The 69366-nt window shown below is 37.6% G+C and overlaps 7 protein-coding genes and 1 long non-coding RNA gene across 10 annotated transcripts; 2 read left to right on the plus strand and 6 right to left on the minus strand.

Annotated features, from left to right (window-relative positions):
* Positions 1-3973: 3973 nt before the first annotated feature.
* On the plus strand, positions 3974-8370 carry LOC140013427 (B3 domain-containing transcription factor ABI3-like). Its single transcript, XM_072062706.1, has 6 exons — positions 3974-6824; positions 6982-7074; positions 7210-7310; positions 7436-7482; positions 7594-7670; positions 7770-8370. Exons 1-6 carry the CDS (start codon positions 4776-4778, stop codon positions 7914-7916), a joined length of 2514 nt encoding a protein of 837 aa, XP_071918807.1. The 5' UTR covers positions 3974-4775; the 3' UTR covers positions 7917-8370.
* A 4830-nt stretch (positions 8371-13200) lies between these two features.
* On the minus strand, positions 13201-16894 carry LOC140013431 (26S proteasome regulatory subunit 4 homolog A). The gene is made up of 6 exons (XM_072062708.1): positions 16287-16894; positions 14851-15096; positions 14166-14335; positions 13876-14092; positions 13661-13801; positions 13201-13462 (listed from the first exon to the last, which is right to left on the minus strand). The coding sequence occupies exons 1-6, from the start codon at positions 16761-16763 to the stop codon at positions 13379-13381; spliced, it is 1335 nt and encodes a 444-aa protein (XP_071918809.1). The 5' UTR covers positions 16764-16894; the 3' UTR covers positions 13201-13378.
* Positions 16895-18383: 1489 nt separating this feature from the next.
* LOC140013439 (uncharacterized) lies at positions 18384-21087 on the plus strand. The gene is made up of 5 exons (XM_072062722.1): positions 18384-18691; positions 19443-19529; positions 20428-20516; positions 20645-20695; positions 20821-21087. Exons 1-5 carry the CDS (start codon positions 18550-18552, stop codon positions 20848-20850), a joined length of 399 nt encoding a protein of 132 aa, XP_071918823.1. The 5' UTR covers positions 18384-18549; the 3' UTR covers positions 20851-21087.
* Positions 21088-22405: 1318 nt separating this feature from the next.
* Positions 22406-28792, minus strand: LOC140004297 (transcription factor PIF1-like). 2 transcript variants are annotated; one of them, XM_072062716.1, is made up of 8 exons: positions 28011-28791; positions 26999-27848; positions 25539-25637; positions 25379-25444; positions 25205-25270; positions 23462-23860; positions 23110-23182; positions 22406-22844 (listed from the first exon to the last, which is right to left on the minus strand). In XM_072062716.1, exons 1-8 carry the CDS (start codon positions 28124-28126, stop codon positions 22840-22842), a joined length of 1674 nt encoding a protein of 557 aa, XP_071918817.1. In that variant the 5' UTR covers positions 28127-28791; the 3' UTR covers positions 22406-22839. The 2 variants fall into 2 exon arrangements, with proteins under 2 accessions (XP_071918817.1, XP_071918812.1); XM_072062711.1 differs by having other exon boundaries at positions 22746-23182; positions 28011-28792.
* Positions 28793-33099: 4307 nt separating this feature from the next.
* Positions 33100-34052, minus strand: LOC113696465 (uncharacterized). Its single transcript, XR_011825489.1, has 2 exons — positions 33515-34052; positions 33100-33432 (listed from the first exon to the last, which is right to left on the minus strand). It is a non-coding gene; the product is annotated as an uncharacterized lncRNA (long non-coding RNA).
* Positions 34053-37573: 3521 nt separating this feature from the next.
* LOC140013445 (chaperonin CPN60-2, mitochondrial-like) lies at positions 37574-42884 on the minus strand. The gene is made up of 18 exons (XM_072062728.1): positions 42715-42884; positions 42582-42606; positions 42321-42452; positions 41807-41966; positions 41539-41714; positions 41335-41430; positions 40607-40711; positions 40410-40496; positions 40242-40331; positions 40077-40157; positions 39877-39945; positions 39567-39644; positions 39368-39463; positions 39109-39208; positions 38930-39033; positions 38203-38308; positions 38027-38105; positions 37574-37934 (listed from the first exon to the last, which is right to left on the minus strand). The coding sequence occupies exons 1-18, from the start codon at positions 42750-42752 to the stop codon at positions 37838-37840; spliced, it is 1719 nt and encodes a 572-aa protein (XP_071918829.1). The 5' UTR covers positions 42753-42884; the 3' UTR covers positions 37574-37837.
* Positions 42885-46547: 3663 nt separating this feature from the next.
* Positions 46548-58161, minus strand: LOC113714206 (CLIP-associated protein). Of its 2 annotated transcripts, XM_027238000.2 has the most exons (21): positions 57546-58161; positions 56382-56537; positions 56189-56251; positions 55937-56005; positions 55597-55762; positions 55287-55448; positions 54306-54403; positions 53596-53670; positions 53450-53518; positions 53270-53355; positions 53068-53185; positions 52778-52876; positions 52288-52627; positions 50318-52113; positions 50078-50179; positions 49071-49175; positions 48852-48926; positions 48711-48779; positions 48543-48611; positions 47550-47651; positions 46548-46944 (listed from the first exon to the last, which is right to left on the minus strand). In XM_027238000.2, the coding sequence occupies exons 1-21, from the start codon at positions 57876-57878 to the stop codon at positions 46783-46785; spliced, it is 4314 nt and encodes a 1437-aa protein (XP_027093801.1). In that variant the 5' UTR covers positions 57879-58161; the 3' UTR covers positions 46548-46782. The 2 variants fall into 2 exon arrangements, with proteins under 2 accessions (XP_027093801.1, XP_071918835.1); XM_072062734.1 differs by lacking the exon at positions 48711-48779.
* Positions 58162-60368: 2207 nt separating this feature from the next.
* On the minus strand, positions 60369-62718 carry LOC113696141 (GDSL esterase/lipase At4g28780-like). Its single transcript, XM_072062738.1, has 5 exons — positions 62348-62718; positions 62109-62236; positions 61472-61714; positions 60923-61175; positions 60369-60748 (listed from the first exon to the last, which is right to left on the minus strand). The coding sequence occupies exons 1-5, from the start codon at positions 62595-62597 to the stop codon at positions 60516-60518; spliced, it is 1107 nt and encodes a 368-aa protein (XP_071918839.1). The 5' UTR covers positions 62598-62718; the 3' UTR covers positions 60369-60515.
* Positions 62719-69366: the final 6648 nt, after the last annotated feature.

The following is a 69366-nucleotide window of genomic DNA, read 5'->3' on the forward strand; positions in this document are numbered from 1 at the left end:
GGAAAAAGTTATTTTGCAAAATGTGAGAGACGTTTTGAACGATTTTCCCAAAAAGTAATATAGGATGATTGCTACTTGACTGCTGCCCCCTCAAAAAAAATTTTAAAAAAAAAAACTGAAAGAAGCCTGACCTTTTCCGTTCAATGACTTAAATTGTGGTGGAATTAGAATTTCAATCCTCACAAAAAGAAAGAATAGATATTAGTTCCAACCTTCGTATACTTATACTATATAAGAATACAATAATGAGTTGTGGTAAAAAAGGGTTTGAATTTCAATCACATGGGATAGGGTTTTTTGAAAATATGAAATGTTGTATAGTTTTTTTTTAAACCTTTTGGTACAATTGAGGAGCATCATATATTTAGATATATTTACTGAAATACCCTCATTTTGATACATTTAAATCTTTGATTTATGGAGTCATTTGGGTATTTCTGAAATATGGAATTATTTTGCAATCGTTTTTGCATCAAGTACAACTCATATAAGTTTTTGTGTTGGTATAATTATTGAAATGATGTTATAGACACATTTAATTGGAATGTGGCTTTTGTTGTGCAATTAACTCAAAGACATATTGACACGTTGTATAATTAACATGTTGCTATAAATAGCCATTGGAGGATATTTCTTTGTCTAAAACAATTTATGTCTGCTCTTGGCCGATTTTCAATTGAAATATGTAGAGACCTTTTGAGAATGGTAAAATTGTAAAAATATTGATAAAACAAAGTGTACAAGTGCGTGCTGCAATTAAAATGTATCATTATTAGTTTTGTCATATTTGATGATTATTTCTTTCCAAATTGTACTATTATTTGTTCAATAAAAAATTCTCTCTAACCATAGACACTAAACACCCTCGCGGTGTGCGGACACTCCCCCTAGTATTAATTAGAAAACAAACTCTTAACCTTTGAAACCACGTCAAGTTTTCGGACGGTTAAATTCTCCATGGGTTCTATTACTACGAAATATAGTAGCAGTACGGTATAATAATCAAGTAAAAATTTTCATAAAAGTTCATGTGTTCTCTGCCGATATAAAGGTTGTGTTAGTGGGTGATTTATAAGAAACTTTATACATGATTTACGGTTTCGAAGGCATGATTTGTTGAACCCACCCAAATATTTTCCTTACCAAAAAAAAAAATTTCAAGCAAATTTTTAAGAATATGGACTTTTGCCTCTATAAGACTTTTCCTAAAAGTTAAGATCAAATGTATTCCCAAGTTACGCCCAAATACAACACTGGATAAACCATCCGTCAAGCCTTGATAATGCCCTGGCAAGAATAAGTTATTTATGACCATGGATCTGCACCGAATCTTGAGAACTAATATGAGTTTGTACTATTTCAAAAGGCACTCTTCATACTTAATTACAACTGGTGGGAAAAGAACATCGTATTGGGTGTGCATATTAAAAAATATTTTTCTTTATAATATAAGAGTAGTAATAATCAGAAGTCCAATGAAAAGGAAAATAAAAGAAGATATTGAAAATTAAAATTATAGAAATCATTGAAATAGTAAAAAGTATTGGAAGTTAATAACCGCCAACAATTTGTCCGTGACGATTAAGTGTAAATTCTTATTACTTATATGAGGGTAAAATTGATATAATACAAATGAAAAAAAAAAAATCAACACCAAATGTCACACCTCATGCTTTTATATATAGAAAGACGAGGTATAGCGCTTAGCTCTTCTTTCGTAACATTAGTGGACTATTGCTAGGAAAAAAAAAATAGTGGACTAGAAAGTATACGAGTTAATGAGAATTAAGTTTGATAAATTAAATAGAATTCAATGTGTCGAGCCTTGTAATGTAGCCAAAATCGCAAATTATATTTTGGGTTGCCACTTGGCAAGATTATTGTGCAATAAGTACATAGGATGTATTCTTGATTGTTGGGTTAGGAATTCAAACTATTGTACGGCACAGTTAAATTCAAATTGTTTCCCAGGCTCTATTGGATTGTAAATTATTTGAAATATTTTTACTGTAGTACTTTTTGTGATGTGATGTATATGAGATAAAAAAGTAATTGAGAATATAAAAAGGCGTGTTGAAAATTGTAATCATGATGTAAGCAAATAAATTTTGTCAAATAATTCTCAATCCAAACAAACCCTCCGCTTCAGTAGTTTAGATGTTGTCATTGATCAACAATTTGTCTTAGATGATAAATTGGCCACCAAAAAGAGATTTAAAATCCCCTAAGGTCGAGAATCTGTACCTACAACTAAAAAATGGAGTTCAAACCTACCGCTAAAAAAGAAAAAATTCAAGAAAATGTTTACTAATACACCTCTCTAATTAATTTAAATGGGAAAAAAGAAAAAGTTTAGATGCTGTCACTGACCCAAAAAGAAAAATGAAAAATAAATAAAATTAGAGGCTAATACTAGATGACAAATAGACAGGCCGTGGGTACAAATCTTCCTCCCCTCTCTACTTATTAAATTTTTGAAAAAATAGTGACCCGCCTTTTCTTTTTCTATTTTTTTTCTTTTTTATTTTTTGGTCAATCGATTCGTGAGATTATACTTTTGCCATCAAAAGATGATGGGCGCTAAGGCCCTCGTGGCGCGGTTGCACGTGAACAGCAACCGCTTGTGAGAATACGGAGAGGGAAATGAAATGGAGACCCGGCCAAATTACAAACGGCTGGTCGCTGGGTGATCGAATAAGCAACGCCCAAAGTTGGTTTTTATTAGCCAATCAGCGTTCTCTGCATGCTTCAACTCCATCGTCACTTACGCCACCTTACGGTCTCCTGTCTGAATTTCATTGGTCCTTTTCTTCTTCTTCCTCTTCTTTTTTTGTCGCTTTTTGCTACGTATAAGTTCAGATCGATGCTGTTAAATGCATTACAGAGGGGCGCAGCAGATAACGACGAACAGGTTTTAATGGACACGAAACGGAAAGAGGACAGCGGGAATTTTTCTTTTTCTTTTTTTTTTGTTTTTGGTTAAAATGTGATAAGCAACAAAGTTTATTGGCTCAGAAAGGTAAGAAAGACGTCCGATTCTGATTAGAATAAAGGTGTTTTGTAGTATAGTGGCTCTTTTTTTTTCTTTTTTTCTTTTTTTTTGTTGGAGGTGCTGCTGCTGCTGGGCCGCTTGTTTGGACTGGTGTTACGTCAGAAATGAAGAGACACGTAGCTGGTAATGAAGAGGCGTCGCCGTTCAATCCACGAATGAGGACAACCCCCGCGACCGTGAACAAAGGAGCCAAGCCATCCTCCCTCCCATAGTGCTTGCTTCTATCATCTGTCCCCAGTCGGTCTAATATGGAGTATAATTTTTCCTGCTTTGTTCTTTTGTTTTTCGCAATAATTACCTCGGTCAGATTGGGTTGAGAGAGAATTGAGCTGCTTCTAATTCTATTGCTAATGAATGAAGGAAGCAATTACAAATGACTTATGAGGACAAATAAGTGCACATTTCAAAATTGGTTGAATGTTGTTAGTTAGTAAAAAGTAAAAAATGTGAAAGGAAGGAAGTGGTTTTTGAGGCGTTGGTTGGCAGTGGGCACCGCCAGAGACAGCCATTCAGGTGAGAGCGTATGGCTACTGGCGTAGAATCCGGGGATAAGCGGAGAAAGTAGCGGCACGAGGTTTTGTTTTAGTTGTTTCCCCTCTCTCTCACTCTCTCTCTCTCTATTCCAATTTCCTCTCTAAGTCCTCTCTCTCTCTCTCTCTCTCTCTCACACACACACACACTTGAGAGTAAAACGCTATAAAACGATTTGAACTTATCTGCTACCCAACAAAAGATATCGCCATAACCCCCAAAACAGAAATAGTAGTAGTAATAACAAAAGGAACTCGCCAGAACAGTCGTGGAGATGGCGGTTGGGTCTCAGAATCTGATGATTTTTCTTTTTTCTTTTTTCTTTTTCAAAATTTTCTTAGTTGGCGGTGGCGTTTATACTAAAACTTTTTGTATAGCGTGCTAAGTAATGTGTATATGTGTGTTAGGCAAGCCGGGTTCGAATTCTCTCTTTCTGTCTTCTTCATCGAATTACGGTGGCCGTCGACACTTTTTTATTTCTCTCTCTCTCACACACACACTAGTACTATACTAGCAGTGTGTACTAATCCTCCTGTAGATCATGTTAATCCTTCCTATTTGTAATATAAATAGTTCTCCAGTTGTTATTGTGTAGATTAATTAGATTACTGCTGTACTGTGCCAGATTCCATATAGATCGATGATGATGATGATTTAATAATGATGGCGATATTTGGAGTCGAGAAGAAGTGGTAGATGTAGATTTAGGTGTCTGTGTGATTATTGGCAATAGATTAATGAAGGCAAGTCGCTTTCTTTCGATATTTTATGCGTGAATACCAGTTATTGCCACTGCTCTGCTCTGTTCTCTTCTGTTGTTGTTTGTTGTAATTGTAGTTGAAATTGTAGAGAAACAACCCCAGATGCTTTATGTTGCATTTCCTCAATCCGCCCCCCCCCCCCAACTTGAAGGTTTTGATTTGATGGGGCAAATCCAAAACAGGCGGGCCCTTTTAACTCGCTAGCTTCCTTAATCAGTTACAAAAGCGAAATCACGCCCCCTCCCCCCCCCGACCCACGACCACTCTCTCCCCCATCCCCAGCCGTATATAAGAGTACCCCCCAGAAAAAGCCCCCGGTTCTCAGTCCCCCGGATTCTATTCCTCTCTTTGGAATTTCTCGACCACTTAATTTCTAGGCCCCCATCCCAACTCAAACCACCATCTACTTCCGAGTAGAAGCAGACTGCAGGATGAGCAAGAATGCTTCCGAAGCACTGCAAGCAGGGGACGACGGAGATGGATTAATGAAGGGCATGGATGTCATCATGGAAGAATCTGCCTTTCCTGCAACGGCATTTGATGATGATGATGATGATCATATGAAGCAAGATGAGCAAGTGATGAGTGTTAATGGTGGTTGCGGTGAGAGGGAGATCTGGTTTGGAAGAGATCATCGTGGTCATGATCAAGACAATAGTCTACTTGATGATGATGACGATGCTGATGTCAATAATGATCCTTGCTCCCTCTTCTACACTGACTTCCCTCCCATCCCCGACTTCCCATGCATGTCTTCCTCTTCATCATCTTCCTCCACTCCCCTCCCTGCCAGGGCCGTTGCTTCCACATCCTCCTCCTCTTCCTCCTCATCCTCCTCCGCGGCTACTTCTTGGGCAGTTTTCAAGTCAGAGCCGGACGATTCTTTCCACCGTAATTCAGAGGCAGAAATGCAGCGCTACCACCCCCTGGAGAGGCAGTGTGATGAGGTGGTGAATGCTGCTGCTGCGGCGGCGGCCTTGTCATCCACCGCCTCCATGGAGATTCTTCCACTACCTGATGACTACTGTAGCAACAGGGATATGAATTGCATGAATGCGATGGAGAATTTCGGGTACATGGATCTGCTGGATAACAGCGATATCTGGGACCCCTGCTCAATTTTTGAGAGCGAAAACGTTAACCCCCCACAACAAGATCATGATCACCAGTTTCAAGAACGGAAACCTGCATCGTCAGCATGCGCGACCCCCAACCACCAGGAAGACCAAATACAAGCTCCCTCTCAGCATCATCAGCCTGTGGAGGAAGACGGAAATGATAATGGAAATGATGGCGGGCTATACTTTCTGCAAGGAAACAGCGAGCTTGGTGTTATATTCCTGGAATGGCTCAAGCAAAACAAAGATCACATTTCGGCTGAAGATATGAGGAGTATCAAGCTCAGGCGCTCTACCATTGAGTGCGCCTCCAAACGTCTGGGCTGCACCAAAGAGGGCAAGAAGCAATTGTTGAAGCTCATTCTGGAGTGGGTGGAACAATACCAACTTCACAAAAGAAGAGCCACAGAAATGTGTTCAAGAGCTGCAGCTGACTTTGACCCAATCTCCTATCACTATCATGAACAGGCACCGGCTGCTGCAGCTGCTCACGAAACCATAAACCCTAACCCTAACCCTAGCCCCACTACTACTGATTTGATTAACTGCAAATCTGTTGTTCCCTGTAGTCATCAACATCCATCAACTGCTTGCCTTTCTTCCTCTCCATCACCTTGGGTTCCACCTGCACCTCCATGCGAGTCTTGTCCTAACTCCCTCGCGGCGCCATTCCCGCCCACCATGGGAGGATATGCGTGTGATCCTTATTCTAGTGCTGCAGCGGCAACTGTTGCTGTTGCTGTTCCCGTGTCGAACCAAACTATGAATAATGCAAATCTATATCTGGTTCCAGCAAAATATCATCAACCCACGGACTCTCCTCAATCGTGGAGTGGACCATATTCGATGCCGCAGGCTCAGTACAACCCGTTCCCGGATAATACTAAACTTCCCGTGTCCGGCTCCCAAGCTCAAGCTCTGTATGCAAATCCATATCCGTATCAGGTTTTTGATGGGAGCAGTGGCGAAAGATTGGTGAGATATGGTTCTTCAGCCACCAAGGAGGCCCGCAAGAAAAGGATGGCACGCCAACGACGGATTTCTCTGCACCAATATCGGCATCACCATAGTCATCATCATCATACTCACCAGAATCAGCCTCAGAGTCTAGTGAATGAACAACATGCAACGAGGATCCCTGCTGTTGGAGATGATTGCACCTCCAACTCTCCAGCTAATCCAGGGAATTGGATTTACTGGTCCCCTGCAGTTCCTCCGCCTGCTCCTGCTCCGACTATGCCGCCTTTGGTTTCACCTGATGAACCATCACATAGGCAAGCACCAACTCAACCTGTGGATCGGGCGTACCTGCAACCGCAGCAGAATCATCAGCGTCAGGTTCCATCATCTGATAGAAAGCAGGTGTATATATCATGTTTGGCCTCTTTTTTTTTTATATATATATATATTCACGCTCGTTGCTCTTTCAAGGTTGATCATGTGAGTTTCGGTGAATCTGTTGGTATAGCTTTCTGGATACTGTTGAATTGTAACGGTTGTTATTAATATTGTCATGTAGAGTTGGAAAACGGAGAAGAACTTGAAGTTTTTGCTGCAGAAAGTGTTGAAACAAAGCGATGTGGGTAATTTGGGAAGAATTGTGTTGCCCAAAGTACGTTCCTCAATTTATTTTGTAATTCATAGATTTGTATCCTGATCATTTATAAGATTGTATCTTACTGACATTGTAAATGTTGCCTACTTTGTAATTAATATCTTTCGTTGGATTTTCGATTTGATCCCTCAGAAAGAGGCAGAAACGCATCTTCCTGAACTTGAATCAAGGGATGGAATCCCCATAGCCCTGGAAGACATTGGCACTTCTAATGTCTGGAACATGCGGTATAGGTATGACAAGTTCATTTAACAATTTTAAGCTTCGTTACTTGAGTAGTACGTAAATAGTTTTTGAAAAAATAAACTGATTTGTGTTTCGCATGCCACTTCTATATATTAACGGCTTTAATTTCCAGATTTTGGCCAAATAACAAGAGCAGAATGTACCTTCTTGAAAACACCGGTAAGCAATCTATTTTTGTTGATCCCTACCATGAAAGTAGTCTCAAAACCAAAAAAATAAATAAATAAATAAAAAGTTTCTTTCTTTAAAGTGCGTTTTCTTCGCCTCTAGGGGACTTTGTGCGCGTAAATGGACTTCAAGAGGGCGACTTTATCGTCATATACACGGACACGAAATGTGGCAAATACGTAAGCAACTTGTTGGTTTCTTTTTAGACTGTAGCCCTCCCACTCATCTTAGCTGTTGCTCAAGTTTATTTAATTAAGATGACGCTGCTTGCTGTACAGCTGATAAGAGGAGTGAAAGTTCGGCAGCCAGGGTCAAAATCAGAGGCAAAGAAGCCGGCAAGGAGAAACCAGCGTAATGTGCCCCAAGCGGCCAATAACTTTGCACTTGCATCTTTCAAACAAACGGTGAAACGAACAACAAATTAGAGGAGGAACAGCAACCAGCAATATGAATGAAAGAAGAGATGTGGCATTTTCTTTTGACATATGGTTTTTGTGGTATTGCTACGGAATAAGTCTCAGCAAGGTCCAAAGGATATTTAACCATTTCGAGACCAAAATGGAAGACTCCAGTATATATATGCTTTAATTTGCTTCATCTCAGTATATGTTTCAATTTGCTTCGTCTAGCAATTTCCTAACCCGTTAAAATGTTAATCCCAGTTCATTTTTTTTTGGTTGGCCCGCAAAGGGTGCAAGAAAATTTGCTTCTCTTGGGTGTGTATCTTTGCTGGTTTAACTGGTTTCTTCGACCATGTAATTTCTTAAAGCTCTGTATGTTTACTAGTATAAACTAGAACCTAGTGACCTGTACTCAGTGACTTGTGTACTTTTGAACTCCATCATGTAAAGTAAAAACGTCTTGTGTTGTTGATCTGCATTCTGGAATTTTAAGATCTATTTTATATATGCACATAACTGCTCTGCTGTTATTAAATTTTGAATGTTTAGACTTCTGTGCTTCCTTTCAGGTTTTTGCATGAGGCATGGTTACAAACTTGTATGTGTTTGTGTGTGTACATATATATATATATATATATATCATGTGTGTATACTGTAGAAATTTTTTAAAAAAATTTTGAAGTGTATTTTTTTTGAATATTTTGAAATTTATAGTTTAAATATTTTGAAAAGTTTTTTGAGGTTACTGTAACTAAATCTTTTAAAAAACTTAAAACAGACAAACTTGACAAAAAAAACTTATCTTCCAAACAAGGCCATAGTTTGTAGCGTGCAAACGTCTTTTTGAAAAACTTGGATGTATGTAATTAGGCGTCAAAGCTGATAGTTATCAATTGGACGCTTGCATGTGATTTTCATTTCTCAGGGAAAAATCACTGTTCATCTTCATGTTGTGATTGATGTTGCAGTCTTTGAAGCCAATGGATCATAGGCAGCCACACCTACACCTAAGCCCAATACAAATTGCATCAATAACCCCTAACCCCCAAATACTTCTTGTAATTAAGATCAGATTACAAGTAAGTGTGTGTGGAATTAATCACGTGTTGAGTGCCAAAACAAAAATAAAAAGATTTAATCACGCGTAGAGATCTCATTGACCACAATCAGAATCTTTTACTTACACTCATGCATGTTTCATTTTTTTTTTTGAGTAAATTTTGTATACACTGTCAGTATATACACTAACACAGTTGGATGGATGACACATGATCAAATTTTGTGTATGCGTCATATATAACGGTGATAGTGTCTATAATGATGATAGTGTATAATGGTACCAGTGTGTATAAGATTCCTTTTTTTCATTTTTTAAAAATAAAAGGGAATCTTTTTACATGCGTAAAAGGACTTCATTAAATTTGAAATTGTGTAGTTTGGCCGGTTGATTAGTCTTCAAAAAGGAATTCTTAAAATTATTGATATTTCACCTGAATTTGATAGCAGAAGAGCCGAAGCAGGCAAGCCCATGACAATAGATGCTCCACTGAGGGAGTGAGTGGCTGGATTCCTAAAGTGGTCTGAAAACCATGGACAATATGTTTGAGCCCAATCGTGATGGCTGTCATTTATGGGGCTTGTGTGAGGATCCAGATTTAAGGAGACGTTACATGCCCGAGAGCAAACCATGACATGGCTCCGTGTGTAGATTGAAGCCCAGGTTTTAAACAATGGATTGCTTATTCTCTTTTCAAATAATTTTATCACTTGTGGCATCCAAAATATTTTTGACGAAAATGTTATTTGCACTCTATCGTTTATTATTTGCATTGTCATCATTTATTTTATTATATAATATAATAAATAAACATTGCTGTATGATTAAAATGATACTAAGAGTGTGATTAACAAAAATGAGAATGCAAGTACTGACATTTTACAGCATGTTATTTCCTCTCAGACCCACAGCTGGCAGGGGAAAGATGAGAATCAGTACGATGTTTTTACTTCGCCCCGAAATTAACATAACAATCTAGATAGAATTCTTATATGAAGTAACAACTGATGAAAATGGTCCAAGGATTATATGTACGGCCTGTTAACTGAAAAAATTTTCCCTCGTAGATAAGAGGGGTTTAATTCTGGTCATTTTTTCAAAGATGATGATATAATAGAGGTACTAAAGAAGCACAGTTCATAACATTTGAGCAGAAATCTCCTTGATCAGGGTTCAGTCTACGTGGTTGAAGATCAAGGGGACATCAAAAAAAGAAAAACAGAAAGGAAAAAACAGATCATATAAGATTCCTTCCCTTGGATGAAGTAATGAGGCTTGACGAGCCCCAACAAACCAACTGACACAGCATTTACTTTTCTTCGACGCCACAACCACAAATTGGTAGACAGTACTGAAATGAGTACTGGTATTACTTATGAATCCTGTGTTTTACTTACCAGTTTTAGTGACTAGTTACTACTAGCAAAGAAAAGCAGTGGAGAGACGGACAATTGGCTGCTGAAGCCTGGAGGAGGCCGATCAGAAAACAAATAATGATCTCCCATCTCAACCGTTTACCTTACCATTAAATTTCATTTCAGATTTCAGAAAAACGCGTTTTTATCTCTCTCCAGTCAAAACTTTAGCTTTTGGTTGGGTAATGGCCAATGAATAGTCCTTCGCATGGCCATGCAGCTCGATTATGATGTACCTGTTACAACATATTAATCTAGTTGCAGCTAACTTCTTCTGCTGATGCAAAGAGCAAATTGGTATGGCTAACAAATTCTTTACACGAGAAAGTGGAGACACTTAACCAAGTAGAAACATGTCTGAACCAAGTTGCTAACCATTTGCTGGCATATGCTGCGTAGCAACTAAAAATGCAGAGAAATATATGTACGTACGTTTGCATCAAGAGTTTTTTTTTTTTTGATAATGATGTCTTTATCAAGAAAGAAAAAGATGAGGAATATGTTGGCGAATGGCGCATGTACGTTTGCCCCCAAAAGGCCAGCGCAGATAGCTGAGCTAGCCACTGGCAATTCAATTGACCGCCATCTGGTGAGATATTGCTATCTCGTCAGTCCTGAAGATCTAAATGCTCATCAACTTCCCCCCTGCTGCGACTCAAAGGTCCGTTCCCTTGATAGGATTCTGCCCCTAAAAATACTATGTACGTACTACTTTTACAAATCATATGAACCAACCACCACCGCACCAATATATAGACTCCATGTGAAACTGGGGGAGACTGCATGCAATTGATGATCAGTGATCTGTGATGACCAGCCCCACTCGAACAGTCCCTTCTTTAATGCATTTACTCCCGCTTCATCTGCTTTTTCGGTTTTTCCCCAACGTACACTATTTTCAGTCTTTAAAAAGGCGGGGGATGCATTTCTCATCCATCATAGGTTGAGGTAGAAAAGAGGAGGGGAAAAAAAAAACTAAAGAAAAAATGGCAAGGTGGTTTGTGATGCTGTTTGTTCTTGCTCTTGTTGTGGCTCAGACAGGGGCTGCTAGAGATATTCCTAATGACAAGGGTGGTCTTGCTGATCAGAAGAACTTCTTCAACTACGGAGGAGTTGGTGGGTTCAACGGCATTGGCAGTAACGGGCTGCCTTTTGGAGGTGTCGGTGGTGGAGTAGGTGGTGGCGGTCTTGGTGGAACGGGAGGAGGTCTGGGCGGGATTATTGGGACAGGGGGGTTGGGTGGCTTGGGTGGCTTGGGTGGTAGTGGTGGAGGAGTTGTACCTGTGGGTGGTGTTGTTGGAGGTGTTATACCCGGTGGCGGGTCTGGTAATCTTCCCTCGCCCTGAGCCTGAGGCCACAGTTGGATGAGATCCTGCCTTGGCGCTTAGCTTCTTCTCAAGGTTGTTTAGTTTTCTTCCAGTCTGGTGTGATCATGGCCATGGCCATTATATTGTGCCACAGTTAGTTGTGTTGTGTTTGGAGCGCTGTTCGTTTGCTGGTTTTTAGTTTTTGCTCTTTTGTCAAAATTAGAGCTAAGTCTTTTAAATTATGATGATGTCGTTGGTGTGTTGTACTGTACTCCAGTGCTATTTAATTAAATAATTAATTACTTGTAATCAAATATTCCCATTTCTTCTGTTATGCTTGTGATTGTTTCACCCGGCGCCGGCGGGGGCCTGAGCTATTATTTATCGAGTACTAACCAGACATTTGGTCTCTAATCTGGGGTGGTTGCTGACATAAATAAAGTTCATGTAGAATATGACGATGGTGCACAAACCAAAGAAGTTTGGAGTACTTGTGCAACGCTCTGCAACCCATCACAATCTCCAAACCAAAAGATGGTTCCGCATGCACAATTGCGCATTAATTTCCCAAAGCCAACTCGAGTTAACATAACATGATGGTTGCATCCAATTTAACCGCTCTACTTCATTCCTAGTACTACAATTACTCTGGCAGTTATATACTGTGATTTTATTTGTTTCATGTTTTGATGCACATTTACATCATTTTGTCATGTGGTTAAATTTTGTTTTATTTTCATTTCTCAAAATTGTGAATTTTGTTTGTGTACACCAAATGTTATGAAAAATAAAGCTGTGTACACCGAAGCTGTTTCTAGCATAAGAAGCAGAACAACTCGGACATGATCACACCACAAACCGCAACCATGCCTGTCCTCTTTTCCTATATCAATGAAGTTTACTAGCTTCTTATTCTGGCTTTTGTGGTTTCATCATTCGGGGGGCTCATCACGGCAGCAGTTAGTTCCGCAGCTCTGTTCTTTGCCTTCATCTCCTACACGGCACTCATTTGTGCTTCCTCGGCTATATAGTTAGCACGAATGCCCTTCTTGGGATCTTTTGTTACTGATGCTCGCCGCGGGATATGATTACCAAAAGCTATTGCAATGGACTCCTTTTAACTTTTGTATTGGCTTTTGTTAATGATGATTGTTGTGGGATATGATTCCAATAGCTGTTCCAATCGACTCTTCAACTCTTGTACTGGCTTTACTTTAATCTATTGGCTCACAAGTAGATCTTATTTTTAAAAATTCAATAAGTCACACCATTTCATCAAGTGGTGTGACACAATTTGGATTACTAAGTCTTTAAAGACTGGGGTACCCAAGTTTTGGCCTAATCTACATATTCAATCTCTTTATTACCACATAACCCAAAAAACAAGGAAAGAATATTCCCCATTAATCAAGAATTTCCCTTAGGCGAAGAATAACACATCACAATTCCACCTAAAAGAGGCGCATGAAACCAGGGTCTAGAAATTATGCTTTCACTACTAAAAAACTGAATCATGCAAGTCAAATAGATAAGCTCAAAAAACCAATGATTCCTTATAAATTAAGAAGATTGTTCTAACAGATCTCTTTCCTTCCATATAGGAAGAGACAACATGAATTTAAGTAACAGAGCCGAAAGCCCCACACATAGACAAGCATGTAAAAGTTCATAACAGCCGTGAAAGCAGGTCGCAGAAACAAGTTATCATCACATGTAGAGTCCTTCAGGAACCCCCTCTTTCTTCTTGAACATAACCTTGTCTTTTGCCTTCTTGAAATCTGCATGCGTTACCTAAATACAGGAAAATTGATTGAGCATACACCATGTTCAGGGTAAAACAACATGAATATCCACTTTATAGGCCCAAATATCTATCTAACTCATCTACCAAATAGAATAAAGATCGACAAATAAGAAGTTATTTTACATACCAAGTATTTCTACAGTAGTAAAAATCACAAACTTAAACCAAGTATACTAGCGTCTCACCTTCATACGGCGCTCTCTCAAAGCAAGCAATCCAGCTTCAGTACAAATTGCCTTAATATCAGCACCAGAAAACTCATCTTTAGTCATAACAAATTCTTCTAAATTGACGTCATCAGCCAATGTCATCCTGGATGTGTGTATCTGCTTGCACACATTAAAAGTTAACATAGTCTTCATCACATCAATTGCATAGACACGTAATGTCATGCACATACCTGGAAAATCCGCCTCCTTGTCTTGATATCTGGAAGAGGGAATTCAATTTTTCGGTCTATTCTACCAGGGCGAAGAAGTGCAGGATCAAGACTCTCAATTTTGTTTGTTGCAAGAATCACTTTGACATCTCCTCGGGAATCAAAACCATCTAACTGGTTCAGCAGTTCCAACATGGTCCTCTGAATCTCACGTTCACCACCAGAGTGCGCATCATACCTATAAGGAGCACAGTTAGTCTTGATGCAAAATTTTCTCTCACTGCACACAAAAAAAGTGTTCAGAGGTGCACCTTTTTGTACCAACTGCATCAATTTCATCAATAAAGACGATAGATGGCGAGAGCTCATCAGCAACTCTGAAGAGTTCCCTCACCAATTTAGGGCCATCACCCAGGTACTTTTGAATCAGTTCACTTCCTACAACACGCAGAAAAGTTGCTGAAGTGGAGTTTGCTACTGCCTGAAGGAGCACCAAACAACAGGATTAGGAGGCCAACATTCCCAAGAAGGAGGCAATGCAAGATGACCCTATTGCTGGAAGGCATCAAGGACCAAGACAACCAGAACCACTCCATAAATGCCATAAAATCAAAATTAAGAAGCATGTTAAGCACAGAGAACAATACAACATTACACAGAACAACTCAAGCACCATATGCTCTGTAATTGTGCTAAAACGCCCATTCAGGCTTTATCCCAGTGTAATTGCTCCCTGATACTATTGATAAAATAAAATCAATCCAATGAATGCAATCGTCATCACACAGATATCATATTCAAAAGGTCCAAAATAACGATACACAATGCATTTCAGAAACAGCCGAGAGGACAAAACAATGTTTTGCCATCCCTATTGATAAAAGAATAAATTAAACAAGGCAGAGATTTTCACTGAACAATACAAGCATCAAAGTAAAAAAAAAAAATTAAAGGACAACTATTTTGCAATGATGGTAGGAATTAAGCAACACAAACCTTTGCAAGCAAGGTTTTGCCGGTGCCAGGCTCTCCATAGAGGATGACACCTTTAGGCGGTTTAATACCAATGTCTTCATATAACTCGGGGTGTGTCAGGGGAAGTTCAACAGCTTCCTTGATTTCCTGTATCTGAGCATCCAATCCACCAATATCGGCATAAGATTCCAACGGAGCCTTCTCAACCTTCATGACAGACACCATGGGGTCGACTTCATCTTGAAGAAGGCCAACTACAGAAAGAACCTGGAACCACATCTTCCCACTGTGAGAATCTTAAGGTATCCTCCAGGTAGTCAGTTCTTCTAATTATACAAGTAAAAGAGACGATACAACCATATAAAGCATAAAAAGCCCTTAAAGTTTTAATCTGATCTTCTACATTCACTAACACACCAAAGTGTTCTCTAATAATATTCAGATTTTCATGAAAACATAAGCTTTCTTTAAAAATTAGATGTTCGTTGAACCCAATATTTTAGACCAATTAATTTCCAACAGTATATCCCAAAAGTCAAAAGCATATGCATCCATGCCTGAACTCTATAAGAAACCATACCCTCACCACCTGCTATTAAGCACATCAAAACTTATTCATGGGTAAATAAGCTAGTATTTAATTAGCAGAAGCCCACATTGTGCTAATTCACCATGTATTACAGGACAGGCTAAAACCAACTTATACTCTGCAAATTTTTCCCACTAAGCGCAAGGAACAACAGGGAAAGGGGTAACACAACTGTCTTTAACTGCAAAAATAATTACTAGGAGTACACATTGAGAGGGCGTTCCTATCTATCTAGTTCAACCCCACAATAAACCTTGACTCTCCATGTCCACAAGGAAAATCCCTCGCTCTAATTGTCTGTTTGACCAATTCGATAGTTCAGAAGTTGGAAAATGAAAATCCTCCCCTTATGTAGCTATGATATATGCTACAACTATTCACTGTGGGAAAAAACAAAAAATTCTTGATTTACAAATTATCCTGAAATCACAAAGCAAAAGAGAACATGCAACACCACTACTAAATTGGCTTCTACCAAAAAAAAATGCTAGAACTTACCATTGAAATGCAAAAGGTAAGTAATGTCCGACATAACATTCTTCACAGGGACCCAACCAGTTCAGGACCCCGAGAATCTTACATCTATTTTTATCCATTCCAACCTAAAATCCCACGAAGCTTGAGCTCCCCAGTCACAATTTTTATATAATTAGTCCATATTCTAGCTCAAAGCTTCAGACATTTACCTAATTCAGAAGGGACCCAAAACCCTAGCCAATCCATCCAGGCACATTTACAGTGCCTGTAATAAAACCACAGATACCAGAGATGCAACCCTAATTTCCCCACCTCAACAAACCAAACCCTAATTACACGATTCAGAGAAATTAAATAAAAAAAGTACACTTAAAAGGAAGCAGAAATAGACCTTGTTGTGCATCAGAATAGCGCATCCAGGCTCGAGCTGATCCTTATCCACAAACGACAAAATCCCGACATAATACTCCGGTCCAACAGATGACGAAACAATAGCATGATTCTCGTCAATAAGCTCCTCTAGGTTTCCGACGCTCATAGGAGAGCCGCGGAGATCATCGACCTTGGATCTATCCTCTTCAGTCTTCTCCTCTTGAGGCTTCAAGCGTTCCTGATTACTGACAAACTCTTCTTCCATCAAAAGATAGTCTTTGATCCGCTCGAGCTTGAGCAATCGGAGCTTGCACTTAGTCAGAGGGGTGACGGTAGGGAGACGAGCAGCGGCTTCGGGGCCTTTCTGCTTGCGCTGTTTGCGGCCAACGCGAGCGGGTGGCGCCGCCGGCTCGAACTTTTTCTCCTTCTTATCGCCGTCGTTTTTTCTGTCCCCTGGGAGTTGCCGGTTCAAGCCGCCGGGTGTGCCCTGTCCCATGGTTTAGTTGATATACTTGGAACGGAGGAGGCTGAAATTGCTAGTGTTGCTATGTCTGAGAAGTGGAGAGAAGAGCAAGCGTGAATTGTATTATTTTGTTCTGTTTGTGGTGGCTTTGTGTTCAAGAAAAGGTTGCGAAACAGTGGAAGCCGAAACCCGAACCCGAATCTGTTGCATGTGTGCGGGGAGCCGGTGGATATTAGAATTTGGGTTGGGTGCACGTGATTGTCACGTGTGCACTCACCATTGATTTTCAAAGAAGATTGGTTTTATCCAACAAATAAACCAATTCGAATTTGTCCTTTCTTTTAAAGATAAATCTCATATACACCGTCATTATTAGATATACGTTACAGGTATAAAATTTGAATTTGAAATCCAAAATTTACTCGTATATCATTCATTCAATCAATCGTGATAGTTTATACATTGACAGTGTATAATTTGACCCAACTTAAATATAAAGTTTATGCTACTCATCAAGTTTCTTCAATATCTCCTAGAAACAAACAATCTCCCAAAAAAAATCAGTTGAGACCCTCTCGTACCTAGTTAGCTAAAAAGAATTATAATTAATTGTGCCACCTAAAAGAGATAAATAAGCTAAACAGCATTATTATTGCCATCCTAATTTTTTTTTGTTTTTTTTAAAGATGGTTCTTACTATTTGGTGCGTGCACAACAAGTATACACACACACACAGATCCACTACTAAAGGGTGTAAAGCTTTATAAATACTACTCTTGAATTGTAGTAATAAAATTTTACAGGAGAAATTTAGACCTTGTTTGGATTGCCGGTTTCGTAGAAAAATTACGTCGTTTTCCGTGATCACATTTCCCTATTACATTTTTCCCTCACGTATATCAAATCGCTACAGTAATACCAAATTATCCAACCCATTTCTTACTTGGTACTCTTAGAATACCAAATTATCAAAGTCATAAGAGCTACGTCATAGAAATAACTAGAGTTTTTTAAGGGAAATTATAAATCTTACAATGATAAGAGAAAGAGAGAGAGAGATATGTTTTACAATAAGAGCCACCATTTAAAATTTAAGATATGTTTTCCAATCTTGCTATTTGAAAAAAAATAACTTTTTAAAATCCCAATATACATCTATCTAGAGAATATTTTGAATTCAAAAGATACATATATAAATTCACTAATGTCACTTCATCTTGACATAATAATTACCATGTTTTCATATAAAATTGAATCTCTAAAAAACGACTCTAATATTGGGCCCAAAGGAGTACAAAGTTTTGAGAATTAAATGAGGCTTAGCTTTCCAACGGGTGCAAAAGCACTTGTTTGGTCCGATAGTAATTCAGTTCCCTCCGGATTCTCCTTGACCCATTTGAGCCCACCCCTTTCTCTTTAGTGTAGAATAGGAGTAAGATTAGAATAGAAAAGCTATTTTATAAAAGAGAGGGAAAGAGAGAGAGAGAATGAGGCTTAGCTTCCGTAAAAAAGGTAAATAGCAAAAGAGTGAAAAAAAATTAGGAAGTGTGATGGGCTCAACAATGATCTGGTAAACCGGGCCTTGCAACAGCCCGAAAAATGTGCCAGTGTTTGGGCTTGGCTAGAAGGCTAAAGCAAAGAAAGCCTGACAGTATTTACAAGCTTTTCTCCCCGAGTCTCCAGTTGTCTTCCCTGCAAAAATCAACCGGGAAAAGCTTACAGAATGTACTATTTTGTACCCATCAGAACCGATCGGGAAGCAAAAGCACTCTGATATTCGGAGACCGTTGAGGGGAAGTCTATAGCCACATATAGCCAAATGGGACCAAAAATTTGTCAAGTGTGCGACGATGCACAATCAAAATACAAGTGCCCAAGGTGTCTGGTTCCCTACTGTTCTTTGGTCTGTTTCAAGAAGCACAAAGAAATTCCATGTTCAAAGCCTGAATCTTCTTCTCAAGGTACGTCCCCTCGTGAGTGCAATTTTAACTCCATGTTTCTCCCGACCTCATTTGTAACTTAATGTTACCGTCATGATTGTACAGCACTAGGTTAACTGCCACGGCTACTAGCATTTGTAAACCCCAAAATCACAACTTTATGCTTCTTGCTAAAAATTACTCTTGGTAGACGTCATCTATGCTGTAAAGTGATTTGGGCTCTTTGTAGTTATCTTGTTATCAAGTATCTGGTTATAGCAGCTGGGGAACACTTCTTCTTTTTTAATTTCCCCTTTCCAACCAGGTAGATTTATTCTTCAGACATTCGTTGAATTCTCTAGCATTACATCTACAGCTGCGAGCATGCCAAGAATTTACGCGCTTTCGGCTGAAGTTTTTTTTGAAGCAGTTCTTCCAGAATTGCACAAAGATTTTTTTTTCTTCAAACTATTTGATGCATCTGTAAATCCTTGTCTTGGTTGCTGTCTACAGGATATTAAATACTTTGTATTCAGTGTTAACTCAGTATTTTCTGCTAATGTGTTGCGGCGCTATTTTGATCTGTATTGGTTTTTAGAGAATTAAGACATGCAACAGAAAGTTGGTCTTTTCCGCCATATATTTGTGTACTCTGACGGGAAGGGTACTTCCAATTTTGTTATAACTTGTCTTATCCTAGTCAGTTTGACTCTGTTTCTGGTCGGATGTACACTTTAGTTGCTGAGAACGCTGAGGGATATTCTGCTAATGTTGTGCATCTCCTTTCTATCAGCTCCCAAACGAGCTATGCATCTTGAGAAACCCTATTATGTTGATGACCCAAGTGAATCGCTGCAACGGGTTCAACTGGAGTCCATAGGTATAATCTTTTATGTATTTTCAATAATTGCTTTGCTAATATCTCACTTGTAAGGCAACTGCTTGGTGTTAAAGCTAAAATGCCTAGCATTGATATCACAATATTTGGACCATCTCCTCCACTCCACTAGCCTCCAAACCCCCAACAGAGAGAGAGAGAGGCCCCCCAGGGGGGGGGGGGGCTGTTTACTAGAAGAGCAAGAAGGTGGAAGGGTTCCTGACTGGAATCTCTTTACTTTTAACTCGTAATAACCTATATATGTATATGTGGTATTTTTCATTCGTTCACGTTAATTGCACTTAATCAGTATAAAGTTTACAGATTAACCACCACCTAGAATAACAGTTAATCATGATTTCTCAAATGGCCCGTATGTACAGGCTCCATTTCCTATCTGCAACTTGAGTAGAAGAAAAGAAAGATTGCATCTAGAAAGAAATAATTAGAGATTTGAAATTACTTTAGAAGCCCAAGGGGTAACATATTCAATTATTTGTTAGTGAAGCTTATTGCATTTGTTGATGGAACCACATCCCAAAATCACAATTTAATGGGCTAATGGCATTATGCAACTTGATGGAATCGCAATCAATAAGTTGTTTGCTTGTCAAGGTTTTGCACGCTGGTGTCATGTTTGCTTTAAAATACTCAACATTTACATTCATTAACTGATAATTGTGAAGCTGATCAGGAAAAAGACATTCAAAAGAAAAAATATTTTTTTTCTGTAAAATGAACTTCTTACTACTTAATAATGAATCTAATTTTAGGACAGTCAGCTGAACATTTCTCAGGCATGGGTGCGAGTACTTTGTACAGATTCTGTCTTGGAAGATAGGATCTTGCCTTAATAGATTCTTTGTGTTTTTGGTGCAATTTTTTCTGAATTTGAACACAGCTTGTTCGAGTGAAATTCGTGATATATTGAAGGATAAAGAGCTTCAAAAGCTCATACTCAATGTAGACGGTTCTGCAGAGGCTGAAAAAGTAAGTTGTTACTAACTGGAGTAAATTTCTATCGGAATGAAACATCTTTAAGAGTCTTCTCAAGAATATGCTAATTGTTGGAATGTTGCACGCAAATGACTTTCACTTGTCATGTTTCTTTCTTTAAGGAGCTAGGCAAAGCAATGGAAGTGGATGCATTCCGCATTTTTACTGAGAAGGTATCAATTTTATGTTGACAGGAACTCTCTATTGGTTTGGTTTTGTTAAATAAGTGTGTGTTATAATTGAGATATCCAAGCTGATTGCTGAATTTGGTTGGATCATGTTTTTCTTCTGATTACAGATATTGTCTATAATTGGTCCTAAAGTCTAAGCACTGAGCCACAAGCAACAAAGTGTTTGCTCTTTCAATTGAAACGGTGGTAAACCTGCACTTGCATTCATGGCAGTGCCATAACAATTATTTTCTGATGATACATATGGTCCAGTAAATTTTGTATTGGATGCGCTTACTACCTATGTCCGTCCGTCGTTTGACAGATTGTTGTACAAAAAACTCGCAGGCATCAAACTGTTTTGGCTGATCTGTAAATGCCATTTTTGAACTCAACGACGGCCATTATTTGTATTGCATGCTAAAATCTTGACTTCTGTATTTTAGCCAATTCTGTAGATGTCATCTGTGAACTCATTCAACGGCCATAAATCGTGCATACCCATATAGTTTTCGCATTTGTATCCAATTTTACAGGGAGGAGGTGCACTTGTTAATCTGCTTCGGCTTCTGTGTTTCAGAGAATGAGAGTTGCTTCCATTTAGTCCTTTTTTCCTGAATCGGGAAACAGAACCATGCAGTTTTTCTGACCTGCGCCGTGCTGCATGAGAATCAACATCGTAGGTAGTAGTACCTATCAAATGTTTACAGTTTCTCCGACTTGTAAGCGCCTGAATTGACGTTCCGGAATGACAGTGTTCATGGTGGTTTGGGGGTACCGACGAGTTACCTTCGATTTTTTCCCGCCCCAGACGTACAAATAATTACCACATAGCTTATGAACCTTGCAAGGGGTTAAATTCGACTCTTTTCCACCTTGGGCACACAAATAATTTAACGCAAACTTTAGGGAAGATTCTAAACTTTACAAGGTGTAGGCGTAAATTGTGAGGAAGGAATCGAAAGGCAATCAAGAAATTTTATCACGACATGATGATTTCTCTGCCAATTCAGCCCACGAGGGGCCTGGACCCCAGGCAGTTCACGGCTTGGATGAAGCTAAAAAAATTTGTGCGGCTCAGATCACGTCTTGTAACTCGATTTTCACGCCGTGTGAGACTCACAAAAATGTTGTTCTATTTTACTCGCTGTTGTTCAATTGTTACACATTGTACAGATGATGTTACACCATGTACAAATGGTGTTACACCTTCCGGAGCGGTTGTTCTGACAACCGCTCCAGCCCCGCGTCCGCCGAGTCTTGGGACTACTTTTCCAATCATTCGAGCTTTGTCAGTCGCCCCATCCAAGTAGTGAAGGTCACCATAGCAGGTGATTCTCTGTTGCAAGTAGAATTTTTTTTTTACATGCAATATCTTTTCTTTCTTTCATTTTCACTTTTTATTAAACCACTTCCATTCGTGTTTAATTACGTGTTGCTGGAAGCGTCGTGACTTTATATGTGAAATCTGGCAGCGGTATTAGAACAATTCTTCGCAGAAGCAAAAACATGAATTGGTATTTATTAGGAACAGGTGACAGCTCTATATAGCCGTCTACGGGTGCTTTTGATTAAGTCTAAACGAAACTCCACAGAGTATAACTACTATTTACTCAGCTACACAACTCGGTCATCCACCTGAAAATGAGCTCCGGAAGGGAATAAATCATCCAGAACAAAACAGCTATGAAAGATAGGCGATGAGCATGGATGTTCAAGGGAACAAGAGCGGGAGGCAACTAGAATTTATTCTCTCTCTTGCCATGGGTGGGAGCCTCAAACAATCTGGCGACCCAAAAAAATTGAATTAGAAATTCCAGCTGATGCATCAAGATTTGTCACCCACATACAAACCCAAAATTCCGCTGTGTAAAAAGTGATTATCTATGGGTGTCCCTTTCTTGCTGTGGGATCACTCAATTTGCTAAAACTCAACCTTGAAGCATACCAGAAGTGAACATACATGTTAGAGGTAAGATATATAAAAGCAAAGTTGATTATGTGTTGATAATTACATTTTAGTAAATACTACAGCTCTCAAATCACAGGGTGAGGCCGGCTTACAATCGAGCTCAACTGGGTCTCCTTTCCTCCATTAGGCTACAAAATTTAGTTCTTGGTCGGCTTTGCCATCAATCCACCCCCGACTAACCTGCAGATCAACAAAATGCTCATCAATGAATCCTAGTTTTAGAACCTTCAACATAATTTTGCTTGAGGTTCGAAGACCTTTCCTTTCCTTCCCAACATACTTGAGATAATACAGTACCATTAGCACAGCTAATATTTGGATGGATGTCTCTTTTATTGCGAAACTTGATTGGCATTGAAATACTTAGTGAGAAACCACCCAACAACATTTAAGTAATTGTCCTCATTTAATATGTGTGCGTGTGTCAATCAAAAAATCAGCCTACCAGATTGATGATTATCAAGATTCCCAACTTCTCTGCTACTATTCGGCTTGCTGGGCTGTACTACCACTTGATTCTGGAAAAAAATGAGAAAGGAATGCTTCAATACAACAAAGAGGCAGCACATACAAGCAGAATGCTTCATATAAGATGGGTAAAGAATCCACGATGTATGACAAGGTGGAATAGCATTATGAAACATGCATATTGGTGATAAAGTATTTCAGTAACTAACAATGTTGGTATAAAGACACAAATAAAGAAAGTGAAGTCATGATGGCATTGATAATGGAAGTTTTTATTACAGATGGCTGATTGACATAATACACAGCGCTCTCATATAAATATCACTTGCCTGTGGTAATGGTATTTGTGCTTGGTGGAGACCAATGAACTGCTGATAGGGATCAGCAAAATTTGGAACTCGTGGCTGATTTGGATTAGGCGTCACTAGTGAGTTCAGCATTGGATCCAGCTGATTGGAAGCTTGGATTCTGGAAGAGTCAGGAACTGGAACCGGTTGCATATGAAATGCTGGCATGGGAAATCTTGGCCCCATGTTTGCTGCTACAGCCGGGCTTGGCATTGCCGAACCGGGTATAAGAGATGGATATGGCATCACTGGACGGTTCATACCCAAATCCATGCCCATACCCATACCCATGCCCATGCCCATGCCCATACCCATTGCTGGCATGTACTGCTGTACACTGGGATACATCATCGGGAGCATGCCACATCCCATTGACATCAACTACAGTAACAAGTGAAAATTGCATCAAGGATGACTTGCTTCGGATTATTGGTTTCATAAAAAAGAAATTTCATATGCTAAATTCATATTCAAGTACCAAAGGATGCAAGAAACTAACTGCACTACACTAAGTAGCGCAGCAATAAAAGAGAATTCAATGACATCCAAATTAATTTCCACCTGTAATTTTTGTGGCTCCTATGCCTGGAAAAGCGAATTGCAGTGGCTGTTAATGAATTGCATGGATTTTGCTTCGCCGGTCAGTTTTTAGATTAGCCTGGGTGTTATCATCTCAGTTGTGGAGATATGGAAATATGATGCTGTATCAGAGGGGCAGTTTCTACAGTCCTACACTTTGCAAACTGCTATCAAAGGGATAATATATGTGACCCATTCTTGGAAAGGTATTAGGAAGATTCGGACAAACTGGAGACTTAACACCTGTATGCAGCAAAATCTCATGAGATTTATTCTAAGTTTTGGAAGTAAGGGCTTATAGCTTGATACTTAGCTACTTTGTTCAATTTTTTATTATGGGATTCTATTCCCTCTATGCGTTACAGTGCATTTAAAACAAAGTTAAATTATTGCCTAAAAACGAAGATTAAGTCCCATCACTTCTATTTCTAGGCCAATATATTGTCCTATAATTAATGCATGAATTAGTCAATCAATAAAAAAAGCATCACTTCATGTAAGGATGGCATCAGCTGGTGCAATTTCAAATTCATACCATTTTAAATTTTTTCCCACCAAGAAGGATGCTTTCTCACACCAAACATTTGAAGATGAATGTGCGTGAAGACATGTTTATGCCCTTTTGCTATATGTAAACATAGTCTCCAAAAAACTAAACCAATACAGGAAACATTTTTCAAGAATAACTTCAGTAGATTATGAATCCCAAGGTCAATTTATTACTGGTTAAGAAAGAAGAAAAGAAAAAAAAAACAGTTACGAGCAGTCTATAGTTCAGGACAGAGAAAAACAAATCCAGAAGATGGTGAAGGAAAAAATCTATTCAGTTCTGTGGCAATGTTTAAACAAATTTGTTCCAAAAGCTAAAAATAGCCATCAAAGTATAAATAAAGTACATTGGTGGCAACACCAGACTATAACATTCTGCTATTAGAATCTGGATCTCTAGAAGTCTTAGAATAGATGTACAATTGGAGGGGTAAAAAATAGGATACTAGGACTACCATTGCTTCAATCAAGGAAAAGGAGATGCTTTTAGACCAGCAACCAAAGCGATCTTTAAGTAAAAGTATCTAATTCAGGATGTTCGAGAGAAATACTCTACTATTGTTCTTAAAGTCATAGTGGTAGAAAAAGAGGGTGTACCTGCACTTGCAGTTGTAGCGATTTCAAGTACTCAATCGCCTCATCAAGCATTGAAGCCTTGTCTGACTGCAACTTGCCAGAAAAAGGAAAGAGTTATGTCTAAGTGGAAAATAGCATGAGTGGTGTTTAGTACTGATATCAATAGTCAAGAGCAAGGTGTAGACTCTAAAAGACCTTGTTGCAACGAGGTATGAGTTCTTGCAAGGCCCTCATCTTTTCATTTATCCTGTCTCGACGCCTCTGCAGAAATTTGTTTGCATAACGTTATTAAAGAGGAAGGAACAATTTAGACCCCACAAAACCTCTACAGCCATTAAGAAAATGAGCAACGTACTCTTTCTGAGAGATTGTGAACCTCTGCAGCACGGGATCTCTTTGTAGATGTTGATCCACGGGCTTGCCTTTTTGCATCAGCTGACTCAAACTCGATATCCTGTGTTTTTTGTAGAGACAGATCCTCTATTGTTGTTAAATGTAGGGAAAATAAAAAAAAAAGTTCATTGATGCTGTCGAGAAATTAACCAGCAGGGGAAAAGGTCGAACATAAACTTCTGAAAGACGCTTCAGCCGATACATTCGACTCGACGTGCCAAATCATCACAATATAATAATTGACTCGCTTCATAAAGAGTAGTACTACCGTCTTGAGATTTAAACATCTACTGCCATAAAATAACCTTCTTGTACATAAGGTTTCCAACTTGGTCGACAAATAATTAGCATATCTCTGATCACTCTTACAAATAGTAGTCTAATTGTGACATGAGCAAGTACAGTATATTTTTACACCCGCAGTTGGGAAAAAAAAAAAAAAAAACGAAACGTGGACAATGACGTAAACATCATCAAGTGAAAGATACAGAAATGAAAAGAGACAACAAGACGGCGGCAGTGATGATAGTATATGGTTTTTGAAAAATGAAAATTCATGAACCGTTTTTTATCCAGATCCTGAAAATACATGCACTGACGAAATCCTGGTCTTGGGTGCGGGTGGTGTGACTTGGCAAATGTACAAAAACAAAGTGCAAAGTCCCGTGATTTCTTCTGCCCTCTGAAAATGAAAAACTCTCAACAATCTTCCAACCCTCTCTTCTCCTGCTGCTCCACTATTTCACTAATCCGCCCACCAGCTCCCTCGACCTATCATCACTCAACCGTACGCTGATTATAAAATTTGTGGCGTTGAGCCTGCACACGTGGCAGTAGGACACCGCGCTTGTTCTCCACGTGCCACGTGCACGGCCAAGCCCATGACGTGGCAACGAGACTATGGCAAATTGCCAAATATTTTTAGATCCCACCCAGCCCCAGAAAATGCAGTTGAGATCTTGGGTCATTTTTTTATGCCAAATTCAGTGTCACTTATCATATGATGATAAAAAAAAATTAAATAAATATCACATGATAAATTAAATAAATAGAATATTTGATGTAAATATAAAAGTGGCACTGAATTATCACTGCAAAAAGACGCAGAAGATCTTGTGTGCAGAAAAAGAGGGAGAATCATAAAATATATATATATATATATATATATGCTTAGCGCTTTTAGATATTTTAGTATAGGGGTTGCTGCTCTCGCGCTAGCCGACGTAAAACATATGAAAACAAACCAAAAAACATAACACCCTCTCCTCCCGTGTTTTTTGATAATGTAATCCTGTACTCGTACTAAAGAATTGGACTTATTCGGTGGTGAAAAGGTGAAAAATAAAATAAAACTAAAATAATAATTTGGCGGTTAATTTGAAAAAAAAAAAAAGGGGTCAAAGTGAAAAAAATTATTCTCACCTCACTAGGACAATCCGTCTCCTCCGTTTCTCTTCCTTTACGCTTCCGGTCTTCCACCCCGGACGTGCTCGGTTTATGAATTGAAGTCGGCGGCCGGTGATGCGGCTCCGCGGTTGCACTGACGCTACCCCCGGAGGCCCCGGAGGACGACGTGACGCTGAGTTCACAGGCCGTGGTCTCCAAGTCCCTAGCTGCAGCAGAGGTAGCCGCAGCTGCAGTGCAGCTCACGGCTCCGCATCTTACATCCCCTTCAGGAACCCTCGATTCTGGCACCGTTTTTTGCGTCTCATTGGAGTCCACCACCGTCAATTCCCTCGTGTATCCGGACTCGTTCCTGGATTTGGGCAGTCTGGAGAAGTGCATGAAGTTTTGAAGCCTAGGAGCAGCTGCCTCTATTGGGTAGGTGCGTTTCGAAGGAGGAGGTACAGGGGGTCGAGGAGGAATAACGGCAGGCGGCGGGCGGATCTCCACGACAGTTGTGCGGAGTTCTCTGGGAGGAGCGGAGGGAGTTGGCGTCATGGTGGTGGTGGTGGTGGTGGAAGCTGAAGGCGGCGGAGGATAGAGGAGATCGGAGTAGAGGTCGCGATCGAAGGAGGAGTCGTCGAGAGGATATTGAAGCCAAGAGGCCATCTCGTCTTCTTGCATGAAGAGCTGCTGCTGCTGCTGCGGCGGCGGCGCCGATAGGTTGTCATTTTCTAGTATGGATGGGATCTCTCTAGAAGCACCGGATTGGTGTAGTTGATCAGGCTCTCCGCCGCGGTTGGGAGATTTCTTGAATGATCTTTGATTCTGGCTTTGGAAGACCACCTGCCCGTTCTGCCATAGCAGCTCCATGATCTCTTCTTCACCTCTATTTATAATTGACATGACGTCCATAATTTAAAATAAAACCGGAGAAAAAAAAAATAAAAACCAAAACTTCAATTGAAGCTCTTGGTCTTGGAGTAGACACAAGCAAAAGCATAAAATAAAGAAATTGGAGTTTTGGGAAGAAAACTCAAAACTTAATTACATTGCTGGCTTCTTGGGTCTGGCAGTGGTACTGGCATTAATTAAGGAGGCTGAGGAAGAAGAAGTAGGGATTCCATAATCGTCATCCATTTCAAAATCCGGAACGCAATGATTCATGATTGATTAACCCCTCCCTCCCTGTAGCTCTAGCTCTAGCTCTAGCTCTAGCTAGGCTGCGACCTACTCTATAATCCCTAGTAGTAGCATATACTACTGCAATTGCTACATCAGAGGCTACTCTTCACCTGCCTCCACATATATCATCATCATCATCATCAAGAAGCCGCTGCACATATATGATATATACTCCCTGTAATTAAGCTGGAGGAGAGTAGAAGCTTGATAAGTCGGTGAGACAACAGTTCGTCTGGTTTGCTTTGCAAGTCTTTTTATTTTAATTTTTCCCCTCTAGGATGCTGTACAAGTTAGAAGAGGGAAAAAGGGGTCGGGGTTTTGGGGGGGTTGTCTTGTAGAAACAGCTAGCAGCAGTTAGGATGAGGGATGGGAGGAGAATGATTGATTACAATAATATATTTGCTTGTATCAGGACCAGTTAATACTACTACTAATATGATCCAGCTTTGGTGTTATATATGTAGGAGTATATATTTTGGTTTTGGGTGGGGGTCGAAGATAAGGTGCAGAGAGCACAAGAGGGAGGAGCTTCTCTCTGTCCGTCTCCGTTTCTTTTCTTCTGTAGTTCTATTTTTGTGTGTTTGTCCTACTGATTGACTGCTCTCTCTCTCTCTCTTTTCTTCCGAATAATGCGAAGATAAAGGACGCGACCTGATTTTGACGGTTTTTGTATCGCATACTGTGTCACTACTCACTACTAGCTCGCATTTCCCACCACCATTTGGCATTTGATTTCCTCCTTGTGCTCCAAACAAAGTTATTTAAAAAAAAAAAAAAAAAAAACCTCAGCTTGTTAGTGTAGCCCTTGAGATCAAGTCTCAAAACCGAAATTGAGGGTTGAAATTAACTCAAGTGCTGTAAAAATTTTTTTTAAAAAAAAAAAGAAGATGTAGTAGTATGATGATACTGTAGCCTGGGACCTCGTCAATGGATGGATTCTAGGATAATAATTGAGCCCATTAATGGATTGTGGAAATTCGGATTATTAATGCTAGCTAGTGTCTATTAAGTCGCCATCCAACCTTTTGAAGGGCTTGTGTAGTATATGTACTGCGTACAATTTCAACGTACGAGGGCTTGTGTTGTATATGTACTATATACAATTACAACTACAAGCCCTGCAAAAGGTGGGATCCAAAAAAGTATTTGTAATTTAATGTATGTGAAATACAAAAATATATTTGCAACGTAAGTAAGCATTTTTTTCTTTTGACAAATTAATAAGTTGGACCAGCGACAAAACTTACTTATCCTGACACATTTGGTTGAAGATGCGGGAATCTCAGCCCCAGCAAGAAGCATGAACTACTTAAGATAGTGCGCTTTTGGTACTTCAACCCAAAAAAAGGATTTTTTGTATGGGGGGAGAGATTCTATTGTTTAATGACTTGACCATTCTCCTTACGAATGAATGAATGATGCTTTGTTTAATGTAGAAGAATCCGACAATTAACGATAAACCGTCTCCGTAACTAAAGTTAGTTGGCGACTGTATTTGATATTGATGAAGAGACTCATTTTCCTAAGGAATCATACGCGTGGATAGACGGCCGTGGGATTTTCAGCGATTTTTTTTTTTTTTTTTTAAGATTTGCTAAATGGCTTTCCAACGATCGAGTGTGTTTGGATATGAGATTGTTTGAAGCATTATTTAAAATAATTACTGTAACACTTTTTGTGATGTGATGTATGTGAGATAAAAAGATAATTGAAAAAATAAAAAAGTGTATTGAAAATTGTTGTATTTGTAATGTAAGTAAATAAATTTTAACCATTATTTGGCTATCCAAACACGCTCGACTCGACGATAATAATAATAATGTGGAAGGCGGCCAGCATCTGTCAACTTCATTTGGTAGTGGTATCAAAGGTATTTGTGCTTCTATTAATTCCAGCCCCAAAAAAGAAATTGTTTTTTTAAAAAAAAAAAAAAAAAGAAAGAAAGAATGAGAGAAGAAGAAGAAGAAGAAGAAGATGCATTGGAGGGCATCCATGGATGATGAGTCAGAAGTATAGAAAACGTGGTCCGAACCGAAGCATCTAAGCCAAAACAGCGATGGATACGATTGATCATTGAAGCTTAAGCGTGGTAAGTTGGAATGCGGTCAAGAGTAACCAAGTACAGGTATTTCCTAGTAGTAATACTTCACTGGAAATAAAGGCTTTGTGTGGACTTTGCTGTAGTTTTCTTTTCTGGCAAGTTGGATGCGAAACTCGTTGTTACAAGTAGGAAGGAGGTCCTTGTTTACTTGATCCACTTGCATGCGTTATCCTGACTTTCGCAAGTCCCGGCCGCCCACAAAAGCGCCCCATTTTCAATGACGTCATCTATCCTATGAAAGTTCGGACAATGTTTTATGTCGGTAAGCAGCCATTACTCCCCAGCAGTAGTTGATTCAGAATTAACAGAAAAGTCAGTTACACGTGGACACATAAGAATAAGTGAAATTCACTGAACATATTAAATGAAATTAAGCAAAACACCTCTTATACATCCACCCAGTTAAAGAACAGTCAATTATTGAGCAAGATGCTTGGTAGTTTTTTCGATTGCCATAAAATTTTTTACAAGTCACCCCTAAAATTTTTTACATACAAGCAAGTTATCGTATTTCCGCCTTTTCTTCCCTTACATTTGAACTTGAAGGACATCCCCTTGTCTACGTGATTGATTTGATATGACGCGACAATAATTTTCAACTAATTGTACGATCTAAAAGACGCTTATAATTGCATAAAATAACCTTGTAAATTAAATTTACAGGTCTTGAAAAAAAAAAAAAACTTGGTATTTTGAATGGAACTTGTTGTAATTACATTACACAAATCTCAGAGGACTTCCATAGGATTCTACCAAAATTTGAACTATCTATGCCCAAACAAGTACTGCACTGTACTAATAAAAGATCACGGTACCTCCTCTTATCCTTGAACTTGCCATTGTTTGCTGGATCAGGAAAAAAAAACAAAAGGGAAATCTGAAATGGGCTAGATTAGAAATATTATTGAACCCGGTCCACGTGGGGCAAGAATATGACGTCTTCATCAGAAGAACAAAATTGAGAAAGGGGCAGCGGCCGGGGAAAAGAAATCTGAAAACATAACCCAAATGAACAACTCGAAAAGCTGAAGTTGCAGGTGGAGAAGTACCCGCGGCCAGCTGGTCTTAAAAGCTCCTCCCACTCCTTCGTCTGCTTTTGATTTAAATCATCAAAAACAAAATCTTTTTTTTTTTTTCCCGAATTGAATATACTCCGCACTTCCTCAATCCTCATCCGGAGCTGCTCAGCTGGAAAAGAAATCGGCATCGTAGCCGAATTTTCTGTTCCTGCGATTACTTGTAGCACAATCCTGTATTCCTGTCCCAGTAGTTTGGATGCTCTCCAGTCCTACTAGACAAGCAGCTTTTTTTTTAAAAAAAAAAAATTACTAGGAAAAGGAAAAAATGCCCTAGTGCCTATAAGATCAAGTAACAGAGAATATTTAACCAAAAAAATAAAGGGAAAATCGCCAATTTAGTCCCTAAACTTTTTTTTTCCGTCAATTTAGTCCCTATATATTATTTCTAGCCAATTGGATCCCTAAACCTATATATCGGTTCCAATCAAGGATCTTTGCAGCGGCGCCACCGTATAATTTCCATTAGGTTCATAATCGTGCAATACAAAAGGGGCATTTTAGGGAATTCCATTCTGGCGCCTTTTCCAATTAAAAAGTAAACGAAACAAGTCTGCGATAAATACACACCCAAAAATCCAAAATGAAAACAAAAAATGTCTTGGACAAAATCCAGGGCTTGAGTCGATGATCTGCTAAATAAAATCAAAGCAAATCGTGTTAAATAAGGAATCGGAGGGCATAAGAAAGCAAATGACTCGACTGAGCAACAATTTTTTAGGGTAAACAACAAAAAAGTCCCCTGTGATTAAGCAATCATACATAAAAAGCCCCCTGTGGTTTCATATCATACCAGTCGATACCCCGTGGTTTGAATTAACCTGAAAAGTGGACGGAAATCGGCAAAACAGACGGAGCTGAGTGAATAGACGAAAATACCCTTTTGAAGAACGCAGCTTGCATGTAAATTTTTTTTTTTTTTTAAGTAATTTGTTAAATAGCCTGCCTGAAACTCGCTTGCGGGTTTCCCCCTTATGTAAAATGACTAAAAGCTGCGTTTCTGTTCTATTTATATCAAACACATACTCTCAAACCCTCACCTGAAGGGTGAGGATGAGAGGGGAGGTTTGCTGGGCATCCTAGGGCCCTCCGATGGGCATGTGCAACTCAACGCAGCTTGCATGTAAAAAAAAATTTTTTTTTTAAAGTAATTTGTTAAATAGCCTGAAACCCGCTTGCGGGTTTCCCTCTTTTTTTTTTAAAAAAAAAAATAAATTCTATGCTAAAATGACTTAAAACAAAAATAAAAGACTAAAAGTAAATAAAAACTAGCATGAAAAATAAAAATAACAGTAAATAAAAATACACTAAAAATTTGGTGTCTACAGTAGTTAATGAATAATCTGGAAACAGATTGAATGAAGACTCAGAAGAAACGGAAGCTGGTCTCTTATTATTAAAGAGTGAAGGCTAAAATAGGCATATCAGGTGAAAGTTTGTGGTGGAAATCTGTTTTTCGCATATGCACGCGCCTTTGCAGTTCGTTTAAGACACACGCCGAATATTTGACGATTTCCGTCCACTTTTCAGGTTAATTCAAACCACGGGGTATCGACTGGTATGATATGAAACCACAAGGGGTTTTTATGTATGATTGCCTAACCACAGGGGGCTTTTTTGTTGTTTACCCAATTTTTTAATGCCCATCACTTCTGCAATTCTTCCACTTCAGTCAACATTGTCAGCATAACATTGAACTTGTCACAGAAACTTACATGAGCAATCCAGATGCAAAACAGAGTAATAACAAATCCAGAAGCAAAACAGAGTCAAACATAGATGAAAACTCAATTGTATTTACTTCATTTTAAAGTACAGATGAACCATACAATTCCATACATTCTTCAAAACTACTGCAACATCTTCAATTCCAGCAAACCTTGTTTCTTCCTTTCCTTGCCTCCAAGTACAAAAACAAGTAAAACGCCAAAACAGATACAAATTATAAACAATATTTTCACTTTTGCCTTCAACTTGTTCATTTCAATCAATAATGCTGCGTTTTCTCTCTCAACACTTCTCAGGTCCCTTAAAAGTGCACCCATTATATTTTTCATCTTTTGGGGTATGGGTGGATCATACCACAAAAAAAATCTGCAAGCACCACGTTTCTGCATTTACCACCATTTCATAGTTAAAAGACAAGAAATATTTTAACAAATTCTAAACTTTATGCACATACAAAAAAATTACCCCATAATTTCTGCAACCATGAAACCTTCTTGATGGATTTGCCTCTGTCCAAGCAGTCACAATTCGGCATTGTTCTTGGCAATAGCATCGCACGATGTTGTCTCCACTGTAGTATTTCTCGTTTCCTTCATAAATCGAGTTTCCTGTTTCTGAACCATTTGATCCTTTGACGGTGTTAATAAATTGATCACTGGCTGAGCTTGAGGATGCTTTGTCCCAATTCTTTCTCGAATGCATTGAATTACAGTGCTTTTTCTACGCGGGTTTGCAAAAATTGGACAGCTCTCTTTGGTGCAAGAGAGGTAGTACCTAGATTTGGGCTTTACATCGATTTACTTTTTAATTGGAAAAGGCGCCAGAATGGAATTCCCTAAAATGCCCCTTTTGTATTGCACGATTATGAACCTAATGGAAATTATACGGTGGCGCCGCTGCAAAGATCCTTGATTGGAACCGATATATAGGTTTAGGGATCCAATTGGCTAGAAATAATATATAGGGACTAAATTGACGGAAAAAAAAAGTTTAGGGACTAAATTGGCGATTTTCCCAAAAATAAAAGAGAGAGAGAATAAAATATGAGAAAACTGAAGTATTGACTCGCTCAGAATAAAAGAGTGAGAGTAGCCACTCGCTCGGAAGCGTTTGAGCAGCACCCGGGCAAGTGGGAATCGAATGAATATGTATGTATCGAGACTGAGGCGTGCTTTGTTGGCCCGTTTACCGACACTTAGGGCTCCATTCGGGCTTGGGCCCACTTATCCTTAGTTCTTAAATCTGCTCCTCAGTTCTCGCCCACACAATTTTGCGAACCCTACTTCCCCCTCATTCCCTCTCGTTCACTTAACTAATATCCATACTCCAAACTTCTGTTCTTGACGGTAGTATCTGAACCGACCAAATTTTTTTTTTTATATCCATCGAATGTTCACAGTACATTCGTTAAGATATATTTCAGATATTATATTTTTAAAAACATAAAATTAATTTAAAAATAAATAAATACAAGAGCAGATAGGTAAGATTAAATATGAAAAGTATATAAATGCAAAAGAGAATAATAATTGTTAGTATGTTATGAGACAAGATAATCATGAAACCTTGACCGATGTACTTGGCAGTTTGGATTGTCTGATACGGTAACTTATGTGAATATTAGATATTTTAACGAATACTCTTATAACACCGTTAGAAATTTTTTTAAAAAAAGTAAAAGAATCCTTGAGTTTGAATAGGAAAACTATTTTTTTCCCCACTATTATTGCATAACAATTACCTATTAGAAACTATTTTGAGTTGAAGTTGGATGACAATAGGAGATAATAAAAGGTTAAGCACGTAAACCCCTTCCACGAAATAGATGCATCTTTAAATCTCTTAGATGCATGTTTTTCGATTGTTTTTGGTAGAATGTGAGATGACAACTATTTACCGATTGCTTCACAAACTGCGAAACAATTGGTGTACAAAAATGATAGTGAAGTGGAAAAAGATGGAAACCAGAACCATTTATAGAATTGTAGTACCATGTCACTGACAACAGAAGAATAATCTCAAAATAAAATGCACACTGTACTTTGTTTATCATAAGAATAGGGATTTCCTTTCTTACTTTTTCTGCTCTGGGGAAATGCTTTGATCCGTGGGCCCCCGGCCTCTGACATCAATGGAAATTTACCCTTGACCCACAACAATTTCAAGGACCATCATACCCTGAACATTTAATTTTTACGTTTCTCATCGAAGTTTGTGCCACAGCACCCAACGCCCTGCATTGCGCTTTGTCCCCCTCCTCAAGTCCATTTCCATTATCATAACCATCTGACTCAAGAGTCAAGCCCGAAGGTCATAGTAATAAAAAGGCTTGAATACATTTTGCCCCCTTGGAATTAGGTGTTAGTAGCACATTGCCCCCCTTGTGTTCACGAAACCTACAACTTACCCCCTAATGAAAAATAATCTAATGTAAAGCATTCAGATACCAAAAAGATAACTGTTATGATATTGTCCGATAACCATTTGTCATTTTCCCTTGCTTATTGTTGTTTTCCTTACTATTGTATTAAATTTCATCCCTATTATGAAATACAAATTTTCATAAATAATGTACTAAAGAATATCTTATGAAACGATTTAATTATCATAAGAAATTCAAAAGTATGTATTTATTTAATTTATATTTATATTAAGGATTGGTGCATCGTAAACATTTTATTAATAATTAATGTGTACCAGTGCGTCATCGAAATTTTTTCAATAATTAATACACGAAAAAAATTAATTAAAGAAAAATAGAAACTATTTTAGATTTTTTTTACTAAATGTACACTTTCATTTTGTATAGTAATTGTCGATAGTTAAATATTTTATGTAACTATATAACAATAAATATATTTGCCCATCAAAATAAAGCATTTACGAGAAAATAACAAAATATGTTAAACCACAAAAAGAAATTCTTTGATGCATTATTCTTAAAATTTGTATATCATAGTCGATCGATGGAGTAATAAGAAATCTATGTACGATAGGAAAAAATATGAAGAAGAAAGAGAGGATTATTTAATAACGTCTAATTATGATCAAAGGGCAATTTGTAGGTTTTATGAATACATGGGGTAATTTACCACTTGATCATAATTACAAGAGTGCAATATATGATAAAACTTGATAAAAAAAAAGTGAGAATCAATGTTTTTATTTATACATTTTTGTTTTTGTTTTTAGTTTGCCAAAAAAACATAAGAATGCTGCAGAAATGTGGAAAACCCTAAGATAGAACTACTCTTTTTTTTTCCCCATGGCTGACGAAAATAGACCTTTCTTTTTTTTCTTGGGGAGAGAGAGAGAGAGAGAGAGAGACGGGGGTTGGCTCTCCGGTAGGTAGGGGTGTGCAAAATCGAAAAATTCCGATTTACCGACCGAATTCGAATTGAATTCGGAATTTTCGAAATCGGTAAATCGGAAATCGAAATCGAATTCGGATTTTCCGAATTCATATATTTCGAATTTGGTTCGAATTCGGTAATGGAGTTTTTCAAATCGGAATTTCCAATTTCGAATTCACAATTCGAAATCGGAATTCGAATTCCGATTTCGATTTCAAATTCGTTTTTAATATATAAATATATTTTTTATACATGTAATATAAAATTTATACTATATAATATTATATAAAATTTATATAATATAATATAATATAATATAAAATTTATATAATATTATAAATTTTATATTATATAATAATATATAAATTTTTCCGAATTCGGTGAAATCGGTGAAATCGGAATTTACCGAATTCCGAATTGAATTCGGTACGAATTCGAATTCGGAATTGGTGAATTCGAAATCGAATTCGGTCGAATTACCAGGTACCAAAATTTCGAAAAATTCCGAATTCAAACTTCCGAATTACCGAATTCGAATTCGATGCACACCCCTACCGGTAGGCAAGGCAATACGACAGAAACGGAAGGTTCATATTATGCAAGTGCTGAGTGCTTTGTTTGATGTTTCCTCAATCATGGTAGTTGCATGTTCCAATCTAAGCAGTAATGACCGATGAAGAGAGAAAAGAAAAAAAGCATATAAAAATATACTGCAACCGTTGATACCTTAACTTAAACGCCCAACAGCATAGGAAGGGGATGGCAACCTTTATCGTCATCTCTTGACAAATAACTCAAAGGGGACAAGAAGAAAGTAGGGCCCTACTGTAAATTGATTGATGAATACAACAACGCTAAGAAGATAAGTTACTGAGATTACCTGGAATTCCCAATAAAAAACGAAACAAAAGAAAACAATCATCCTGATGCAACCTATGTAGCCTACTACCGTAACAAGGATGGATGCAACAAGCCCAGCAAGAACTCTTTCCTTTTAACAAAAATAAGATGAAAAAAAATGCAGGCATGCAGGTAATAATCAGACATTTCAACAACTTTCAAAACTTATTTCCCCTCTTCTTCCCCAAGAGTCTAGACTCTAGAGTGAGAAGATGATAGCGCTTATTCTCCAACTCTAATCGAATAACTTCAACTCAGAACACCCTGTCAGTAAACAAAACCAGATATTAAGAGAAAAAGCCTAAACAAAATTAGGGTCATGGTTTTTTTTTTTTCAAGTACTCTCTCAAACGCTCAATCATTCTTTGCTTGCCGATAAATCTGAACTATGCTCTACCTGTACGTATCTACCACATTATGCAGTCAGTCAGTGTCAAATTAGCCGTGAACTTCCTACGCTGTTCTCTGATACAATAACAATAGTGTATCCTGCCCTGAGCAAATAAACAAAAGAACCTCAAGTGTTCCTCTAGATTTAAAAGCCCATGCCTGCTGCCATTGCTGTGGATTCTTTCTCGTCCTTGGGATGTTCCACAACAACAGCCTCCGTCGTGGTTAAAAGAGAAGATACACTGCATCATCGTAGAAGCACTTGGTTGATGTATGACAAGTAACGTGAAATATATAGCGGAATCAGAGAAGCTGAATTTTATCAAGCCGTTACCTTGCAGCATCAACTAAAGCTGTTCTAATAACTTTCAGTGGGTCCATTATACCAGCCTTTATCATGTCCACATATTCACCTGGTACAAACGTCAATAAATAAAGAAAATAAGGAACCAAATTCTCGTCAGTTGTATTACATGTCACGGGTGAGAAAAGTCAACAACAATATCAAACCTTTAGCTGCATCATATCCTAGATCAGGGTTGTCTTGCTCCATTAGTTTACCAACAACAACTGCACCCTCAGCTCCAGCATTGGAAGCAATTGCCTGAACTGGTGCCTGCATGGAAACACCACCTGTCATAGGAAGTTTCCCAAAAAAATATATATATATATATATTTGCAGTCTTGGCATTCCATGAGACTACAACTGCCAACCTCAGCCTTCAATAGCAAAAACTAATCTGACAACATCAAAAAGCATCTGAGAATTCACAATGTCCATATATCAGACAGATAAATTGACTAATAACTTAAGAATAAACTAAACACAATAACCTGCTAGAGGAACAAACACAGGAAAAGCAAAACATGCATTAAAGTAAAACCGAGGAAACAGCCATAAGCACACAAATATAAAAAAAATCAACATTAACAGATAAGTGGTTTCATCCAAATATACTAAAAATAGCCCAAATACAGAAGGAATTATTGCCAAGATGGATTTGTACGTGGAGTCCATGATTTTTTCTCCCCAATACCCCTAATTCTCACGGAAGGCCAAAAAGGTAGAAATCATATGAGCACATATTTAGAAAATTCTAAGCAAAACGATATTCACTGAATCAAAATCATATCTCTGTATTTTAAGAACAATGAAAAATTCAAAGGTAAAATGACACTGATTGTATAGCTCCAAAATATTTAAGAACAATGAAATTTGTATGCAACAAGTTGGGACCTTGAGCGCATTCTGAATAATCTGAACACCAATCTTTTGATCAAAGTTGGAAGTTTGTAGGTTCTCCAGTTCCTTTGAAGCATAAAGAAGGGCAACTCCGCCACCTGTACATGAAATGCTGGTTAATCACTACAAATCACTTTTCAAATGGAAGACTAAACAAGGCTTCAAAGATTTACCTGGTACAATGCCCTCCTCAACAGCTGCCTTCGTAGCGTTTAAAGCATCAGTGACCCTATCCTTCTTCTCACTGACCTCTGCTTCACTTGCCCCTCCAATCTGAAAAGAAGTCCATCACAATTTGCTGCACAGATGAATGCTAATCCTCATTTTGATAATGTCGATAAACCACGATGACTAAATAATTTTGTTAGCCTGTATCAAAGTTGTTTCAGATTATATTGCATGGGTACATTTTCCTTCAAAGGGAAATGGCACCTTCAAAACAGCGACTCCACCAGAAAGCTTAGCTAGCCTTTCCTGAAGCTTCTCCTTGTCATAATCAGATGTACTTAGTTCAATGGCAGAGCGAATCTGAAAACACCAAACAATGAGTATTACAAGATTATTGACATAACTACACTAATGTGGAACCAGACTATATGGTATATTGGCTGGAAAATGGCTCAGGATGAACCTCCTCGCATCTTTCCTCAATGGTCTTTTTGTCACCAGCTCCATCAAGGACAACAGTATCGTCCTTTGACACTGAAACCTGTCCATCCAGTACACAAGTTTTAATTGCAAAAGTAAAACAAAATGCTTACAAGTTCAACTCAGTGATTCCAAGAGTTCAAAAATCTTATATTTGGTTTATGTGCAGTCATTAAGGCTGTATATAGCATCTCCCTGCCCAAAGACCACAAGGCAAAGCACTGTGTACTAGGCTCACCTCTTTAACTGCATTAATTAGAAAGAAGAGAAAGTACCAATGCAACATAACTAACCTTCTTGCATGAGCCAAGCATATCTATTGTCACCTTTTCCAGGTTCAAACCAAGCTCATCAGTTATGACCTGCAATTTGTTTAAACAAAATAGACAAATAACAAAGTAAATACATAGCAATTGTACGCCCCTAGTAAATCAAATCTACAGATTCACACAGAGAAGAACAATGATCTCTAGAGCAGCATATTAGTACTTACTTCGCCTCCTGTGAGAATGGCAAGATCCTGTAAATTGGCCTTTCTGTTTTCTCCATAACCAGGAGCTTTAATGGCACAAACCTAGAGGATCCATTCCACTTAGAGAAATAAACATTTAACAACAATGTACAAGGAATTGCCAATCATAATAATTATACAACAAACCTTAATTCCTGCACGAAGCTTGTTTAGTATCAAAGTGGCTAAAGCATCACTTTCAACATCCTCAGAAACAATCAGCAAAGGTCTTTGCCGCTGATGAAGAAAATCAAATTTGTTAATTAACAGCAGAGAATAACAAGAGTCTTTTAACGGGATCAAATATATTACCACCTTCAAGGCTAACTCCAGCACTTTTACCACAGCATTTATGCTTCCAATTTTCTTTTCATGGATAAGAATCAGAGGATCCTCCAATTCCTGTCAAAAGCAATGAATCAAACTGTTATCTTTAGGAAAGGTTGTTTTCATCTATCTAGTGCGCCAATCCTTACTCAACATGCTGGTTTGAAGAAAATGAATCAACTTACGCATTTTTGATTCTTTTGATTGGTGACAAAGTAAGGTGAAATATAGCCCCTATCGAGCTTCATTCCTTCTACAACTTCCAACTCATTATATAGTGTTTTCCCATCCTGCAACCCATTTAACAAGGAAATGAATACAAAGGCAAACAATCTTGCTGCTTCTCAAACCACATTACTTGGTCCACTGAAAAAATGGTGTCCTGCTTACTATTTCTAGGATATGCCAAAATCACATCCACTTCCCAAATGAAAGTTATGCATTTAAGAATATAATTTCGTTCTCAGGAATTTACAGACAACCATAGGTATCAGTGCCACAAGCACCTAACTCAGGCTACAAACCAAACTTAGCCTACTTAAAATCCTGCCAAGCAAAAATAGGGCATTCATATTGAAAAGAATGGAGTAGAAGAACCATACAATTAATCGCAGTGGAAAAGGTTGGATGAGTAAAAGAAACAAATGTTTAGCTAGACAAGACGAGAGTATATTCATTCTTAGCTTCAAAGCAAACACAAGGCAGAATCAGCTCAGCAAGAGTTATTCCAGCCCGACTAGACATTTCTTAGTAATGCTAAGCCACCATATCACTACAGCAAGACGGCCACACTTTAGAACTTCAACATTTATGTTCACAATTAATAATGATAAAATTGTTGAAGATAACAATTGCACAAGGAGGAAGCAATCTCATGAGGTTGCAAAAAAGAAGCAAAGATGAGGCTACTTACAGCGATAGTAATAACACCTTCTTTGCCCACTCTTTCCATAGCCTTTGCTATAAGCTCACCAATCTCCCTTTCTCCATTTGCTGAAATAGTTCCAACCTTTTCAAATGCAACAGTGGTGAAATAGTAAATCATTCTGTAAGAAACTAGAACGCAACATTTTGTGTGAATCACAAACGTGTAAATTAGGATGTGCACAAAGAAAACCTGGGCTATTTCCTCAGATGTACTGATCATCCTAGCCCTGCTTTTCAAGTTAGTCACCACAGAATCAATTGCCATTGAGATCCCACGTCGTAAGTCCATAGCATTCATTCCAGCAGCAACTGACTTGCACCCTTCAGAATATATTGCACGTGCGAGGATTGTTGCACATGTGGTACCTGAAAAAATACCAAAGATGCTAGAACTGTCAAAAGAGTCATACACAACAATCAAGTCCAACACGCTTCAAAACAGAGCAATAAAGAAGTACCATCTCCAGCAACATCATTTGTAGCATTTGCAACCTGCTTTACAAGGCTAGCACCAATATTCTTTACTCTGTCTTTAAATTCAATACTCTTTGCAACAGTGACGCCATCCTTTGTCACTTTAGGGGTGCCGAAACTCTGTTCTAGAACAACATTGCGACCCTCGAAAGTATAAAAGCAAAATAGGTCAACCATTAAATGAAGCAAAAAGCATTGGCTTAATCACTTTTGACTGCATATTTTATGGACAAAGCAATAGGTACAAAACAACTAACTGCTGAAACGTCAAAGAAAAGAGAGAAAGACAGAGCAATAGTAAACCAGATTTACCCTTGAATGGCCATCATTGATATTCTTAAAGAACGTTTCTTCGGAAGAGACTCTTTTTTTTTGGGAAGGTGGGGAGGGATATCTTGGCTTAAGAAGGTGACTTCCAAAAGGCAACTCAACGTTGTCTAAGAATGAAAATTGCAGTCCAAGACAATTAAAAAAAACAAAGATAAAAAAGTTGCTTACTTTAGGACCCATTGTGACTTTAACAGCATCAGCGAGCTCGTCAACACCCTGTAGCATCAGGGACCGTGCTTCCACTCCAAATAGAATGTCTTTCGCAGCATAATTCCTAATCCAAGCCAATCGACTTCCAACCTATAACCAACCCAGAGAATAATAACACCCCAAATAAGAAAATTTAACAAGTCCTCGTATCCATCCACAGGTAAAGGTGAATTCTTGAGGGATTAAAAAGGGTTCGGTTCAACAATGGAGAACGCATACCTGTTGAGTAGCATTCCTAGCAACACTACAAATTCGAAAAAAGAAAATGCCTCAGACAAAAAATCAGGAAACAGCAAAAAAAAGTGAGCAAATTTTAATGGTACTACAGGTAATAGTAAAATAATTTGTTTACCAGGCTTTTGAAACCAGATTAGCAGCCAACCGATACATTGCAACGAGCCCCCAGAAGCAATCTCACTACTAAATGCTTGCTTTCTTTTTTTCTTATTTTTTATTTTGTTCCTCTCTTTTGGGTGGAGGGGAGAGGGAGAAAAGCGAGGACAAAAGGAAAATAGGCCGTCCTGGAGGGTTTAGGGTTTAAAAGAATTTTAATTGAACTAATAACAATAATATAATGGGTTATTATCACTTTACCCCCCTTAAACTATAACACTACTATCAGTTTACCCCCTAACGTTATCTTTTAGTCACTTTACCCCCATAAATAATTCAGCTCAACATGTTAAGAAATTTTGAACAAAAATACCCTTTTATTTTATAGCATATTACATTGTTATTATCACTTTATTCGTTTAGATTATAGTGATACAATCACTTTAGTTCCTAATATTATTTTCTAGACATTTTACCTCATCGTTAATCTAACATGTTTTACTCCCATAAGTAATTCAACTCAACAAGTTAAGAAATTTTAGACAAAAATACCCTTTTATTTTATAGCATTACTACATTATTATTATCACTTTAGTTTCTAATATTATTTTCTAGACATTTTACCTCATCGTTAATCTAACTAGTATGGTAAAATTTTTTAAATATATTTACCCTTTTTATATATAATTAAAAATAAAAAAGTTGGAATGGTTATTCTTTCTTTTTTTCACTTTAAGAGATCGAAAAACATAAAAATAAAAGGATTTTCTCAAATTTATTTTTTTAAAATTTATTAATACTAGGAAAAGAAAAGGAGATAGGAAAGAATGAGACAAAAAATTAGATTTTGCAAAAAAAAAAAAGAAAAGTCTAACATTATCATATTACTTTAAAGTTGTCGAGATTAGGATTGGAATTTGGTGGTAAACAAAAAAGTGAAATAATTTTAAAATAATAAAATCATTTAATTCTTTCGTATTTGTAATTTTTAAAAAAAGAATTGATCTTTCTCTCTCCCTCTCCCTTTCCATCTTTCTATTTTTTTTTCAATATGAATAAGATTGCCAAAAAGAAAGAAATTAATATTTTAACTTTTTTTCTTGATATTAAAAAGGAGAAGAGTCACTTTAAATTTTTTGTTATTTTTATTATGCAAAAAGGAAGGTATTTTCTTCTAAAACTTTTTAACTTGCTAAGTTGGTTTAATAGTAGAATAAATTGTCTAAAAAATAACTATAAGGGGTAAATTGATAATGAAACTATATTTTATAGGGATAAAGTGATAATAATTTTAAGAGTTAAACATGTCTATTCACTTTAATTAACAAATTCCGTTAAGTTTGACCGTTAGTCTTGCGGGTAAAGTGAGTAAAAGATAACGTTAATTGAGAAATTGATAGTAGCACCAAACGTTAAGGGAGTAAAGTGATAATAATTCTAATATAATGGGATAATTTTCCGTACCTTCCCCGTGACAGTGACCGTGACCGTAACCGAGAGGTTCATCATAATTGCAGCTGGTTCTTCTTAGGTTTCAAAAATTATACTTACACCCCTTAGGTCCAATTTTTGAGTAACAAAATAAACCCATAATGCTCAGGTAAGCAAATTATCTATCCAAATTTCCAAAGTTACCCTTCAGCTATTAAAAATAGAGAATGTTGCTTCTTTATCATTTAGTTTTTCTCATTACAAGATCCATTAACCAACAATCCTTTTTTTTTAATCACGCAATGGAAGGTGAAACTTAAGAAGTAGAGAGGGAGTATGGAATTTAAATCTATGATCTCCAATTTGACCAACAACCTTACTTCTGAAGTGTCCACTCAAAAGTCTAAGTAATTGATACTAGAACAACTACTTGTCCCACCAACAACTTTGGTTCACCCTAAAAAAATTGCTAAACCAATAGTAAAACTACTATAAACAAAACATAAAGATTATATTGGAAAAAACACCAGAAACAAATGTATCAGTAATTCATGAGGGGGGAGGGAATGTCAAGTTAGGTGGTAAAATGGAATTGTAAATAAGAGATCTTTGATTCAAGTTCTCTTGCATTAAAAAAGGTAATTCATAAGACCCATAGGTTTCAAGTATGGTTTCAATTTTTCCAATTATGATTTACATATGCTATTATGCTTGATTGTTTGTGTTTTTCCATGTGATTTTGTTGGTGAGGATAGAGAAAGAAAGGGTGGGTTAGGATAAAGGAAGTGGAAAAGAATCTAAAATAGGATGGGAGTTGGATTATTTTATTTTTTTTCCCATTTCAATTTTTTTTGTACATTTTACGTTAAAAGTATTCTTCAGGGATATTATGGTAACTTTATGCTATCAAGGAAGGAGAGTGTTATTTTCCAGATTTAAGGGGAGCTCTCTGAGATTATGTTTAACCTCAGGGGAGGCATGTAAAACTGTCCCTAATAATTTGAAGAAGAAATAAGGAATACCGTGCGTTGCTTGCCTTTTTTTTTTTTTTTTGGCTTGGTTTCCAAGGTGTTTGCCGACCATTTGTAGCCGGGTCACCCGCTCCACAACGGTACCTCTTACTCTGCGTAGAGGCAAATAAACCCCAAAGGACGCTGGCGGATGGTTCGAATTCCCTCTCTCTACTTCCCTCGCCCATTAATTTCTATTGGATACCGATTCAAAACTATTCTCATTAGGAAACGGTCACTATTAGACGTATGCACTGAAGTTACAACTTAATGGTAATCGTTTATTTGACAACAATTCTTCAAGTCATAATGCTTCGAAGATCAATGTGATCGTTCTCATAAATGTACGTCACATCTCTTCACATTATGAATCCCTCGTATACTTCACTGAGAAAAGAACAATTAGGGCTCATTTGGTTTATGAAGATCATGAATACAAAGGGAAAAAAAAAGGCAGTTAGGAGCATGGTTCAAAGTCATGGTCGCGATTGCCGTTTGGACAGTTCCACATCGATCTTGACATATCGGTTACGGTCTCAATGAGACATAAATTTTAAAATATTTAATATTCTAAAAATTGTGAATAATATAAAAAAATATAATAAACAAAAATAATAAAAAAATAGCAAAAATAATAAAAATTCGAGTTGACTTGAGCTGATTCGAAACGACTCGACTATTACTCGACTGTTTCTATCCTTCTCGAAGACATCTCGGTGACTCGATCAAGTTTTTGGCGATCCATTATCTCAAAATTATCTCATCCCGAAATCGTATCAGAGAATTCCATTTCGGTGACGACTCGATTGAGTCTTTGAACCATCGTGAGAAGAACTCATCTGACAAGAGTGTATTATTAACCCTCCTCCTTTCCATACTCCTTCATTTTCAGACGTTAATGATTCGCCCAATCAGTGGCAAACCATGACAACAGGATGAAATAATCTTCTTTAGCGAGAGTTAGGATATTTACCTCAAAACAAGTTGATTAGATGATAATACGACTAGAACTTTGTACACCTTTTTAACCAATTTTAGTCACTTAGGTTGAGAAGGGTAATCTCTGTTACAACAAGCTCTAGCAGTCATAGCCGTGAGCAAGACGGACAACATTCTACCATGGTTCACAATAATTCACAATTGGTAAATCATAAATGGCTTCCCGCGGGAAATATAATACATGGACAGCTGATGCTCTGAAGCTATCTGCACTGCCACTCCAGGTCATTCGAGAAAACGGTTCAGAAAGTATGGAAGAATACATACTACTAACAGACAACCATAGTAACACAAGTAGAAAGATGGAATATGTATCATCTGCTGACAACACGCAGATTCCAGGTTTTATTCGTCAATAACAGTCATCCATAGCATAGACTCTTAAAGGCTAAACTTTGGTAAAAGCACATGGTAAATCCAAGATCCCAAAAAATTGTGAATTTCATTACTGGCGTCTGTACATTCTAAAAAGGTTGTTTCCCAAACCAGGCACTCTCCTCAACTCAATCAAATAAGTCAAAAATGGAAAATAAACCTTATACATAAAAAATACAGAATAGGCCCACCCTGCAAGAGAATTATATCACACAATTTACAAAATGAACAACCAAAATTAAATTTCCGCACCAACCAAGAGCACGTTGCAGTTAATCATGCCCAGCATCAATAGGAGCACCTGTCCTGGCTTGTGATATTCTGTTTGCATAGATAGTTACTAATCGCAGTTGAGTACTGTTCAGCCCCTCCAAATGTGGAAGAAACGCTTTCCCCAGCATGATATAGATGTCAACAAGACAGAACACAACAGTCTGCCACCAAGGATGAAATACAAATGTTAAAAGGAAGCTATTAGAAAAGAATCTACATACATTTTCAACAAAAAAGACGGCGTGAACAAGCTTTCTACTCCAGCAACCTAAGGCAAATCGACAATCTACACAACTACACAATGAACAGAGACAATCCGCCACAAACAAAATATCCCAGGAGAAATAAAGCCAACAGTAGAAATGCCCCCATAATGCACAAGAGAGTTTTTGACCTCAGCCAAGATTCATTAAGAATGAGTACTCATTTTACCCCAAAGTTTTCCATCTTTTTCAAAAAGTAACACCCATCAGTCATCCCACATGTCGCATCTTGAAAGCCAACCATCTAGCCCTACTTCAATCATTACCCAGCATCAAAGATCCTAGCTTAGAAATAAACCAATATTCTTCTCTTGTAGGGATTTTCAGATTAAAGGGTTGGTTAATGATGAATGATGCCTGAATTAAGTTTCCTTACTTGCAAAACTACTTGCTAGATCAGCTGACGGAAAATACTCACTAGCTCAGCTGACGGAGTTCAAAAGGTCGCTAGACGATATTCCAAATCCAAAAATGAAAAGCTTGCTAAACAGAACACTAGTTACCTTACGAACATCAGCGCTCTGGTTGCCAAAAGCATCAAAAAGTGCAGGCAGAAATGAAGATAACTGTCTCATCAAATCTTCTTGTGACAGCCTCCCGACAAGCTGCAAAACAGACGGAGCCAGATCAAATAAACCACACAAGCAAACAATTTCAACTTTTCTCTCATTAAGACATTTTGTATTTGATATAGCCATTTCTGCAAGCATGTTATCATTAAGAAGCAGCTGTCTCTTGTATAGATTGTGTATTAATCTACTATAACAACATTTATTCAACATTTCTTCTGATACAAGGACAAATTTGACTGGATTCAAAGGAAGGCTTCCTAGATATAGAACACTCAAGTTGAGAACTATGACTAAATTTCAAATGCCATTGGTGTACATCCAACTAAACTGATTAACAAAGACACAGCAAATGAGTCTCGACTTCCAAAACAAACTTTGCTGATAACCACCAAGAATATGAACACTGCAGCTATCTTACAGGATCAGCCATGCCAGAACAAACACAAATTTCCTCCATTTGTGACACAGACTCTCCAAGTAACTCCTAGGTTTCAACTCCCCTAAAAGCCACCCCATAAAGGCCAAAACTTAGGTAGACCCAGTCTTCAAGGACCCAATAGCTCAGATTGTGCCACACCACTTCACCAAGTGGTGTGGCACAATCCGGGTCATTGGGTCTTCGAAGACCACCAAGTGGTGTGGCACAATCTGGGTCATTGGGTATTTGAAGACCAAGTCTACCCAAGTGTGAGCTCCCTATAAAACTATCCTGAACATGTACCGACACAAGTTTTGGTAGTTCACAATTCACATGACAGAAGCCAGCTTGTTGAACATATTTTGCAACAAAATGTCAGTGGTTAAGCTTATTGAAGGATACTTGTATGTCCGTGGAAATTGAAACCGCACAGTTCACACACATTTAGGCAACGAAGATGGGAAGAGATCCAAAAGAAGATGATAAACCATAAATAAAATTAATACCTTCGTCAAACAGTTTATGCAAGTGACGAGAGTTTTTTCATCTTCAGTAACCAGCAAAGGGACAATAACCTGCAAAAGAAAAGGTAAACCATGGAGCAAGCTCAAAGAACTAAACCAACCCAGTACAACCTGGAGGTGTTAAAAGCAAAGAACAATGTTATGACTTACGCTTAAACATCTAAATGGATCATACTGTGACAAGACTATAGTTAAACAATGCTCTGCTTCATTTGAAACCTGAAGCAAGAAGTTGCTATAAGACATGAACTATAGGTTACACAGAAAGAAATTGGCCAGAAAACACATTACTTTTGGAACAATATCTTTTGTAACGTGAAGCAGCTTTTCAATCACAATCTCAATGGAATCCTCCATGGCATGTTTCTAGAAACAACAAAGAAGTGTTAAGAAATGCAAATATAAGAATTCCATACTGAAAATGAACTTAAGCAAGGGAAACTTATGGTTTAAAAAAAAAAAAAGCTTAGACATGTCCACAAAGAACCTCAGGAAGGATTGGAATTGAACCTGATTCTTTAGCATTTCAACTACAAGGGAAAGAGCAAGTTCCCGGATTGACGAATCAGAATCGTCCAACACTTCCAATACAACTGTCAGAATCTGATTGAAATACTGCAGCATAACAAAGATCAATAAATAGTCAACAAGAAGATATCCCCCGAGAAGAAAGAAAGCGCGTCAAAGCAACAGGCTACCATCCATAAATCACATCCCTAGTGACAACCCATCCCCCCAAAGAAAAGAAATATTCTATCCTTAGTCTTTGACCCCGTTTAACTGGTTTGACTTTCGCAGCAAATTGAGGTAGAGCAAAACAAAATGATGTGAGATAACGCAAAAGAGAAAAGGTTGGTTTTCCTCGTGCATTTGGTTAAGTAGAAAATGTTTTGAGTGAGAATGCAAATTAATGCATGATGTCAAACATTCTAGCAACTAAAGTTCACCTAATCAAACATTCTAGCAACTAAAGTTCACCTACACATTCTGCAGAAAGATTAGATTGTTTCCACCAACTTCCCGATAGACCAAACAAAGAAACTTACTACTTAAAGTTTCTTTTCCTTCTCCATTCATTCAACCGGCACCTTCAGGTAGCATAAAGCTAAATCACCATCAACGCCAACATCCTGGTCTAAAACAAGCATTCCATATTTACTACATATAGATCTACATATAGATTCTCCACATCAATGTTTTAACTTCAATTACATTATCCAATAAGCCCAAAAACCATCACAATTTCCTCATTACTCTACATTCATGTTAAATTTAGTCACACTCTTCCTATATTTACTGCTCTGCATCAAATATCCTTCTCTTCATGCACTTGAACCATCATCGCTCACATTATCTTCCTTACCAGCAACTACAATTTCAGTGGAATTTGTGCAAGGCATTTCACTCTAAATTGTTTCTATTGAAACTTAAATCCATCTTGCCTAAATGCAAATGATAATCTACTGTCAAGAAAAACAAGGAACTATGACATGTAAACTTGTGAGGGAATCATTTACCTTGCTCCAAATAGATTCATCATTCGCTACAGAAACTTCAACTAACTGCTGAAGTGCATCACGCTTGTTTTTTGTAGGACTTCCATCATTCCCATTGCAAATCTACAGAAAAACAGATAACATAGTAAAGATGCAACATATGAGTTGAACTTCCAGTTTCAATTCTCCACAGAGAAATAAAAATGCTCAAAGACTAATTAGTACAGCTGCAAAAGTTCTTATAGTCCAAAATAAACTTACAAGATGAAGAATTTGAGGAATGCTTGGCCCTGTTTCTAAAGCAGAGTTTGGTTTTAAAGCTGCAACTCTTGGAGAATCATGTACCACTTGAAGTGATGTTTCAATATCAGCTGCCAATGCCACATTCACCCTTTGATGGTTTGATCCAATTAACCCATTCAGGTCCGCACGTGGCGTTGAAGTAGCCTCTACATTAGCAGTGCTGTCAACACCTCCAATCTGATCCCTACTAGTCCATGATCCAATACTCTCACTGGTGGCATTGGCTATGTATTTCACATCCTTGGAATTAGAGGCCATGACATCATTGTTGGAACCAGTCTCTAGACCATTATACAAATATCCCTGAATTTCATCAGATGCTTGACTCACAGAGCCTGTGATATGAGCTAACTCTTTAGCAGAGCTCCACTTTCTACCCCCATCACTGTCGATTGAGCCTGAAGAATATCTTCCCAACAAAGGATTCTTCTTTGAGGCTCCAACATATCCCTCTTCAGAAGAAGTTCCAATGACATCAGAAGGATCATATAAAGACTTTGAGCGCTTCTTGTTCTGCAAAAAATTCATCAAGTCTACTTCTATACGTGGGGTGTACTGTTTAAGGGCTCTCCTCAAGGAATTTTGCTCTTCAACTGATAAGCTGAGAATAAAATTTAAAACTGCTACTGAATCAAAGTGGGTGTACACTGATATGATACATGTAATTGCTGCTTCCTTTAGTTTTGTATTTTTATCATGCACCAATGGCGTCAATTTTGCAAGCCATAGTTTTAGGATTCCACTATTACCAGAACCTTCAGTGTTAGATGCATGCTTGTTGAATGAACCAATTGCAAATTCAATAACAGCCAGTTTAGCTTTTGGAGAACGCTGTTCATCCAATGATCGAAGCAATGCTGGTAAAAGAGAATCTATACCATATGTCTTGCCAACGGTTTCCAATGTACTTGAGCAAGGTTGTCTTACTAATTCTTTTGGATCAATCAACCTAGAAAAAACATGGGGTAGTATTCTCTCAACATAACTCTCAAAGGGCTTTCTACAAGCTGGGATCAGATCTGCAAGCGTTGAGAGAGCAGCCTGTGCCACTTTATGATGAGGATCATCCAAATGCTGGAAAAACAATTTCATCACTTTCTCAAAACTCTGCACAATTTCTTGAATTCCACGTGGACCTTGCTGCAAGAGAGACCTCAGATAATTAAACGCAGCAACTCTTGCACTCCAATCAGAACTGGAACTGAGCCCCTCACTCAGTGCGTCATGGAGTGATGTAGGACCCTCAACAAAGTTAGACATGTCACCAAGTGAAAGCTGGCTGTCATCAAAGCTCCTTCTCCTGCCTGCTGACATTCGTCCAGCTGCATTCTTCCTCAAAAGCGGCTTTTGGAAATTGGGAACATAACTATTATGGGACTCCCTCAAATTGCCATCTCTATATGGTGTATCTGCATAATGTCTTTCAACATGAGAGTTCATAGTTCGCCTGGCTTCTCTAAAATCAAAATTCTCTTCCAGTAAACCTGTTTCATGCAGTTTTTCAACTTTCTTGGCTGAATACGATGAAATTGCTGACAATGACTCACTGCCTGCACCACCTCGGTATGATAGTCTACCTGAATCTCTGGAAGCCTGAATCTGAGAGATTATATCAGACATAACCAGGCCCCCATTGTGACTATTACTTTTTGACATTCCAGATGTTGTGTCCACTGCCAAAGCATTTGCGAGACTATTTGAAGCTGGCACAGCAAGAGGAAATGGCGGATCACGAGACGATGGTGGGTCAACTCCTGCACTAGGGGCAATAAGAGGCCAACCAGAAAATGTTAAACAGTAACTAGGGCCAAGCTTCAAATAGAAGATTCTTCAGAAACTAAAATGATGATTCAATCACAGCAAAGAACTTTTTACACTAAAAGCAACAAAATCTGTCACAACAAGAGAAGGAACAGAGAATTAAGTACCTAGATCCAAACTGGATGATCGGCTTTTTTCCGATAAATTTAGACCCCTGAGCATGCTTTCGATAGCAGTAACTTTCTCTTTGCTTGCATTTAGCACACTTTCAAGGCTACGTTCTGTGCTTTTAGACGAAGACTTAGACTGTGATAGAAAAAGCCCAGACGAGATAGATGTCCCCGAGGATAAGCTCGTGCTTCTATCCATCGCAACTATGGCAGAAGTTCCATAACCAGGTAGGTTGGAAGCAGATGAATGAGAGGTAAAGGACATATGCAAACTCCTTTCGCGAACAGAAGGAGAAGCATGACGCCTGTGGATGCCACCATCCTCATCGTTTATAATCTGTATGACAGCAAAGCTTCAGTAAAAAATCTTCAAAAGAAAAATTATAGTTTGGCATGCTCCAAAGTTACATACATACATAGATACACACACACACATATATATTATGGTTTTAAGAAAAATGACAGTCTAGGAAATAGAAACACATACCCTTTGTATAGCAGGATCAAAGGACATGAACAAGCGACGGGAACGCTCTGGCCAAGTTTTTGCAAACATTCTAAAACATGTTCTTGCAGTTGATCTTACCTGTCAACTTACAGTATGTCAATACATGATAATGCTGCTAAACTTAAAAGAAAACAAAAGCTGAGCCACAAGCAACACTTTGCTGGTTCTATTATACGCCGATGACAAACAAATAACGATGGAAAAAAATTCAAGAACAAGGCCGGTTGTAGGAAGAATACATAAAGAATAAGCTGGACAAAGATCAATACCTCACTCATTGCATCTGCAACACAACATTTAATAAGCTCCTCATACACTTCAGCTGAGCGTTGTATTTCAGGGGCATCAGCCCAGTATTCCAATATCAAAAGTGCATATTCACAACACCTGACATTGTGAGAAAAGGTCCTATAAGCTCAAACAAGAACCCACAAATTCAACCCCTACCTTGGAGGAAAAACAGAATCTCACCTTGCACGAAGAACAGCACTGCGGTCATTTTTGGCAGAATCAGCTATTCGAAGAAGTGAACGAGAAACTTTGCAATTTCGCAACATCTAAATTTTGAGAAAAGAAGGATATGAATTAAAGAAATAAATTCAAATACATGAGAAAAAGGACTAGCTTAAAGACTAGCATATAGAACATTACCGTTTTTATGCAGTTATCTGCAGATTCTGCAATGACTAGTACAGTTATTACAACAAGCTTGAAAAGCATCTGAAGTCAAAAGGCAATGACCAACGAATTAGATAGTGAAAAAACAACAATGATCAACAGCATAGAACTGTACTTACTGGAATGAACATCTCAGCACAAGCCTCAAAATCTCCCAAAAGCTCTTTCGATAAGAAAATTAATAGATGGCATGCCTAAAAAAGTGAGGAAAAAAAATATGATATAAGCTACAGCTCATCAATTAGACATATTAGGAAAATAAGTTGAAGGTAATACATACAAAATTACTGTGACAATCATTTTCCAAAGGAAAATCATCCCAATTCTCAACCCATGGACTGTATGAAAGAAATGCAGACCATGGAAAATAATTTATGATCCATTTACACAATTTAAAGAGAAACGCCCGATTATCAAGCAGTTTCCACAATCCAAAAGTAAAGCCCTAACAGTTTTATGACATTGCCAGAAAAGATACATACAACTATATACCTGGTATAAAATTTAAGTAGGTGATCCTCTTCAAGATTTTAAATATTTCTCTATCTTTCTTAACCATTAAACTATGATGACCCATAAACATGACATTATTGGACAAATTTCTGGACAATTTTGTCTCAATAAGTGATTCATCTTCCATATCAGAAGATAGAAAAGGGTTATGTGACTAGACTATCAACTGGAAAGACATCTCCTAAAACATAGAAACTACAGATTGTCAGCTCCTTCCAGGTAAACAATGCTACAAACTTCCTTTTGGCCGTAAAGTATATCAGGAAATAATGCAAAAAGAAATCATGGATGGAACAACTAATAATTTTTACGATACCTGCTTCACTATGCTAGATCTCCGATCAGATAATTGTGTGCTAAGAGGCCCAACAAGTTGCTTTAGAAGCACTCGAAAGCATGGATAATCAATTGCACCTGATAGAACTCAAATGAGATTGTAATACAAAGTCCTAATCCTCCCAATGAAAATTACATCAGATCAATGCTAAATTTTCACAAGAATATACAGTTTGGGATATGCTAACTTTTAAAAACACTACATGTCATGCAATGCTTTGGAAGAAAAAATAGATTTGTGCCAGCTTATAGAAATACCATCAAAGGAGTAACTCCCACAAAAGTCATTATCTTAAAGATGGAATAAAGAATACCCCAAAAAAAAAGAAGCCTGTAACTACATGATTGTCAAACTTAAGCAACAAGCCCATCAAACTGTTCTTCGAGAAAATCTAAAGCCAACTATTAAGGGTTCAACAGAAGATCAATACAACACTACCTCTTGACCTAAGTATAAGATAGCCACAACTTGCAAAGAAAATTTGTCTGTAATAACATTCTCACTGAAAGCCTAATAGCAATATATTATCAGTACGTAAATGTTAAGCAACATTTGTTCCTCAGCTCCAAATGCAAGACCCAAGTCAGAAACTTCTTAGTAACCCACTTTCATTGAAATACCAACACTAGCTATGTAAACCAGCAACCGAAAAGGAAGGAGAGAGAGAGAGAGGTCAGAGTGTAGCCAGTTCTCTTTTAAAAAACTACAACAAACATATCGAGACTTCTGGTCCAAGACAGGTGCCTCTCATACATTAATAAATAGAATGCACCAGCTTCTTTGGAGTGGTGAAATCCTTTTCCATTGCGAATACACAGATACACAGAGCAAGATATAAGAACAAATTTCTCAACCAAAATTCAAAATTCACAAGGGTTTACTTTTCATATTAGTTTTGCTGCTTTCCTATTAAAGAGTTGCAGAGAAAGGAGTAAAGGATGTCTTGTTCAGCAAACAAACCTCCAATTACAAGACCTTCGACTCTTTGCATGGCTGCAATTCGGATAGACCAATCTTTATCTGGTATAAGGGTAGAAGCAATCTTCTCAAATTCCCGAACCAACTCCTTCTCTGAGTAAACTTTGATGGGCTCTACAGGTTTTTCTGTGACATCACCATCACCTGCATAAGCAAAGGGCAAAGAAACAGATAATATGACATTCTACAAGGAATAAGGCGAACAATAAAAATGAAACAATTTGACACCACGCAACTCAATATATGTCATCCAATAAAAGTAAGCCTTTCATTAACATCATTATGCACTAACCTCCAAAGAGAGATACCTCACGTGTAGAACTCTTGGCCTTAGGACTGCTCTTTTTAGTACTAAGGTTGGCAGACTTGATCTCGCTAGCAGCATAATTACTCACAAGTCCATCAGCTGACCTTACTTTTGGCTCAATTCTCTCTAATCTGGCATTGATATCTTTTACCTACAGTCAGTTGTAATTAAAGAAGAGTCACTTAGAAAACAAAAACAAGGACAACGTATTTAAGTCCTTCCATGTCATAATAGAAAATCCAAACCCACAAGGCAAAAACTGATGACAAACCACTAAAGCTCCTATTTGAAATACTAACAAGATACAGATCGAGCTACATAATACCATTGTTGCAGGAAGATTTTGACGCTGAAGCTCATCACGAAATTGAGGACCAATCTGATTATACATCTCCTGAAGAAGGAAATGAAGTGAAATTAATGCATCATGATCAGTCTATTGCTTGTTAAGACATGAGCAAATGGTGCCTTCTTCCAGCACAAGAGACAGGAGTACTACCTCAGCAAGCTCAAATAATGGGGGGTTTAAAATCACTCCAAGATGTTAAAAAAGATTTTAAACATGCAATTCAGCTACCTCAATACATGATATAGCCGCTTCACGCACAGCAGGATTTGGGTCATTCAGCATGTACAAAATCTGAACAAACATAGCAGAAACTTTATTTTAATTTTCTGTACTTGAAAAACTTCACCGCATATATTAGTTCTAAAATATACAACCAAATAACACGTTGTAGTAAAGGTTATCAAGAATAATAATTCCATACAGGAGGAAGAATAGCACGTTGAAGCGGAAGCTCAGTGGATGCGAAAAGACCAATTGCTGAGGTGACTGTACGTGCAAATTCTTCTCGTACTCTCCAGCTCTTATGTGTCCAAGCATAAGACCCCGCTCTTTCAACAATAATTGTTGGTGAAGAAACCTATTACAGGATAGCAATTATTCTTCAAAAGAATTTAAATCATAACAGGAATCTCCAGCATCTGAAGAATGGTTCAAAGAACTGTAAACCAAAAGGGACTATTATCTAAGTAAACACAACAATAAACACTTGATATAGCAACAGCATCTGATGATAGACAGTATTGCAGTCTAAGTCATATTTTACAGGAATCTCCAGCAGTCCATAGCCTCACCATTCATCCTAACATTCGATCTTTTCATATTAATGCACATCAAAACTGTCATTTCCTCAGTTAATGAAGCAAAGACAATAGGGAAGTCGACAAGCATCCTTCAGTCCTGTAAAGTTCTCCCGAAAATTTAAAAGTAGCAACATGTATATTCTAACTGAAGCCATTATAAATGTACTTTTAAATATCAGTATCCAAATCTTTTATGGTCATAAAGATTCCATAGCAAACAAATTCAACTAAAATGCTAATTAAATAAAACATTAGTTTAATTCACAAAAACTATAGTAAATTCAACAGTTATTAAGAAAAACACTAGTTCACATTTTGGTTCAAATAAACCCAATATAGAGAACACAAGTTACTCTATTTCCAATTCCTAGTACCTAATCCAGTACCCATTCTAAAACACCATAAACTAATTCGGTGAGGTTGAAGTAGATTTCGCCATCAGAACCAGATCAAAAATACCAGGATTACCAACAGCTCCCCGCCTTCCGGAGCAAAAGAAAACAACCAAAGGAAAAAAAAAAGGTTCTCTTTCCACAACACGCATCATCAACTTAGTTAGACAAGATTTAAGAATAGAGCTATCCGCATTGTCAATTTACTCAACTTTTTAATTAAATTATTCAATATATTCAGATACATCAGCCAACCACCAATTCCAACTAAGCTAATCCAGCAAAGCAAATACCCGCAAATTCACCAGCATCCAATGCTGAATTCAACGCCAAGCAAATTGCACGAAAACTCATTGAATTGATAAAATAGTAAATGAATTTAAACACCAATACCTCCATTAGAGTAAGTAAAAGCCGGCGAGCGGCGTCCCTAACCGGCTGTTTCGCATCTCCGAGTCTCTCAACAGCGGCAGGAACTAAGGCATTGAAATGAAGCTTCAAATGCTCACCGGAAAGTACCGCCGCAGAGGCGAGGGCTTGAAGAGCGCCCTGCGAAACCCTAAAATTATTATCTTTCAAGAGATCTAAGCAGGTATCAACAAGCGACGTAACTTCCGAGGAGGATAAGCTCTTCCTGGAAGCTTCTAAAAGTTGGTGAAGCCTCTCCACAGCCGCCATTCTCTCCTTGGTGTCCTTGGCACGCGCCAATTCCAATGCCTCCTCCATCTTTTTGGAATTAAACTAGGAGTTATAAGTTAGGGCTCCGATCTGGTGCGACGAATATCAGATCTGAGTGGGAATGGGGACTATGGGGAAAGAGGGAACTCGGCGGAGCAGTGATACAATGGAGAAGGAAAGTGAAGAAGACAGTGTGAGTGAGTGAGTGAGTGCGTGTGTGTGTGAGAGAGAGAGCAGCAGTATGTGCTGTGTGTGTAAGAATTTGGGTGAGGAAAGGGATGTGCTAGATTGACGGAGGAGCGGATGCAGGATTAGAGTGGGAGGCTGATCTGTCAATGTTGTTGGAGCAGTTGGGAAAATCTTTTACTCTCTAACCACGGACCCTGGGGGGATAACTCAGGAAAACACCTAACGTTTTTTAGGAAGTTCAGTGACAGTAGCAGTTCTATTTTACTGGTACGCTATCTCAAAGCGGAATTTGTTAGAGTAACATGTGGGTTATGTCGATGGGGTTCTGTTTGAGGCCTTCTGCAGTTCAGAAACGACTACGTAAATTTGTTTTTGTTTCACAAGAAACAAAAAATTCCTCGTGGGAGCCGTATTTGTTTGCTTTCATTTCTCTGGTTTCCTGAAGCGAATGTTTTGGAGCAAAAGTTGCATGCTTGTCGGATTTCATTTATTCATTTGTTATTGGATGTTATGTTTACAAAGATTTCATTTCACTCGTGAGTGAAGGTAATATATAATTCAAATATATTAAATTTAATATTTAACAATTCAATAATTTAATAGATTCATATTTCAGTTTTCAAATTTCAATTTTATCAAACGAACCCTAAGTGAGAGGATTCATACTAATACATTTTCAAAATGAAGACATACCGCTTTTTCTCTGTTTTATAGCACCTCATTAGAGCTGATAACCAATTCCAAGTCCTAATGAGTTATACATGGCCTTATTAATTTACTTGCTCGTATCATAAACATATATATATATATATATATTTTATTTTATATATATTATATTCAAAAAAAATGTTACAGTATTTTTAAAAAAAATTATCTCAAATAATTGCCTATCAAAACATTGCTTGTCACAATCAAAAGACGCATCTAAATAGAGGTATTTATAAATAAAAAAAAACTGCAAAATCAATCGATCTAATTTAGATCGGATTTCAAATTTCACTGCAATGGAATTCGAAAAAAAAATCAAAATATGATATTCTGTGAAATAATTTGGCAATGGATATTAAAAGTATATAACTGAATTACTGATTATCATCGGACGAATTACCGAAATTTTTATAATATAATGTTATATATGTGCGTCCGTGTACGTATGTATATTAGTTATATATATTACTAAATATAAGAGTAAATCTTAATCCTATTACTAGATACTAATTAGCTCATTTAAATATAACTATACCTGGAAGTCAAATTTTGATGGAAGTTGACACATAGAAATTTAGCTTGACAATTAGATTTTGAATAAATGTTTATTTCAATGTTGTTTAAGAATTTAGATTATGAGTCAGGACTTCGGATTATAAACCTTATTATTATTGCATATCATGTTTGTTTGAGCTAAGTTGATTCATTTCACTCGTAAGCTCCTTGTCTTCAGATTATGGAATCATGTACCGTTTCGGTTGGGCTCACCAGACCAAAATGATGGACGCAACGTTTTTCCACGACAACAAGTTCTACCTAATTAGGAATCAAAATTATCAGTTGTTCTCCTGTCTTTCTGCTGAGCGCCATCATATTTTGTTTGTTAAATCAAAGTTCCATTTCCACCGGTGCCTTGAGTTTCTGAAGACGTAACGAGGTATGATTACATTATAGTTATTATGATTGACGTTTGATAAAAACCCATTAAGAAGAAGAAGACTAATCCCAGTTGGCGACGAAGCCACGCCACCAAACCCCAGTTGGACGAATCCTTAGAATCACTACAAAATAATAAAGTAATCAGCTTTAGCTTCAGCTGATCCAGTTGGGTCCCAGAGGGGACCAAAATAATAATAATAATAAACCAAGAAGTGATTGAGCTTTACAGGTTGGCAATTAAGTCGGTGAGCAAATGAAAGGTTAAACTGGAGCATCACAGGTTGTTAATTACTACTACTTAATGATGTTTTCTGGGATTCACGAGGCAGAAGCCCTTTCTCAAGTCCTACTACCCATTGCCCCACTGCCACATGGACCAGAGAAGCGTCAACACATTGGGCCTCCGACGTTCTACTTGGGCCTCTTATTATGGACTGGTCTTTTTGATTCAATGATGTGAGAACCATCCAGCGTGTTGTGGACATGGATTGACCCTCAAAGAGACATGACGGATTAGTTTTATTCTCTAGCAAAATTAAGGATCAACCTTTCTTTTTTCTACCTGGAAAATTTTTATTGCCAAGTCGTGGGGCTTGGCCGTCGGGATGGTCAAGTATTAAAGACCAAAAAAACAGGAAGGGATTTGCGGCATTGAAACTTGATGTAGAATGAAGCGGTTCAAATCTTTGTGATGCAATCATAGAATGAGAAAGGAAATGCAATAAATTATGGTAACGCAAAAGCAAGCAGCAGACGAGCACTTAAAAAAAAAAAAAAAGAAAGTAGTAGAAGTAATTAGTACATCTGGGACTAGTACAACACGCGACTCGATCAAAGATTGTAGAATCACTAAATCTTTGAATCCAGGGCCATGATAGTGCTGAGGTTCATGGGAGTCATGTATTTGTCGGATCCGGTGAGGATGGTTTGGACAATAATCTTATTTGCCCGCTCCGATGGGTGAAAAGGATCCCAAAACGCATACACATTTCTGTCCGGGCATAGATTTGATGCGGCAGTGCAGAGTCCAACTCCATTGAATGCTCCTTGTCCACAACATGCTACCTTAGACGTGACAAAACCTGTTACAGTTTTCCAACCAGAAAATGTTATTGTCAGCATGCAGTATTAGAAAATTATATATATATTGTAAAGACCCTTTTGATCGCTGCCCTGACTTCATTCAAGGCTTCTTGCAAGAGGCAGGAGGCATGCAAAGAATTGGTTTATCATATTAGTGCTAGTTTAGAACAAACCAAAAGCCCGGGGATTGGTGATGAAGTCATTCTGCATTTGCATTGCATTGACGGCGACAAACACGTTTGATCCCAGATCTTGGTTGAGACCTTGAATCATTTGAATGAGGAGCGGGTTGAAGGTGGCAGCTGCTTGTTGAGGCTCCTCTGCACATTCCCCATTTCTACTCCTTGTAGCCAGTTCCCCTGGAACGCAACCTATGGGCCCAGTTCCTGTCACCAGCACCCTTCTTGCTCCTAATTCGTACAGTCTCTGCACAAATTATTATTTTTTTTTCGAGGGAGCAATGAACAAGCCAAGTAATTAATTTGATGATGACCAAATATTAACTAGAATTATATACTGTTATGAGTTACACAGGTTGACACGTAATACCAAATGCACCAGAAGTCAGCGCGCGATGCATTATCCATTTACCATTTTGTCATGTCCGATTATTGAAAACAAGCCTTGGCTAAAAATCTGTGTTGTCTGATTAGTTTTGCTAAGTTCCTTCTGGCGGTGGAAGAATGCAGACAGCGCCAGGAAAAAAAAAAAGGATAAATTACCAGTAGAATTTTGCGGTATTCGGAGATGAGGAAAACGGAATAATCTTGGATGTTGTATTGAAGTCTTCTGGCAGACAATGGCGTCAGAAAATAGTTATTAACGTAGTCATTCCCACCAAGTGTGATGAGAACCAGCGCTTGGTTCACCCGCTGCTCTGCCTGGTCCGCCCCAATTAGTGCACCAAGTCGCTGCTGGTACCGAGCGAACAGCTCCAATTGTTGGGCAATTCTTATTATGTTTGCCTAATGCCCAAATCCACAAAAACCAATTAAACCCCAAAAATTACATATGGCTGTGGAAGAACAGCCCCGGATCCAGTTGTTGTGTCTTTCACGAGAGCAAATAAATATGGGGCTGTGTGTATACGCTACTAACTGGACACGTAAAGCAAGAAGGATTATGACTTCAGTGGTACTGGTACGTAATTGCATTAAAAATCCAACCAACTCAGATATCCCAAAGGTGAAAAGTACACAACCAAAGCTACCTGGGAAAGTGGGGAGCAAAACAAAGGATATCGTATACTAGTACAGTTGAAGTTGGTTGGTTTTTTTTTTTTTTTTTCCTTTCCCCCATTTTTACAGCTGATCAACAGCTCAGGAAAATGGCAGTGCATGATCGAAGATCAGAACTTACAAATTGAATCCCTGTATCGTTAAGGATTCCGATTCCAGCAGAAGCGAAATTTGCACCTACTAACAGCTTCTCTCCGTTGAGCTCAGGACTTAAGTACGGCAAGGTTGACTCAGCCCCAAGCGCTTGGCCTATGTTCATGAATTGATGCAAAATATCATCGGGTCCAGCAAACGAACAGTCACGGAAAATGAAAATAAAATGAGGGAATATTGATTGCATGGTATATATAACGAACTTACTAATAAGATCAGGGATGTTGTAGCCATTGGAAAATCGGCCAGTGGGGCGATGAGTTGGGTAGTCAATGCCATAGGGTGGAGAATCCGCCCGCGCCGTGGTGAGTAAATAGTTGTTGTTACCATTGTCCACCAGTGAATCACCAAACACAAAGAAAGCACGAGCAGCCTCAGCCTGAGGTAGTAACAAGACCACTGCTACAACAATGGCCGCAGAGCTAGCAACAATATTAGCAGAAACTTGGCTGCGCATTTCTGCAAAATATATAATTTGTATATAATACTAGAATGCGGGCCTGGGGATTCTTCAAAACCAAAACTCTCTCTCAAATCTTTGGAGCCTCAAAGACTCTTTAACAAGTTGATGGAAAGATGAGAAGAAAGTAGCTAGCTAGGGATGGTTTTATACACTGGTTTTGCCTTTGCAAACCAAATCAGATTAGTTTGTTGAAACCCCAATAAATGGCCGGTCTCTTCTAATGGCATGTGAACGAGTAAAACTGGGGCCGACTAAACAAAGGGCACGGTCCAGCCTAAAATACCAGGACTTGTATAAAGATAAGGTGCTGAAGCAAACAAGTTGCTATTTGCTACTACGTAGCTTTTCTAGTTGCTAGTAAATATTACTCGTCATTGCTTCTTTCGTTAAATTCGACAAGATGCATTTCACATATATACTAGCTACTGTAAATTCTTCAGCCTGCAATATTCCGCCAACCTCCTCTTTAGTTGGTAATTCTCATGCATAAATTCAGGGGATGTTGTGTCTTGTTCCTTTTCTGGTGTATATATATATATATATATATATATATTACCTTCCTGGATATAAATATAATTTGGAAGGTGACAGCAGCAGCAATCAAAGCAGCCGTTATGTCTTATACGTTCCAAGCCAAAGCTGCTCAAACACAATCGATATCTTTACCAGCCGTGGGGGTAGCTGCTCAAACACAAATTTAGTCCACTTTGCAGCTGCAACTAAATTGGTTATGCCCCAATCCATCAATGCAAAAGATAAGTGGAGTACGCATAGGCATAGCTCACTCTTGGTAGTTCGTAGTATAATGAAATACGGTTGAGAAGTGAGAGGGACGGGCAATTTAGGCTGTCGTCAACTGACCCATGTGTTTAGAATACTCACTCGCAACGATGTCGGGATCAAATGAACTCAGAATCCTCAATCAACTTCAATGATTGCATGCCAAGAGCCGTATAAGTAACAACCGACGTGCATTAATATGACCCTGTATACAATCTATATATGCTACTCCCATGATGCTCATATGCTGTCAATCAACAAGAATGAATGATCAAGAATGCGTTAACGTAAGCCCAAAACTTATGGACAACAAAAAAATAGAGAGAAAGGGAAAGAAAAAAGTGGGTTAATATGATTGTTTTCTTCTCTTTGGTACATTGAGAACATCACAAAACAGTTTGTTTGCATTGTATGTTTTTAGAGTAATGTAGCAATACGATGCATGTGAGATAAGTGGATAATTAAAAAATGTATCGAGAGTTTTTTTTTTAATGAAAATTCACAATCGAAACAAAGGGCTTAGCATTCTTTTCCTTTTTTTTTTAAAAAAAAAAAGAGTTTAAGAGCAATTAAATGTTTGACTAAAAAATTGATGATGAAGAATTAGGATTCGCCTTCATTTGGAATGAGGGATTTGACAATAGGTTTTCAATCTTTTGATATCTTTCTAAGTTGTTTGGATTAATTGAGAATTATTTGGATTTATAATTCATCAAAATAAATATTTTAATATTTACATGTATTCAAATAATTGATGAATTACAAATTCAAATACTTTCCAAATAATCCAAACAATCTAGAATAGAATAATACTATGCTCACTATTCAAACTCTCCTACTTATATGCTTAAAAAAAAAAAAAAAAATACTAATTGGAGATTTTGATCAACTACTATCTCACTATTCAAAAAGACCATAAACAAATGTTCTGTCTCACTTTTGCTATTTCTCCTTCATGAGGTTTTTTTTCCCCTTAAGATCTGTTCCAGTTCCGCTATCTAGCCTCATTCATTTGCAAAAACGGATCAATGGAGGGCAAGCGGACGTTCAAAGTCTCTTTAGGGGCTGCTTGGTTAAAAGGTTTGGGAATCAAATAATGGAATGAATCCCTTATTTGTTGCTTGGGTTAAGTCTATTGGAATGCAATTTCTGGAATCATTTCTAAAAAATCGGACTTTCACCATTCCTGAGTAAATTGGGAGGTTTTGGACAAAACCTTCAACTCATTCCCGAGCAAAAATATTTATGACGAACCTACCCTCTTTTTTTCTTCATTACACGCCGCACCTTCTGTTCTTCTTCTTCATCAGATTTTCTACCTCTTCTACTTCACCGGTTGGACAACCATAAAGATCAGTGGCTTTCGACTCTCCTTGGACAACGAATTCTAGAGTTGAAGAGTCTTCTACTAGGGTGAATTCCTTGATCCCAGGTCAGTGGATTACAAACTCCCTTGCCTCTGCAATTTTCTTTTCGTATGCAAGATTTTCTCTTTCTTCTTCTCTATTTTTTCAGGCTACTCACTGGGTAGCTGAAAATAAAGAAGAAAAGAAGGAAATCTGATACAATAACACTAACTGGACCAAAATGCTATGCTCTGGATCCATCACCTTCTCACTTTTATTCCACTCACGCTACACAATCTGTCAGTTTTGCAAAAAAGTCTTCCTTCCATGAATTCATATTCTTTTGTTACAAAATCCAATAAGAAATTATTTCCGCAACAAATACACTATTATTGGTGAGAATAATACATGTTTTTAATCCATGTATTTTGTTGTAATACATGTATTTTAATTCACTTACTTCAACAAATACATTATTTTGTTCTTTTTTTTGGTGAGATAAATGTTAATGTCACTAGATTTGTCATTTTTATGTTTTTAATGTGTTTTCTTGGATTACGCATTCAATGGAGGTCAATCAATTCTTGATCTTTTGGTTATTTGATCCGTGAATACTGGTATAGTTTGGGTGGGTTTCTACATGCCCTGTACCTGTTTGTAAAATTGTCTGCTTGAATAGCTTTCAGTTTCATAGTTATTCGTACATTAGGATTTCAAGTTTCAACCATCAATTCCGTTTGTTTATACTTATTTATATCTATACATCATTGTGTTTACGGATGTATGATGCATGTCTAAGCCCTTTTAATAAGATCAATTGATGTTTAATGCATTTGAAGATTTTGATGCCGTAATCTAGTTTGGTGAATACTTACGTTTGGTTGTCATATTGTTATGTAGACAAAGATGCCACGTTTGCCTATTGAAAACAGAAGACGCAAAAAATATCGAGGGCAAAACCAGATTTTATCAGGAATGATAATGGTTGTTATTGCACTGTTTATGATGTGGTACCAGTTAATATTCATTCATCTCAAAAGTAGAAGACGCCAAATAAAACCAAAAGAAGAAAAAGTCACTGAGCGCATGCAACACTTATTCAATTTGACTAGGGAGAGTGATGCTTATTGTATTAGCGAACTTCGTATGGATAGACGAACATTTGGGATATTATGTGAAATGATTAGAGACACTGGAGGTTTGAAAGCTACAAGAAACATGTCAATAGAAGAAATTGTTGCCATGTTTGTATATGTTTTGGCTCACCACAAGAAAAGTAGAACAATTTGTGGGCAAGTGATCAATGGGCAAATTTTAGAAATAATTTAGCACATGAAATGTTTGACAATTGGAGGGCTGGACTTAGTATTTAGCTATGAATGGATGTTTAGCTCTTAGACTCATTAAATTTGGATTGACATTTGATGTACTCTTGTAGTGGATTTGTGAATTAGATTGACACTTGATGTATGTTCTTTTAAATTTGGATTGACTTTTAATTGTATGTTCTTTTATGTGTTTTGTTATATTATAAATTTCAGTTATATGCTATTATGTATCAAAATTAATTGATATATATGGGTTGACTTCTAAATGATAAGATGGAGAATGATGAAATTGTACGTGGAAGAGGGAAAAATAAATGTTTTTGGACTGGTGAAGAGGTAAAAGTGCTCATAGAATCATTGCAAGAGTCGGCTTGTGATCCAATGTGGAAATCAGATGGAGGATTTAAAAATAATTATATGAGCGAATTGCTTAAAATTATCTTGCGTAAGCAACCTACTTTTACCAAACAAGTCAGCCCACATATTGAATCAAAAGTTAAGTGGCTGAAAAATAGGTTCCATGCAATTGTTGAAATGTGCAAAGAAAGTGGTTGTAGTTGGAATGATGCTGAGAAAAATATTTCTTGTGAAAAACAGTGGTATGATGATTGGTGCAAGGTAAGAAATTGATTACTTTTTACATTCTGATATGTTCTTTTTCAACCTTTTATTAAGATTATTATTTATCTTTCTATTCTATCTCTAGACTCATAAGGATGCGAAGGGCCTTTGGGATGTCAAATTTCCATATTTAGGAGATCTTGAAATTGTATATGGAAGAGACAGAGCCACTGAAAATGTTGCTGAAGATTTTGCACAAGCTGTCCAAGATATGGAAGATGTCCAAAATTTGGAGGAAGGAGATGAAGGGCTTGATGCTATGTCAAACTCGGATAATGATAAGGTAGAAGAAGATGAAGTAAATTCCATGGAGCAATCAACTCAACCAAGCTCAACAAGCACAAGAAATTCCAAGAAACAAAAGAAACAATCCCCTCCCATTGCAAATGTGTCAAAAAAATGAAATCTGCATCAACAACAAGGGGTGATCTTGATGCATCATTGCAACTTCTCACCAGCAAATTTGGAGATTTCGTGGAGGGAATTCAAGCTAATTTCACAACTATGGCAGCAACCATGTCAAATGAGGATAAACGTGAGCAATTGGTCTCCGATAGAAGAGATCAAGTTGTTGCTGAGTTAATGAAACTTGCTTTACCGAGTGGAGATGTAATGAATGCAGCCGACATACTTTCGGAGCAGATTTCCAAGCTTCATGTGTTCTACAATCTTCCTACAGAAATGAAACGATAATATGTAATTAACCTCCTTTATCCTCCATCTACTCGCTGAAATAAAATTATTGTTAGCTGGAAAGTGATGATTTGATGGCAATTTCTTTTTGTTATGGTGATTGTTAGATGGTTATATGTTTAGTCTTTTGGAGATTGTGGACATTGAGTGGCACTCTCGACTGGATTAGACAATTGATTTGTATTTGGTATGGTTAGCTTTTGTGATTTGAGTCTCCTTCTTTTGTTCATATATGTAAGGAGAGATCTATTTCATATCATTATCTAATGTAGGAACCACAAACGACTTGTTAATGGAGTAAATTTCCAAAAAGAAAGAGTTTTTAAACTAACTTCCTAAAGGCTGGCAATTTTTTAGTCTCTTCCCAAAGGGTGAAAAACACATTCAAGAAATGCGTTCTTCCAAATAAAATGCAACTTTCAAATACGTTATTTTAATTTTCGTAAATTTGTTTAAATATAAAAAATTGGTTAAATAGCGTATTAAATACAAAACCTGCTAATTTCCCATAAAGAGCTGGTATCTTATGAGTAATTTCTTTTTTTTTTTTTAACTTTCACATATTTAATTTATGTTAAATACAAAACATACTAGTTTTCCTTTGGGCGCTATTTAATCAATTTTTTCCATAAAGAGTTGGTATGTTTTCCATAAAGAGTTGGTACAAAACATACTACAAAACCTGCCAGTTTCCCTTAAAGAGCTGGTATCTTATGGGCAATTTTTTTTTTTAACTTTCACATATTTAATTTATGTTAAATACAAAACATACTAGTTTTCCTTTGGGCACTATTTAATCAATTTTTTCCATAAAGCTGGTACAAAACCTGCCAGTTTCCCATAAAGAGCTGGTATCTTATGGGCTATTTAACCAATTTTTCATATTTAAACAAATTTCCAAAACATAAAATAACGTATTTGAAAGTTGCGTTTTTATTTGGAAGAACACATTCCTTGGATGCATTTTTCACCCTTTGGGAAGAGACTCAAAAATCGTCACCTTTTGGGTGATTGTTTAAAAACTCCTTTTTTTTTGGAATTTACTCCTTATTAATGCAGCCACTATATTTATTTTCTGGTATTAATTTTTTTATTATTTATGATTTTCTTATGTTTTATCAAAAAGTTAATAACTATTGTAGTTACAATTATGAAAATGTTAATTTGTCGTATGTGTAATTCTTTTATTTTAGAAGAATTGTTATATCAGGGGTAAATTTGAAATTTAATTGCATTTAATTCCGAAACACTCATCAAACCAAGCATCAGGAATTGGAATAATGCTAATTCCAATGTGTGAACCAAGCAAGATATTGGAATGAAAAGTTTTAATTCCAAAACCAGAGTCTATGATTCCAATTACAATTCCAATTCCTAAGCTTGAACCAAGCGCCCAGTCTTGCTGGTATCCATGAAACTAGTAAATTTCAAATGAAGAGCGAATAATAAGACTAATTCAACCTTCATAAAAAAAGACTCTTCCAAATTAACCCACCCCCGTCCACAACTTCAAAAAAAAGAAAAAGTCTTTTCTCGTCCTTTTAACCCTTCCACCCCTCTCTGCACCGTTCCCTCCCCTCCTAATTATCAGGATTTGAAGCTCTGAGAGCCCTTTTCTATCTACTAGGTCAATTCTAATGATTTAAAAAGTCTTTTTTTTCCCTTGTATAACTAGCTATGAATTCATGTGGAAATTCTCATCGTATTGCATTTACATCCCTCAAAAAAAAAAAACACTTATTACAATTATCTGGCCATGAAGAGAGAGAGTCCAAATCAATAGATTTGCACCATTCACTACTAATAATCGTCTAAAGTCTAAACAACAACGTATTAATGCATGAACGACACTACGTCATTATTCTATTGCTTGGGTCCGGATTTGCCATAATTCACACAGGTTTCTAGCCAATTATCAAAAAACAGAGACACCATTTTGTCCCTAGTAGTTACGTCAGTCATTATCCGAAATAGCTAAATTTAGTCACAAACTGA

This window comes from Coffea arabica, chromosome 1e, assembly GCF_036785885.1.
Source record: "Coffea arabica cultivar ET-39 chromosome 1e, Coffea Arabica ET-39 HiFi, whole genome shotgun sequence".
NCBI lineage: Eukaryota > Viridiplantae > Streptophyta > Magnoliopsida > Gentianales > Rubiaceae > Coffea > Coffea arabica.

What these genes read in the sequence shown, in the direction of transcription:
- LOC140013431 (XM_072062708.1), bottom strand. Translation starts at nt 16,763, where the DNA reads ATGGGACAGGGCACACCCGGCGGCTTGAACCGGCAACTCCCAGGGGAC. An exon ending in GATGCAGTTGGTACAAAAAG is followed by an intron (nt 14,093 to 14,165) that starts GTGCACCTCTGA and finishes TGCTCCTTATAG; the next exon opens with GTATGATGCGCACTCTGGTG. An exon ending in TGAGAGAGCGCCGTATGAAG is followed by an intron (nt 13,463 to 13,660) that starts GTGAGACGCTAG and finishes TCCTGTATTTAG; the next exon opens with GTAACGCATGCAGATTTCAA.
- LOC113696141 (XM_072062738.1), bottom strand. Translation starts at nt 62,597, where the DNA reads ATGCGCAGCCAAGTTTCTGCTAATATTGTTGCTAGCTCTGCGGCCATT. An exon ending in CAACATCCCTGATCTTATTA is followed by an intron (nt 62,237 to 62,347) that starts GTAAGTTCGTTA and finishes TCATGAACATAG; the next exon opens with GCCAAGCGCTTGGGGCTGAG. An exon ending in AATACCGCAAAATTCTACTG is followed by an intron (nt 61,176 to 61,471) that starts GTAATTTATCCT and finishes TAATTTGTGCAG; the next exon opens with AGACTGTACGAATTAGGAGC.
- LOC113714206 (XM_027238000.2), bottom strand. Translation starts at nt 57,878, where the DNA reads ATGGAGGAGGCATTGGAATTGGCGCGTGCCAAGGACACCAAGGAGAGA. An exon ending in TTTTACTTACTCTAATGGAG is followed by an intron (nt 56,538 to 57,545) that starts GTATTGGTGTTT and finishes ATCCTGTAATAG; the next exon opens with GTTTCTTCACCAACAATTAT. An exon ending in ATCCATTTAGATGTTTAAGC is followed by an intron (nt 48,612 to 48,710) that starts GTAAGTCATAAC and finishes TTTCTTTTGCAG; the next exon opens with GTTATTGTCCCTTTGCTGGT.
- LOC140004297 (XM_072062711.1), bottom strand. Translation starts at nt 28,126, where the DNA reads ATGAATCATTGCGTTCCGGATTTTGAAATGGATGACGATTATGGAATC. An exon ending in AGACCCAAGAAGCCAGCAAT is followed by an intron (nt 27,849 to 28,010) that starts GTAATTAAGTTT and finishes AATTATAAATAG; the next exon opens with AGGTGAAGAAGAGATCATGG. An exon ending in CGCTACAACTGCAAGTGCAG is followed by an intron (nt 23,861 to 25,204) that starts GTACACCCTCTT and finishes TTGTTACTGTAG; the next exon opens with TTGATGTCAATGGGATGTGG.
- LOC140013427 (XM_072062706.1), top strand. Translation starts at nt 4,776, where the DNA reads ATGAGCAAGAATGCTTCCGAAGCACTGCAAGCAGGGGACGACGGAGAT. An exon ending in CATCATCTGATAGAAAGCAG is followed by an intron (nt 6,825 to 6,981) that starts GTGTATATATCA and finishes ATTGTCATGTAG; the next exon opens with AGTTGGAAAACGGAGAAGAA. An exon ending in GAAGAATTGTGTTGCCCAAA is followed by an intron (nt 7,075 to 7,209) that starts GTACGTTCCTCA and finishes TTGATCCCTCAG; the next exon opens with AAAGAGGCAGAAACGCATCT.
- LOC140013439 (XM_072062722.1), top strand. Translation starts at nt 18,550, where the DNA reads ATGGGACCAAAAATTTGTCAAGTGTGCGACGATGCACAATCAAAATAC. An exon ending in GGTTCAACTGGAGTCCATAG is followed by an intron (nt 19,530 to 20,427) that starts GTATAATCTTTT and finishes ATTTGAACACAG; the next exon opens with CTTGTTCGAGTGAAATTCGT. An exon ending in GTTCTGCAGAGGCTGAAAAA is followed by an intron (nt 20,517 to 20,644) that starts GTAAGTTGTTAC and finishes TCTTTCTTTAAG; the next exon opens with GAGCTAGGCAAAGCAATGGA.
- LOC140013445 (XM_072062728.1), bottom strand. Translation starts at nt 42,752, where the DNA reads ATGTATCGGTTGGCTGCTAATCTGGTTTCAAAAGCCTG. An exon ending in AAGTCACAATGGGTCCTAAA is followed by an intron (nt 41,967 to 42,320) that starts GTAAGCAACTTT and finishes TATACTTTCGAG; the next exon opens with GGTCGCAATGTTGTTCTAGA. An exon ending in TTGAGGAAAGATGCGAGGAG is followed by an intron (nt 39,464 to 39,566) that starts GTTCATCCTGAG and finishes TGGTGTTTTCAG; the next exon opens with ATTCGCTCTGCCATTGAACT.